We start from the raw sequence: 72,089 nt of genomic DNA, 5'->3' as shown, positions 1-72,089 counted from the left end.
TATCAATGCTATAGGGATTCACTACAAGTCTGGGTTCAAATGAGAAGTTTCAACGATGAATGTTTAAATAAGTCGGGTTAGATATAATTGCATAAAACATAAGCAGAATACATGGTCTTGAAACCTGTACCCAACGGGGTACTGAAATCTGACGCTTCATAATCAACCAAAAAATATCTTGTTTAAGAAACTATCATGTGACAATGTTATATTGTCACTCTTCACATACAAACAGCTGGTGGAACAGAGTCGGACGTATCCTGAATATCAGGGGGATGTGTTGACTTGCACCTGAAATGCGCGCCTGTTCTTTTCCTCCATCCGTGTAGTGAACAGCCCACTGTATCAAAGTTACGCATGTGCATATGATGACATGTGTCAACTAACTCATGATGACATGAGCCTGACCAGCCGATTCCATTTGTCGCGTCTTACGACATGCATGGGTTAAGTATGATCAATTCTAACCCAGATCTTCAATGGTACCTTGAGCTTGGATATGAGTTCAGTGTTGAGTTGACTGAAGCTAACATGTGTCATGTTTTTTAGCGGCATTTAAAAGTTGTTATAGATGACCGAGATATTTAATGAATAGATCTTCTTTAATATTTTCCACAGAATGTTTCGAGGTCATTACGAGATCCCTTCATTAGGTGAACTGACAGCTGATACTATGACGCCGACCCTATGACGCCATAACTTCGCTTTGACATCACAATGCATGTGGCTTCACATTCATAAGGAAGAATGCAATATAACTGTAGTTGAACACTTGACCTGTTAATTACAGAATGGAGATTAATCTATGTTAGAGTTGAAAGTTTAAGGTTAATACACAACGATTGCTAAATACTCCATGTGTTAGCTAATTGCTAACATGCGGCATTCAGAAAACTCTACCCGCATACTAAATATTCACAGAATAATGTCTCTTGATATACTTGATCGAATAAAACGGCAGAACTATGACCATAGTGTTGCCTTCAGTTTGACATTTGGTTGCAGTCAGATGCCAGACGCCATATGGACAAATGGATGTAAGGTGGTATATGTCCATAGACACCCAAAGGATTGTTTGGTGTCCTTCTTCAGTCAGCTCAGCAAACAAATCTGGGAGGACAACCCTTTACAAAAAACAGCTTTTTCAGGCTCCTGGGCAGATTATCTTGACTTGTTCCTTGATGGGTATACACTCGGTAAGGTTTGTGAACAGTATTTGATATAAATATTTTCTACAACTAATAATTGTATAATAGTATCCGAACATTGACACCTTAAACAGCTGTTTACAGAAAGGGTTAACAACACAAGCTGTTTTCACCAGAGTTAGGCTGAAGCATGTATGTTGTGTAGTGTCGTCACAAGATTCACTTCAAAACCAGTTACAAACTGCAAAATACTCGAACATTTCCAAATTATGAGGAAACACACGGCATAAGAACATACCACAAGGTGAGTCTCATTAACCTATTCAGACAATGACTTACGTTTCAGCCGATCCGAATTTTCTCGTGTGAAAGTGAAACTAGACATCAGAAACAAATCTGGTTGCACTGAATTCCAAATCTTTGTTTTATAAGAAAATGACATTTGAATTTAAGTTTTAAAATTTATTAGCATCGTATTTTTATATTGTATTGCGAGGTGTAGGCAGCATGACTTTACAAGTTGTTCATTGGTCACGAGGGGGCCAAGGGTTGAGGTACCCACGATGTTTGCTTATAACAAACCCGAAGGGAGAGGGGAGCATGCACAAACAGCGACGGTACCTCGACCCATCGTCCCCGATGGACCAGTGAACAACATATTTATCTCACCGAAAACCTCCTTGTTTGAACTCTTTGAAGCATGAGTATCGGATCGTACACTTCAGGCAACCTGTGTAAATCAAACGATTCGAATCTTGCATTTTGCTGTTCTTTCCCGTTGTATTGCCTTAGTAAAGTCGCTGCGATGAAATCCCCCTTCTTAATATTGAAAGGGACTACATTTGAACTTTTTGTCAAAATTTATTCATTCGAATGGAAGTCATTTTTTTCGTAGCCACCACTAGGTATGGCGGACAACACAAGAAAAAAACGGATTTAGAATTATCTCCCTTCCATCGATTTTGGATTCGTAAAACATCCGTAATACCCGTGCATCACGCACGATGCAATGTTATCAGAGATAACTACCACGAAGTACTGGATGAGACGCTATTGACAGCGGGATGTATTGCAACACACCTCACTTGTGCATGTGGTGCATTAAAAGTATTAGAAGAGCGCTCAGTCAATCATTTATGTGTGAGGTAAGATATCACAGACTGCCCTTGTTTAATGAGGTCTATTCATGACTCACTGGTTACACCTGTTATGGGTTTATTTTCGCTCATTCAGTGTAGTTCTTTACCACAATCTGATTGATATAAGATCATTTCCGTACCAGAACACCAAACCTTTCTAGCGACAGACCCACGTTTTGAGATTCCACGATTTCCAGATTTTCGTTTGTCAGGGTTCACTGTCCGACAAAGTGCACTGTGCGATGTGTTTGCAAGGTTTACAAGGAGCGTAGTGTTGTAATATGCAAGTGCTTAGATGTTTCAAATCACACTGATTTATGTTTCTGTATCCATTCAAATGAATTAGACCGTCACCAAGCATCCACCGTTTCCCAAGCTATATTGCTGGGATAATCAGGGACTCGGTGTAAATAACCCCTTTGTATTAGCTATATTCAACATTACCAGGAACGATAACAACCAAATCATTTGTTTTGTAATGTCACCGATATCAACATTGTCTTTCTAGAATATGATGTAGTATATCTGAATGTCCCAGTCCCTAGTGTGGTAAGGTAACTTCAGTTGTTGGCGATTTATAGCCTATTTTATATTGTATTAGCCACATACAAGTAGTACTATTAGTGTTGACTTTCCACAATTTTAATTCTCATTATGATATTCTATTATTTTTACTGTCCTTTGACGACAAGTTTCTATAATATCCACATGTTCTTTTTCAGTTTTAAAAATGTTCTACGATATACGATGTGGCTGAAATATTGCCGATGTGACGTTAAATATTAATTTCCCTAGAATGGTGATGTACCTTCAGTAGCTGGCGCTCTGTAGCCCGTGTTTTGTATTACATTGTGTGCTATAGTTACGATTAATACGATGTGGCTCAAATATTGTTGATGTTACGTTAAATTTTAACTCACTCGCTCACTTCCTCACTCATTCGTCCATGCAGGTAGCAGAGACACTGTAAGTCTCCATGGTCCCTAGTATAATGATCTGCCTTCAGTCGTTAGCAATCTGTAGCTCGTATTTTATACAGCATCGTCTGCTTTAGTTACTAGAATGTTTTACCTTTCCGTGCTATATCCATATATGTGATACCTTAGTAGTTTACTGACCCGTGAAGGTCCCGGGAGAGAATAGGCCTTCAGCAACCCATGCTTGCCACAAAAGGCGACTATGCGTGTCGTAAGAGGCGACTAACGGGATCGAGTGGTCAGGCTCGCTGACTTGGTTGACACATGTCATCGGTTCCCAATTGCGCAGATCGATGCTCATGTTGTTGATCACTGGATTGTCTGGTCCAGACTCGATTATTTACAGACCCCCGCCACATAGCTGTAATATTGCTGAGTGCGGCGTAAAACTAAACTCACTCATTAGTATTTTACTGTCCATCGTGACAGGTTTTATTCTTCCAAATGTTTTAATTTTTCATAATATATAAATTGTTTTCGTCACGATATGGCTGAGATATTGATGACGTGACGTTACCTCACTCACTCACTCACTCTGAATACCCCCAGCTCCCTGTGGTTCATACTTCACCTACAGGCTACAGATGTCCACCATATCCGACACATATAAGGGCTTTGAAGTGTGCACTGTGCGGTATGAAGACATGAAAGCGGTATGCTCTGTATTATTATTGAGTAATAGTTCTCAACATCAAAAAAACGAAATAATAGTATATTTGTGTCATTCTAGTACGCACTGAAGACAATGTAAAAATGCACGTTGACATATGACAAAATTATTTTATTTGTAGAACATTACTATTTCATTTGTTCCAGCATTGTGCCAGAGAAATAAAAAGAATGGCTGAATACCTTGGTCGCCCTTTACCGGAACAAATATATAGGGATATATCTGAAGCGTGCTCGTTCAAGAATCTCAAAAATGCCTGTGAGACGATGAAGGATCAGACCTATCACTATAAATGGCAAGACGGGTCAAGCGGATACTTTAGGAAAGGTAACACAAATATCGCAGTATGATAATGGAATGTGGGGACGCTTTGTCCTGAATTGTCCTGCAGTTTTATTAAACCACGTCAAACTAATGCATCACCTTGGAGGACAATGCTTATTAGGGAGCACTTGTTTAGAATGGGATATGAAATACTGTCATAGGGTGCAGCTAGCGGTATTCAAGAGGGACAATATTTTCAAGGCAAGAAACTTACGAAGAATGTTTGTAAGGTCGAATTTAGTCACCTCTGATCAACTAGATGTCTTCCTGATAATTACGATGTTCAATACTTGCATGAACATCATTAGCATGGGGTTGTTTCATCAGGTTTTACAGGATTTAAAGACAATGGGTTGAATTACATTTCTTGAAACTGATCTGAAATCAGATCAGTATAGCATAATGTGCTATACTGGTGTCTTCTTGTGTAGTTCGTCACTTTGACACAAGGTCGATGAGGGGAATAGAGACTGTGCTTATGTTGATGATTACTTTCGATTATTACTCTATTTTGAGTCGTATCACAAGGTCGATTACATTTGTTCGTTAACCATGGCAGTTTTGTCGTTAAAGCAGGCATTATCTGACTGGAGTTTTACATTGCGTACAACAGAAGAAAAGCGACTAATAATATGTTTCTGATGACAGGTGAATGTGGAGACTGGAAGAACTTTTTCACTGTGGCACAGAGTGAGAGATTCGACAAAATGTATGAAGAAAAGATGCAGTCACCTCTCCTTTGACGTCTTCCGGGAACAGATTCGATTGCAATTGCAATAATTCACAAAACTGTTTGTTTTGTTCAAAGACACATTTCAGAAATCGCAACATGCAATGTATGTGAGAGAGAGAAAAAACACAAAAGAAACATATGATCGCATCTGTTAGCCTTGATTATGTTTCAAAGATAACTATAAAAATCATCAGAATTAACTCGACTTCATGGTCTCTATATTTGGATCTAAAACAAGTTAGGAATTAGACGATTAGGAAACATTTAGGCATGCATGACTCACCCGTTAGCTCGACATCCGCGACTTGTTGTGCAAACCTCTTGCTGATGACGTCAAGGACGTCATACGACAGAGATCAGCGTCAAGGTCAAACGTTAACTATTCACCGGAACGTTCCCGAGATTCAGAAGTCATTCAGAAATCAGTGGCGTGGGAAGTCATGCATTATTAAGGCTCATGAGACTGCAAATTGAGGCGTGCGATAACAGATTTACACAACTTGCAAATTTCGGAGAAGTTGTGAAATACGATGTGAGTAATCTGTTCTAAATATACTTTGGTGAGCATCAAGTAATGTTTTCTCCACTTTTAAAAGTCAGGTGTATGGCAGTGGACGATGCTCACTCTTCTAGGGGTTCAATCACAAATTGATAACACTAACTCCAAATCATGTGTATGTACATGTTAAGATCTATCAAGGAAATCCAATCCCTGTTACAATTTTGTCAAACCTACCAGATTGTCGATTTTTTAAAACATGGGTGAAACGATATTCTGGAGCTGATTACGGACTTTAAAGCTTCCAACCGGAGAACCTGCCCCAATGTAAACTTCAAATACGCTCACGAAAGAAACAGACATTGCATGTTACTTGGTTGATCAAGTGCATACATCAGAAAAGAATTGTAGTGTTAAGTTATAATGGTATAAAATTAGCAGCTTCAGATTGTTGTACGTCCCTTGTCACATACCTGGCAGACGGATTGACATCTACTTGAATGAACATACGGAAGAATCCAACCAAATCATTCTCAGATCATTTACCTCTAGTTTTCCTCGTACCGTAGATGTTTTGAAGATACGGATATAAATCATTTTACAGATGCCACGGTATGTAGATGCACCTTGAATCCCATTATGAGTGTAAAGTGTTGATCCACCACGTGTTATCTGAAGACTTTAAAACTAGCAACATTTTATTGACGTCATTGGAAATATTTTATGTCTACTCATTACAGAAGAATTGTAAGAAATAGTGAGATTCGACATAAATGTTCTCTTACTCAACCAGCAAGTGTAAGGCTGTATTGACTAGTGTCATATCGCAAAATATGGTTGCACATAATCCACAAACTCTCAATATATACGGCACCCGTGGCGAGTCACCTCCTCGTGGTGGGCGCTGGGTAACGCCAAGAGCTCGCCACCACCCCCGTTGTGGACCCGGGGGCATATTTGGTCCACCAACCCGTTTGCCGTGGGTTGCGGCCCTGTGTCGGTGGAGGACGGGAGTCTGGGGGTTGAGGGCGCTGGGGGCCTGTAATCGTGCTCCCTTTGCCCAACACAGCCTTTTGACCCTTACTTCACCTAGACGGGTGGTTGAATGGGCCCGGTTCAACCAATCGGCTGGACATGCCGAGCCCTGAGCACTATATTTCGTTGCTCAATAACTATTTGGCTTGGACACAATGTTGACATAATTGGTTTTAAGTATATATTGTATGATATATGAATTTTCAAATTTGATATAATTTGCCTAGATGCTGGTGCCAAAAGGCGATGGCTCATGGGCCAATCTGGTAGACTGATTACTTGTTTAATCCTTCTGCTGGAGTATATCATCCCAGTATCCTTGGTGCTGCAGGTCGGAGATCCACTTGTAGATAGCATTGTCTTTATGATACTCGGTAGTGGGTGGGGAGCTGGGATGATGAATCTTATATACATTAACATGGAACCTGAACCCCCCCTGAGAAAAAAAAACGTCAGCTTGATAATGGCCAAAGCACAAGTGACAGTTATCGACCATTGAAACAGGTAGACTATTGGCCGAGATTTCTAGTGATAGAATCTGTGGATAAAAAACCAATTAAACTCAATCCGTTTGCTGTTTCCAAAGCAGTGTATGGTATTGCAGGAGACGTGAAAAATATCAGGAGACAGAGATCTGGGTCGTTACTCACAGAATGTAGTAAACGACAACGAGCAACCAACCTGCTGTCAATTGATACGTTGGCCGGATGCCCTGTTTTAGTGTCACTCATCGTACACTGAATTCAAGTAAAGGCACTGACAGGGATCGACATCATCTTTTAGAGGACATGACGGAGCTTGACATCATGGTTGAACTGAAAGATCAAGGTGTCACGCACGTGAAACGTTTTACGAGGCGTCACAATTCTGAAGTAGTTCTCACAAACACATATTTATTGTCATTTGTCTCTCCAACGGCACCGAAGTCAATCAAAGCTGGATATTGCAATCTTCCAGTTGAAGTGTATATACCAAATCCACTGAGGTGCTTTAAATGCCAGAAATTTGGTCATGGGATAAATTCTTGCTCCAACCGTATTACTTGTGCTCATTGTGGGGAGCAATCTCATGTTACAGAAGAATGTACAAATAAACTGTTCAGGAAAGCATTCCTCCTCATCAAAAGATTGTTCGATATGGAAAAGGGAAATGGAAGTCAATAAAATAAAACATTCTCAAAATATCAGCTATGCTGAAGCTAAGAAGCTTGTTCCCTCTGTTTACCCAAATGACTCTTATGCTTCTGTTAGTAAAAGACCACCCACGACCACACTCTCAGTTGAATGTCAGAGCTGACATGGATAAAATCTACTTCTCCTGAACCCATCACAAATCAAGAATTATTACCACGAGGAGACTTTGCTACTCAGACTGTAGCCATGACGCCGTCTCAGCCTCAGCCTATGCCTTTGTCACAGGACTCCGCAAGTCCAAAGACTCAGCTAGATAATAGAAAGTCCTCTGGTCGAAATGTTCATTCCAAATCCAAATCAGATTCGTGTCAGTCAAAAGCTGTACCTGGACATCAAGTCGCACAAACTGTGAAAGGAAACCAAAAATTTACTAGAATCAACCAAAGCGATAGAGTCGCTAAGGGTTCAAAAGATGAGATTCAGCTTTTTAATAAGTGTGGGTCCCTCGAAGATATGGATACGTCTGAACTTATCCATCACCGGACAGGGAGTTTATCGCCTTCTAGATCAAGGCGTGGTAGATCACCAATAAACGCACCAAAGTGATGAATCATTCACCAAATATAGTGCAGTGGAATTGTAGAGGGGTAAGGACCAATTTTAACGAATTGCAGCTATTGGTCCAAGATTTTGCACCACGAGCAATATGTCTGCAGGAAACGCATCTGAAACAAACAGATCTTTTTAAGTTACGTCAATATGATGCGTATCATTATTTTTCACCTCCGGGTGACAGAGCCACTGAGGGATCGTCAATACTTGTCAAACAAGGCGTTATTCATAGCCCTGAAACTCTTACAACTAATCTCCAAGCCGTTGCAGTGCGACTTACTCTTCACGTTGCACTTACATTATGCTCTTTGTATATTCCGCCTTCTTCAGCACTCCAACTATCTGATCTACAATCCCTCTATGATCAACTTCCGAAACCGTGCCTTATAATGGGCGATTTGAATGGCCACAACCCACTCTGGGGTGGTACAAATACAAACAGTAAAGGTAAAATACTTGAAGATTTTATATCCAATAATGAACTCTGTATATACAATGATGACTCAAATACATATCTGCATCCTCCAACCGGCACCTACTCTTCTCTAGATTTGTCTCTTGCAGACTCTAATCTACTTCATGACTTTGATTGGACAGTCCACAATGACCTCTGTGGAAGTGACCACTTTCCAACTATTTTATCAGAAATTTCCCAATCTGAAGCTCCATCTTACACAAGATGGAGTTTTTCTAAGGCAGATTGGTCCTTATTTAAAACATTGTGCTCATCTAAACTCCAACCTTCATGTTTCAGTCAAATACGTGATAAAATTCAGCGTTTTTCTGACTTTTAAATGAGATCGCTGCAGTATGTATACCACAATCCTCTACAAATCCATATGTACGGAAGCCGTGGTTTAATACAGACTGTAAACAGGCTAGAAAAGCGAGGAAAAGAGCAGAGAATTATTTTCGAAATCATCCAACTGCCCATAACTTAAACAAGTTTAAAGTACTAAACGCGAAGGCACGTCGTACGTTCAAACAAAACAAACGGCAGTCCTGGAGGAACTATGTCTCCAGGATTAATTCACGCACACCAGTGTCCAAGGTATGGGACATGGTTCAGAGACTAAAAGGCAAAGGTTCGAAATCTGCTGTTCACCATCTAAAAGATGGTGATAATTTGATTACTGACACATCTCAAATTGCGATTAAACTTTGCGAAACGCTTGCCAAAAATTCTTCATCAGAAAATTATGTTCCTGAATTTCAGAGATACCAGAAGTTACAGGAAAAGAAAAAAACTTAATTTTGGATCAAATTATGGTGAAGATTACAATGAAGTGTTTTCCTTACATGAGTTACATGCAGCTCTTGAGCAAGCTCATGACACAGCAGCGGGTGATGATAATATCCATTACCAGCTACTGAAACACTTACCTGAACCATGCCTATTGACACTTTTAGATATATTTGACAAAATATGGACGTCTGGAGAATTTCCTCCTTCATGGCGTAATGCCATTGTAGTTCCAATACCAAAACCTGGTAAGGATCATACAGATCCATCAAATTACAGACCGATATCGCTTACTAGCTGTGTCTGCAAAACCATGGAGCGTATGGTGAAAAACAGATTGGTTTGGTATCTTGAAACCAATAACCTAATAACAAATATTCAATGTGGTTTCAGGAAAAATCGTAGTACCATTGATCATTTGGTCCGTTTGGAATCCTTCGTTAAAAATGCTATAGTCAATAAACAACATGCAGTATCAATTTTCTTTGATCTTGAGAAAGCTTATGATACAACCTGGAAGCATGGCATTTTGAAGGATTTACATGAGTTTGGTTTGAGAGGCCGTTTGCCTCTTTTTATATCAGAGTTTTTAAAAGACAGGCAATTTCAAGTCCGAGTGGGTTCTACCCTGTCTGATCATTACAATCAGGATCAGGGTGTCCCACAAGGCAGTATTTTGTCCGTCACTTTATTTAGTATTAAAATCAAGAGTTTATCCAAAGTTTTAAATGACTCGATTGATGGATCACTTTTTGTGGATGATTTTAATATTTCCTGTCGTGGTAAAAATATGTATACTTTTGAACGACAACTGCAGTTGTGTTTAAATAAAATACATAAATGGTGTCTTGAGAATGGTTTTAAGTTCTCAAAGTCGAAAACTAATTGTGTACACTTTTGTAGGAAATATAAACCGTATAAGGACCATGAACTATGTTTAAATAGCACTCCTATCAAAGTCGTAAAGGAGGCAAAATTCTAATATTTGATTCTCACTTAACCTTCTTGCCTCGTATTAAATCTCTTAAAGCTAAATGCCTGAAAGCACTGAATTTGTTAAAGGTTGTTTCAAACTCAAAGTGGGGAGGGGATCAGACTACCCACCTTCACTTATATAGATCATTGATACGGTCTAAACTTGATTATGGCTCCATCGTTTATGGCGGAGCCTGCAAAAGCAACCTAAAACTTTTAGATTCTGTCCACCACCAAGGCCTAAGACTTTGTCTTGGATCTTTCAGAAGTTCACCTGTTGACAGCCTTCATGTCGAGGCTGATGAGCCATCTCTTGAGCAGCGACGTATAAAATTAGCTTTACAGTATATAACAAAACTATGTTCCCATGAGTCAAACCCTGCATATGATTGTGTCTTCAATCCTCTCTATGAGGATTAAAACAATAAGAAATCTTCCCTTGTTCCGCCTCTTGGTTTAAGAATAAAACCACTTATTTCTGCTGCCGGCATTGAGCTGGATCATATAGCTCCCTCCGGTCTTCTTTCTTCTCCTCCTTGGCAATTGGTTAGGCCACAGGTCGACCTAACATTAACTACATTTAAAAAATCAGAAACAGATGAATTACAATATAAACAAGAATTTAATCAATTGAAACATAGATATAGCAATTATAAATCCTTATTTACAGAATGGTCCAAGGATGGTGGCGCAGTGGCTTGTGCCACTGTCATTGGATCCAGAACAATATCTTCTAGATTACCAGATAATAGTTCTATTTTTACAGCAGAAGCTAACGCCATATTGACAGCTCTTAAATATATTCAAAGACACCCTCAACATAAACAGTATATAATCTATTCCGACTCTCTTTCTTGCCTTCAGGTTATTAAAAATATTTCTTGTAAACATCCAATTTTAATTGATATTATTGAATTATATAATAATCTTGCTACTGGCCAATACGACATCGTTTTTTTTGTTGGTTACCCAGCCACGTTGGCATTTCTGGTAACACAATGGCAGACCTTGCTGCTAAAGCAGCACTCAACAAATCTGTGACGCCACTTCTTATTCCGTACAGTGACTATAAAGCTATCATTAGGTCTTACATCCGTGATCTGATGAAGAAGAGGTGGGACACTCAAGTAGGTATCAACAAATTACATGAAATAAAACCCTACATTGGTTACACCTACTTGGGTTGTCAGTCCAGATTTGAAGAGGTCATCATGCGACGATGTCGTATTGGCCACACACGATATACACATGAATATTTGCTTAAAGGTAAGGATCCTCCGTTTTGTATCCCTTGTGATGAAAGAATCACAGTCAAGCATGTCTTGCTTGACTGTGTGGAATATTCCATCACAAGGGATAACTTTTTTAAATCAAGAACTATGAAGGATCTTTTTAGTAATGTTAGTTATCATTTAATCATTGCGTTTTTAAAGGAATTAGACTTGTTACATGACTTGTAAATAGATAAATATTTTATGATTTGAAGTTGAATTAGCAGTTAAGATTGTTAGTGGCTGTACCCTCGCAGGGGGTTGAAGTACCGTAAAATTATTGTCCTCCTGAGAGGGTACGTAAGTCCCAAACAGTTGAAGTCAGATTTAATCTTTCACTTTTTTAGTCGTAGAATATGTGTAATTTTAAATTCTGGCTAAGCTTGCATACTGTCGCCAGCAGCTGAGGGGATGGTGTAAATCCAACTAGGAACCATGCAGGTAGCTGAGGTACTGTAAGTCCCCATGGTCCCTAGTATGGTGATCTACCTTCGGTTGTTGGCAATCTATGGCCTGTTTTTATATTGTACTGTCCAAATAGTGATAATATTAGCTTTTAAGTTTCTACGCTAGTTTTAAATACTAACTGTGATAGTCTAGTGGTTTTACTGTCCTTCGTCGACAGGTTCTTCATAATATGCCTATATATTCCTTTTTATGTCACGTATGTTCTCGTCACAATATGACTGCAATATTGCCGACGTGACGTTAAATGATAACTCACTCACTCACTCACTCAATATATACATCATAATATGTATTCACGCATTTCGTAGACGCAGATAGAAGATGCGTTTCGTTGTGTTTAGATCAGTTTAGCGAGCGAGTTTAGTTTTGCGCTGCCATTTTTTTTTCATTTTGTAATGTTTCAGAAATATGAAGACGGACAGCGGACGAAGAAAAACACACTTCACACACTGTAGGGAATCGAATCCAGGTTTTCAGCGGGGCGAGAGACCGCATTACCAGCTGGAGTAGCCCACTGTCTCATTTACCATGGATCCTCCACACTCATTTACAACGATAACGATAGATTTTGCCTATTTGGTGGGAAGTATATGTATTCTATGCATGTACGTGAAAATACAACGCTGTTTTTTCGAACCTAGGCTTAATATAGGGGACAAAAATAGATGCACTGGTACCCAAAGACATGCTGAAAATGCGCTGTTCATCTGTGAAAGTCATCAAATGCACGAGATCATGTTCATGCGCTGGATCCCGTTTTTTTCGGGATATTATGTGAAAAATCGCAAGTCGATATCATTGTGGAATAATGCTCAAAACCATAATAATATTTGCTATTTCGTGCCAGATCTGTTAGAGGTGTTATACAAGGAAATTTCAGGTCAGATGTTGCAAATTGCTGAACGATTCACTCCAACCGTCCACCATGAGACGTGGCTAATGCCAACTCATTAAGACACTGTTCATTGAAAATCATGTAAGGGTGAGTCACGCGTGATTTTCCATGAAATCTACACAGGTATGCCCTTCAGCTCCGAGGTCATAGCCGCTCGCAGTTAAGGTAGGAGAAGGAATTTTTATAGGTCAGCATCATGTGTAAAATTACATACCGTCATGTTTCACTTCTTTAAAGTACTTGTATTTGATGTGTAAATATATAGAAATGTACAAAGCGGAATCTACATGAAGCTAGTGGCGATTTCTAGCTCCAAATTATGTAATATCTTAGCAAGCATCCCGTTCTTGTCCTTGACACATGCTTGTCATGCAAAGACACCAGAACAGGCGGAATGCCTTAAGAGAGCATCCAAACTAGAGCTCAATAGATTCAAGAATTTGGTAAATGCATTCTCTGGGATGTTTTTTTTTCTTCTGACGATCACTATTTCTCACGGCTTATGTGTACGTCAGAATGTCCATCAATCAAATAAATACGATACATTTGCAATGTTGTGTATTTAACGTCGTGGGTGTTCTTCTGAACATCTTGTTCATATTATCTGTAAAGTTATTTCCTCCGAGGAGGATATGGAAATCCATGTCTCCAAGGTATTTATATATGTACCAGTTTTTAATCGTATTATATATCGCATTATGATTATTTGCTAGATTCATGTACAGTTCGTAATACCTGAAGGGATAGCTGACAAGTTTATAAGTACATAAGTTTATAAGTCGCCTTTATGAATTTGTAATTTGATATGGCTGTAATATTGCCAACGTGACTAACATGATTAACTCACTAATTGTTCACACAAAATCAGTATTTACTAGTACCCAACAGACACAGTTATATTATCATTGTGAACGAATCATCAATGAACACATTTTAAACTTATTTTTTCGATTCAGTCTATTGTGTCAATGACTCATCTTTACAGATGAGTTCCTCCCTGATCATTTGGTCGCACCTTGCCAGCATGGCAACCCCAGCGGAAACAGCAAAATCTGAACAATTTTCTCATGAGATGACAGATGTGGACGAAGTTCCTCACATGACATTGATTGTAGAAAAGTTAAGAACAATGAAACATCGTCAGCTCCGGCAAGACGATATTTTACTGTGTACATTCCCTAAGTCAGGTTACATAACTGGGCAGTGCATGTGTGGAGGAAATGAAATAATAGCCCAAGGAAACAATAGCAAACGTTTTAAATATATTATGTTTTATTAAATACTGCATTTTGTATGACATCATACATGAGCGTTTTTCATGTTCCAAATCAAACGAATTCGATCAGAAAACCTGGGAACATTTGTCCAATTGAGAAAATAACACGAAGTTTGGTTACCACGTGATGCTAAGTCCTCTTGCACGGCTTAGACGTCGCCAAGTTAGAATACGCGCGCACAACCGTCACCAGGTTAATGCAGCAATATCCATACCGCGGAGCGTTCCTGACACGTCGACAACGAGACTGGTCTGGGCGAGCCGACTTCAGCGTTTGCAACGGCGAGACTGTAAACGTGTGATGAGAGAGCAGACTTTGCATCTTCATGTACGATTGTTATCAGCGTGTATACCAAAGATTTGGTGAACGTTTGACGCAGAATTGCATTCATCACGTCCGACCATTCGTAGGCGGAGGTTTAGTGGTTTAGAATTGAAACTGCGGTCACGCCAAAACGAGGGTCGTGGTTATTCGAGAAACCTGAATACACAGTGTTATCGACATGACAATTTGTAACCAGTTGTGAAGCCATTGAGGCAACAACAACATGTTTTTATTTCTCAAATATCCTTGCAAACGCGTGGTGTAGTTTCTGTTGGACATTAGTTTACTTTCTTGAAACTCTCCTGTAGGTATTGAATGCCCGCTGTTTGTGCGACGCCATGCCATGGCGACCTCGAAGCTCCATTTGCAATATGAATTGGAATGTTTATTCTATGATAACAAAAGGTACTCACTAGACCTGGGAGATCCTCAACATGATCGTGCCAGGCAAGGTTGAATACACGAAACACTGGCAAAATGCCACACGCATTTACTGTCCTATTTAGAATAGTGTTGATAGCGAACTTACAAAACAATGTTTATACTACCATTGGTAATTATGTATTTGGAGAGTGGTCATCCCTCGCTGTCTGGTTGTTGTTGCTCTCCTCAAATTGTGTTGTGGCGATGTTAAAAGCGTTCACTCGTTACGCCTAAGATCTGTTTTCGATTCCTCACATGATTATAATATGTGAATCCCATTTCTGGTTTTCCCCTCCGTGGTGGTGCTAGACGCGTAATATACTCATTCACTCACTCACAATGTTTGTTACCTGTTTTGCTGTCAATCCACGTAAGTCAGATACATTTGCAAGAATAGAGAATAGGTGCATCTGTGTTTACATGCAGTCTGTTGACGCAGGCAGCTGCCCGAGTCTGTCTAGAAGCTAAGGTGTAAGATAGTGTTCGTCTAGAGGAACCCCAATTACTGTGCTGTGTCCTGCTTTTGTCAAGAGATCATCCAGGTCTGGAAAGACGAAGGCAAGGACACGGTCTGCTTTACAGGATCAAGGGACGACTATCTCTCATGTTATCAGGATGGTTACAGTATGGATGTACGACTTTGTTCGAGTGCTGTGTCCAAATCTTTTGCGAGTCAAATTTTCATTACAATCCTCAATCTTTTCATTGGTTAATTATATGTTGCTGTTTCACTGTACATAAATCATAATCAGAATCTATCATATATTCCGGGTTATTTATTTATTTATTTATTTATTTATTTATTTATTTAGTGTGTGTGTGGGTGTGTGTGTGTGTGTGTGTGTGTGTGTGTGTGTGTGTGTGTGTGTGTGTGTGTGTGTGTGTGTGAAAACCCCTCAGATTTCTGCATTAACGCGAACACTGGTGAGTGAATGAGTTTAGTCTTGAGTTTAGCCACCGTGAGCAATTTTCCAGCTGTATGGTGCCGGTCAGTACATGATCGAATTTCGACCAAAGTCAAGTGACCAAACGCATCAGTCTGCATGGGCAGAAACAACATAAAAAGAAATGACACCACCATACGTAAAGACAGAGTATCACGCACTTACGCCACTGTTTCCTGATTTGCAAATCTCAAAGCATGCACTCTCCCGTCAGCTTCATATTGTTGCAATAAAAGACGTATCTCTTACGACTTATTTGAAATCGACAAACGTCGACTCGAACTGCCTCCAAACAGAGAACACTTGCCATACAATAGACTGCAAACAATTGCTCCGTACATGGGAAACTGTCACGTGTGGTGTTGTCGGTGTTTGTTGAACTGGTTTCAATCTCGAACTTTTTTTGCGCCAGATATTAGCGCCATTTTCCATATGGTTTATTTGATATTCGTAAAGAACGCACCAAGGGACATAACTCTACGGGGTTCGTTTAAAATAATTATTTTCGGCCGGAGTCGATTTAATGCCATTTTGAATGAATTCATTGGAAATGATCGTATTTAGTAGCTTCATATAAATGGATGATATGTTTTGGGATGAAGTTTTGTTGCCGCTTCCCCAAGGGCTGATAGTATTAATGAGAGAAATGCATTTTTAGATGTGTGGTGTGAAATAGCGCCATAAGGGTGAGGATCTGTTTGGGCAAAGAAAGAAAGGGCCCGATTTTGCAGTACGAAATCCTGTGTGTAAGTGGTAGTAATTACACATCGCATCGAAGAGCTTTTGTCACTAACACATTCATCTAGTATACGCCTCTGTTTTCCAGTTCAGTATGGGTCGATATTTGATTACATTCGTGATTGGTTAAAAACTGCTGAACAATACAATATATGTCAAGTCCATTATAGAGTCAACTAACTATAGAAACTGGTTGATGAATATGTGAGCCATTCACACATTAAATATGAACATATAGAATAAATGTGAAACAGCACTTATAGTATTGGTAGAATAGTTGTGACGTGAAAACAGTTGTATGATGCTAATACTTTCTTGGAAAGTAAAAGTGCTCACATGTTGCAGAGATATAATGTGCCGTCTAATCTGACTTTAGGAAGCGATCAAATTAATCGCACAAGCTGTTTTTCTCAAGACGTGGTATCATATAGTACGACATCCATGCCAGAACGCGTGGAACATTGCGTTCATAATATCAATCCATGATACAGTGGTTCCCCTTTTAATGTTTTCAATGGATGTGACACAACTGTCAGTGAGCATAAAATGATATCTGTAATAACACCATGATGCTAATGATATGTTAACCCTATCTAATAATATTCTGCTCAAATGGGAGCGATATGGGAAGGCACCGTGTAGTTGTCGAGATACATGTTATTTTAAAAGAATTGTGTGAACGAGATAAGAAGAATGGCTGAATATCTTGACCGCCCTCTGTCTGAGAAGACATATGTGGCAATAGCAGAGGCGAGTTCCTTCAGCGTGAAACACGCCAATGAGAAGCTCGAGGATCAGACCTGGGACTAGTGGATACTTCACAAAAGGTGATTACTCAGTTGCATCCAAAATGAGAGCCAGTTTATTTGTTGAAAGTTGACGATATGAGTGAAGTTTAGTTGTTAAACGAGGTTCAGACATTGCCTCCTCATGAGGAGGAACCGAGCCACTCGTCCTTTGTGGAGTGAATGAGTTTAGGTTTACACAGCACTCAGAAATATCCATCCATGCATTAACATTAACATTAACTTACGACTATCTTAGCGCTAAGAGAGCTTTGAAAATCAAGGCCCTGGATTGTTTGTAGTGGAAAGGAATTAAGCCCTTGCTAACATATTAATCAAAGACACCGATTGTTGAACGAATATGACAATTCCGGGTTTTTTCATGAAATTATTTTGGGTATTTTGAATGCGAGGAAGCCTACTGGTTACCTTGGCTTTTTCATTGTGGGGTTCATTGGATCATTGTGTATCGCGGCATTTCAGTCGATTTTGTTTCATGATAATTTTACATCGTCAAAGCCCGATACTCTGAAAACAGGGGATATGTTGTTTGTAATAACTGTTTTCTGAACAGAATATTTATAATTTTCGACAACACTGTACCAATTAAGGGGATATGTTACCCGATCAATTACAACTATTCAGGATGAACTGTACCCAGATATTAAAGTGAGTCAGGTTAGTTTTACTCCATGCTCAGCAATATGCCAGTTACATGACGGCAGTCTATAACATATAGAGTCTGGACTGGACAATCCAGTGATCAACAACATGATCATCGGTCTGCGCAATTGGGAACCGATGACATACGTGAACCAAGTCAGCGAGCCTGGATCCGGTTTCACCAAACTCTCGTAAGCCTAAGATCTCGTAACCTTTCTCATAGCATTTGCATCTCCTATGTACAAATGCTACGAGAAAAGTTAGGAGATCTTACTAGAGTTTTGTGACACGGGCCCCTGAACACCGTTAGTGGCCTCTTACGACAAGCAGCATCAGCTTTTATGGCAAGCCCAATCGCTGAGGGCCTCTTCTGCCGCGGACCGTAACATGTCCCTAGATATCAGAAGACTAAGTGCAATATTACAGTCTGTTATATCTTGTGCAGATGTTGTCAATCCAAACACTCGTCGCAGTTAATCAGTGCTGACAAGTACAAAACGAAATAGTGGTATCATAAGTGACTGTAAGTAAACAATGAAGCTGGTCACACAAAATTAAAGTCTTTCGGAGCTAAAATATTGATATAACTGAAATCGCAACCTGTAATGGTGTTGTATGCAAGATGGGAACATGGTTAACAACTGTTGGGTATTGATATCGAGGACGGATACTGCCGCAGAACTGCAGGACTATTGTTACGTTCAGGAGGTAGTTTTATTTTAAGGGATTTGCCGCGTTGTGCAATGACACCATTTCAAGGACAATGCGTAGAGTACAAGGGAGAGCGCTGTTCACTCACTCTGAGGCACAACTAATGTATCGTAGACCATGTTAGCCCATATGGTTTTGTGAACGGATGGACATTTTTTGAACTGCTTAGACAAACCTGGATAGCCTTTTCTTTAAGAGACTATTACTTGAATTGAGTCGTTCACAAAGGGGTGAAAGCTTTCAGGTTTACTATCTTTAAAGTGCTGTTAATACATGGAGTATGTGACAGTGAAACAGGATACCTGAGCGATTTTGGTAGGGATTTATAAGCACATACTCTTGACACTGTTGGAAAGAATCCTAAAAAGAGCTCAGCTTTTAGCACAGAGCTGTGTCTCCGGTGGGGCAGAGGCTATAGGAAACAAGAACCTAGTTTGTCTGGCCGTTCCACCTTTCATTGGGAAATGCATCTAAGTTAGAGAAATTCCCCTTTAGACACTGATGGAAAACTGTCTTATTGTTATCTTGTGTTCATACACTCATATCATAAAACGTTTGTATGCCTTCGAAATCGTTATTCCGGACGTGTTTGGCGTACAGGTGGTCACATACTAACCTCATGAGTCACACGAGTGTTATATCGCGTTCACTTGTGTCGTAACGACTTGACCTGAGATTCTACACTAGTGACGATACGACTTTTTCACTCATAACAAACACGTGAATTCACTCATTAACAACTTATATGTTTTGTGGCAATGTATAAATGTATACACTGCGCAGTATATCGTGTCGCTGTTTAATTGTGAGGCGACCTGATATCCGTCAGAAAACATAGACGTAATGTTTCCACCTGCTTATCCTGTGATTATGGAAAGTTGGAAAGACGACCAATAAATCCACAAGAAGACAGAGTCATCAAGATCCCCCGCATTACCTCCAATTTCAGTCCGTCACACTTGTTGCCATGGAAACACGAAAAATATCTTGTTCAGAATACCCAAACTACTAATACACTAAACGGTGAAGGAATATTGAATGGTTTTAAAGTTCTACTCCGGAAAAGAGAAATAGACCTTCCAAAACACGTCGCGGGAGATAATAACAATGGAGACAGCTGTAGTAGAGGACAAGGCTCCGGTTGGAAAAATAACGCGGAACAGCTACTGGGTTGTGAGCTGACATCAAGCGGTTTATTGAGCAAATATATGTATTGGACCTCTGACTTGTCAAGGTATCATCTGACAACTGCTTGATGAAAAACAAAGTTGAACTGTGGGCAGTGTGACTTACATCATGAAGAGATAGGAAAAGGGCTGACAATGCACTGCGTTTGGCATTAGATTGAAAGTGGCTAGTTACTAGTTATATAAGTGCTGGGGTGAACCTATTGTGAACCTAATGTGAACCTATTTTGAACTAGTGTGACCATGCCTCTTATGTGATCTATCATGTCTAGGTACTTGAAGAAAGAGAGCTAAAGAGACTAAAACATGTTTCTAAAATATTTACACAGCAGTGATATAATCATCTCGGACACACAACAACGGGAACAGAAAAGAGTTGTATGTGCATTAAATGCATTAAGTTAATGCATTGATAAGACATATTTGTTACGAAATGTGACCCATCATAATTATTATTCAAAACACTAAACGTTGTGCCCCAATGATAACTATTACTTAATTAATAACAAAATACACAAAACATACACACTCGTAAAACAAGCAAATCACTTCAGGAAAATATAGTCGTATGTTTTTCGATGTCAATTTTAACATTTGTGTAACGAAAATGATCCTAGTTATTTTACTTGTAGTTGAAACTCGTGAGTAAGATATTTACACATGCTGGGTGCAAAACGAAACCCAATATATGTACATTACAAACGCATTGAACGATCTTTGATCCTCCATATTATCTATGGCCTGCTCCTTCTAAATAAAATACTCAAGAATGTTTCACGGTTATATTTTGTTGTACACAACTAGCGTTGTTTTACATCAACTGTTGCTGTTTGGTATGACAGTAATGACTGACATCTACTGGTAGGAACCATTGACGATCCTGTCAGGGAAGCTTGGGGATGCCCTGGTAGGAATTATTGATGATACCGTTATTAATGGAGATGCAGTGATAGGAAACATTGATGACACTGACAATGGCGCATGGAGAGGCATTGGTAGGAACCACTGACGATACCGAGAGTGCATTATGGAGAAGCAGTGATAGGAAACATTGACGATACTGACAGTTATGCATGGACATTCTGTGATAGGAAACATTGACAATACTGACAGTGAAGCACAGTGGTGTACAATACGAACTGAGCCGCGCAGTGTCATGTTTATCAACCTTTACCGAAAGTAAGTCAGTTCCTAAGTTACCAGCCAACAGATTATCCTAACCCACAAATCAAACAAAATGACAGTAAACCCAAGGTTGCTGATCACTGGCAACGGCTAGCATGACTCACAGTAGAAGGGCAATATGTGTATCGCGAGTAGGTGGATATATTTACATAAGCGCAACTGAGGAGGGTTATTGAGTCGGCTGTGTTTGAGAGCTGATATCTTGACTTGACTAATGAACCGATCGTTGACGTAAGATACACTGCCCTGGGCGTAAGTTCTGAAGTTGTCTACGAGTTTCACGCTGTTCCCTGCACTGATACATAGTATTACCAGTAAGTAACACCAGTAACACGCTCAGTCTGAGCCTTACAGAACTTTATTGACGTGTACCATATATCGTTCACATCGGATTTTGTAGCCTCGTTGTAATGTATTGTCACATACAGTAAGTGGTACACACTGATGATGTAATGACAGATTAGATAATATGTGCACATCGGGTGTTATCGTCTATCGTTATAGTGATGCATTGTCACATAAAATTACTTGTACGCTTTGGTTATTATCGACTACCCAAGCAGCTATGTACTGTCATATGAATTACTTAGTACGCATCAGATGTCATCCGCTTTCAGTGGTTATTTTCGACTAGCCATTGGAATGATGTACTGTCATGTAAAAGAAGCAGCACACGCTGGTTGTTAACTAGCCGAGCAGTCATGTGACGTCATGTAATATATTTAGTTCACTTCGGGTGTTATCGACTATCCTAGCTGTGATTTATTGTGACATAAAACAGGTCTTAAGCTGTGACTGTTGTCGATTAGCATAACAGTGACCCATTGTCAGGTAACATTAATATAATTCGGGTTTTATGGACTAGACTAGTAGTGTTGTATTATTTTTATAATAAAGATACAAAGTAAGTGCTATGGGCATCTCAGCAGTTACAATTCGGCGTTACAGGCTACTGAGCAACCATGTAATGTTATATAAAATAAGTGGTACACATCGTGTAATGTTATGTAAAACAAGTGGTACACATCGTGTAATGTTACATAAGATAAGTAATACACATCGTGCAATGTTATACACAATAATTTGTACACATCGTGTAATGCTATATGAAGTAAGTGGTACAGATCGTATAATGTTATATAGAATAAGTGGTACACATCGTGTAATGTTATATATAGTAAGTTGTACACGTCGTGTGTTATGGACCTGTCTGACAGTAATGTAATGACCTATAACGTTGGTAGTATTCCATTGTTATGCTTGATTAGCCTAGCAGTGATACAGTGACGTTTGAGTAAGTGATAGATCTATAATACACTGTAAACGTCTAGTGATTCTGTCTCGGTTGCGTCACAGCACATACCTGAATTCAGTATTAGTATGTGAATGTGAAACATTGTAATTATAGAAATCTATACAATATGAAAACATGCTATAGACTGACAACAGCTAAATATCACCCTACTATAGGGACCACTGGGACATACAGTACATTTACGACCCCAGCTGGATTTACACTACTTCAGCTGTTAGCAGTTTTAGGCAATCTTGACATGGATTGAAATAAGATGCATAATACTGTTGAAGAAAGTAGTATGGCTAAATTTCCTTTGACTGTTTTTAAACTTACGTAGACTGTTAGGATGACAATAATTTTAAAATTGGGTGCACAGTGAGATGGGGTACTTAGTTCAGTAGACACCCAGTAGTGCAACTCATACGTAATGGTAGTACACACCTACTATCCAGGATAGACGCTGTGAGTTACAGAGATTGTGGGAGTACAAGAGTGAGGAAAATGGGGAATGTATTCAGCCAAAGCGTAATTTTCATACTGTAAGGACCACTCTAAGTCAGATCTGTTAATGAGCTTAAAAACTATACCTGTAGATGTACCTGAAATGTGCTTTTTTCAGTTTGCTGGACAGAGTGGAAGTTGTTGCCTTCCTGTAGAAAGCGAAGATTGCAGTTTGCTGGACTACCCACATTTTGCTTCTAGATTTGAAAGCAGTACGCTTATGGTCTTGTGTGGTTGTTATTGTCAGACTTCTGAAAAACTGTTGGATCCCTGCAAGAGGAATATTTTTGTTTTGATGTCTGACCTGATATGAACTCACATTAATGTGTTTAGGCGAGATGTCGACGCCAGCAGAGAAGGCAATGAAGGCAGGGGTTAATGTTGAACTAGTGATGGATGACGGTATCGTGCAGGCTGCGTTCATGGTAGACAAGTTGAAGGATGCGAAGGTTCTTCCTATCCGCGATGATGACATCTTACTATGCACTTACCCAAAGTCAGGTAAATATCCCCTGGAACATGGTCATGAATATCACTTACATACAAAGAAAACTATCCATCCTCAATCTAAAACCAGCACCACCCAAAACAAAAGCCCAAAACAAACAGAAACAAAACAAAACAAAGAACAACAAGAAATTTTGTCTGAACTTGTCCATGTTTAGTTTGATGTGTAGAAAAAAAATTATGGAATCGTGAAATCTCCTTGGCTTTGCATTCATTGTTGATACAAATACACAAGGTACTCACTGGACTTGGGAGATCCTCAACATGATCGTAGCAGGCAAGGCTGAATATACCAAACACTGGCAAAACTCAGCCTGGCTGGAATACAGGACGGAGGAAGAATTGGAGGCACTGGCATCACCAAGGATCCTGCACACCCATCTGCGTCCAAAGTAGGACATTTATGATACAATAGTTTGCAACATTTGCTGAATTGTATTAGTATGAATATAAGGAGATTGTTTCAAAAACAACTTAAAAGGGAAAATGTTAATTTTGTTATAATAAAGGGAAGGGACCATCTTGTGTTGCCCTGCATTCTATTGGATAAAATAAACACACACCAAGGAGGTTTCGAAAAAGCGACTTAAGAGGGGTTTTTTTCGAAAGAGAAATGTACACACGGAAAGAAAACGTAAATTTGAACGACAGAAAGAAGTTACTGTCTTTGTTGTCAGCATTTTCTTCATATTTTGTTAATGCAAAAATGTAAACTGTGAATGCAGGCAACTACCAGATGCAATATGGCAGAAAAAATGTAAAGTGGTGCACGTCAGGAGGAATCCTAAGGACTGCATGGTCTCGTCTTTCCATCAAGCATCCAAGCAGGTCTGGAAGGACAACCCTGCTGCCAAACCATCCTACAGTGGCACCTGGGACGACTTCATTGATATGTTTGTGGACGGATCATGTATGTGTTTGACATCACGTCATAGTATTTAAACACAGGAACACGTTCAGAAAGATTCTCTTGCCGACTACAATGAAAAAAAAACAAACATGTGTTTTGCTGCACCATCTTGACTCACCATCTTGGATGATAATTGCTTATTACAAAAAAGCGCTTTTGTTACAAGACCATGTTTGTATAAGTATGGTCATGGAACGTGCAATGTTGAATTCGTTAGTGAATGTAGATATTTGAAATGTGTCCTACACAGTTTAAGGACAGTACTAAGTGAAGGCTCGGTATTGTTGAATGACAGTCTGAACTGTCTTCCTCGTGCCCCTGTTAGCCTCCTGATTGTCTGAAGGGGCAATCCATGCCATTCCTCATGTAAAGCAGCTTCCAACTGGGCCAGGTCCTGTACAATAGGATCTCTTTGTTGCACACGACGGCCAGTCACGAGATATGTCAGGAGGTTTGCTGGTAACAGTTTGTTCAGTATCATTCTACATTCAAATCTTTCATAACATACAACCTGAAAGAACCAATGTTTTCCTATTGCAGTTGAGGCAACATATTCATCAACATCATCACCACAAAACAGTCGTATTTAAGAACACAATAACATATGTATTGGCCTCGTTTCTTTTGACATGTTTTACAGTTCCTGGTGGATCCTATTTCGACCACACTCGTGAATGGAACAACATATCTGAAGTCCACGAAGACTTTGAAATCTGCAGAGTACACTATGAAGACATGAAAAAGGTATGCCAAACAGGTTACGTGTGTGGTGTGTGTGTGTGCGTGTGCGTGTGCGCGTGTGTGTGTGTGTTTGGGGGATGAATGGGGGTGGCGCTCTAATGCATGTTCTCGAACACTTGGTGTTCTTTGTCTTCTGAATGTGTTGTCACTAACACGCACTTGTCAAATGCAATCATGCAAATGAAACGAGGAGTGAAAATCAGAAGAAGGTTATTCTGTTAACCGTAGCGACGTATTAAACTTTTAAACCTCTTTTGTCCCGCTCTTAGAGAAGTGAGTAACAGACATAATTTATGTCTAAATAAGTTTGTAAAGTATACCAAAAGGTTGCGGTGAACTGGTGTAACATGCTTTACATTCGACCCATTCTAAATATCGCTGTGTTATCATCGAAAAACCATGTATATAGACATATTACAGTTTCATGAACTGATGCACCTTCATTGTTTACCGTGTCAATGTGGCATAAATGCAGTGTATGATGCACACTGACAAAAAAGCAGTATGCAATCTTCACTCGCCAGTTGGTCTTTTTTTAAGACACATGATATGACATGGGCACAAGTCGTCTGCCATTTGATACATAGCATTCCCATACAGTAGGGGATATTCGATTCTGCGAGCATACCACTATAACCCTATACAGTGAGAGTGCATATGAGAAAAGCATACATACCCACGCATACACTCACATGTTCATATAGGAAGCAAATGATGAATATACATATGGTTTCCGGTCATTTCCTAGTTGGTCTCATCATTTGCATATTGTCAACCACGTAGACCCAATATACCCTACTGTTTTGTTTATGGAAAAAAAAACATTGCCAGGAATTTGTTTTTGTTTGTTATTTTTTATTAAGCTAATTGAGTTAGGCTGACCCAGATGATTTCAAATTACTCGTGACCCCCTTCCTAACAATGTAGTAACTGGGAAAGCACATAGTATACATTCTGTTGCACCTGGCATTATGTCATACAATGTAGCACGATCACTAACACACTAACACATCTAATCTGAAAGATAGCTCGACTAGACAGCTAAATATGAGGTTCCTCAGATTCTCTATCGACCATGACTACGCAGACAAAATCATTATATATTTGCAAGGTATTAATGTCTATGACTTATCACTATTTCTAGTGTCCCCCCTCTGTAATATTGCTGAAAACGGCATGAAGTCCAACTTAACTCACTCACTTATCATTCTCATGACATGGTATTCCCTTTCAGGATTGCGTTCCGGAAATACGAAAAATGGCTGATTACTTGAGGCGCCCTTTGTCTGAAAAAATATATCAGGAAATATCGGAGGCATGCTCTTTTAAGAAACTGAAGCACGCTAACGAGAAACTCAAAGACCAAACCTATCACTTTCAGTGGCAAGATGATTCAAGTGGATACTTCAGGAAAGGTATTTGGACAACGCAAACAGAAACATGTATCTATTGTTCTCAGATCTATTGTTTATAATTGTCTCAAACAAATAATTGTTGCATGGGACATTGCGCATAGAGATCACACTTTCACTCTGTTTCACGATGTGCACAAATAAACAAGTTGGTGTATGAAACCAATTATTTTCAATTTTTTTTGTTCAGCATGTGTGCCCTCCGGCACATATACAGATGATACAGCAGCAGGTTGGACTTTGTATATCTCAAACTTAGTGTGTTGTAAACATGACGTGGTAGCTTAATAGTAACGTTTGTATTAGGTTGATTATCATAAACATGTTAAACATATTCGTGATATATAATATAATGTTTTCCAGGTATTACTGGTGACTGGAAAAACTGGTTCACGGTGGCCCAGAGCGAACGCTTTGATAAAGCGTACGAAGAAAGAATGAATGAAAAATTCCCTTACTGACATCGGTAACATGAAATATATAGCTTCTTAGGGACGGTCAAGCAGTTTTACGGAAAATGATCGTTGTTAATAACTATCCAGAGCCAAGAACATATTCTTCTTAAGTATGTTGTTAAAGAATGGTAGAAATAAAACCGACTTTAAATATTGAAGTGAGATGTCTAGAGTGAGTTTTGACGAAATCTTCATGTTGCCTGAGAAAATGATTACCTTGATATGTGTGACCTTCCGAGAACATCATTTGATCTTGAACACAACACAGTTAAACGGCTTCCCATCGGGGCATATAGATCCATGTATGTCTCCCGAGGCGCTATACTTCTGGCACTGAACCGGTTCCTAGCAACATATCAAAGGGAAAGATTAGTGTGGATATCACACAGCATCCACCTAATCTTCCAAGTTAGAAACGATCTCACTACCCAGATGCAAGTTTCTGTACATGATTTGTAATGGTCTGTTTATATCCTACATGATTACTAAGATACGTGAAATTGTTTGAAGAATACCTCAGTTTGCTAAGGAGTGACTGGGTACCCGGTAACATGGGACGGTTGTGTGAATGTTAACCTTCAAGCGCCTGACATCAGCACTGTGTTTGTCAGTGAATGGTTTTACACCACTTTTAACAATATTTTAGCTACATCACCTCGGGGACACCGGAAATGGGAGTGACACATTGTTTCCATGTGGGAACTGACACGTGACAATTTAACACTAGATTATATCAATATTGTTTGATACCCAGAGAGATGAGAATTGCCACCAAGCGCATGCTTTTCGGTTGACATCAGCAATAAAAAGGAAGCAACATTCAATAGCGTTGTCTGAATAATCAGTGCAATAGACGTCAAAATGGTATGTTTTCAAATCAGTCCAAATAACGCTTCCACACCTTTGTTATTTATGGAATACTGTAAGGGACATTCTCGCGATCTCGCATTCTCGCGATCTCGACCTTTGGAAACAAGCTTAAAAAGCCAAAAGTGCGAGAATGCGAGATCGCGAGAACGCGAGATTTGGCCAAAATCTCGCGTTCTCGCGATCTCGCATTCTCGTGTTTTTGGTACAGAGCATGTTTCTGTCAAAAGTCGATAACACGAGAATGCGACATTTGTACATGCTGTCAAATCTCACAATCTCGCAAACTCGACTTGTCAAATAAGGCCACAAAAACACGAAATCGCAAGAACACGAGAATGCGACATTTCCTTTTTTCGCGTTCTCGCGATCTCGCGTTTTAGACGTTGGCGTTGCGCATGCGCATTATCCCGAGGTCAAGGCGCATGCGCATGTTAGTAGCGTTGTGGTCATGCTTCATTCACGCTTTTCACTGCCCAAGCAGCATTTAACAAATTTATGACAATGCTTGAAAATCCTTTGTAGTCTATGTTAGCCCGCTCCCGTTGTTATAATTTCTTATGTACTTCAAAATCCTGAACATGCTCGATATAATTTAATAAACGAAATAGTGAACATGGATGTCTATTATAAGCGGAAACACTAAAGTGTACAGAAGCTGGAAAAAGGTTATCGTCAGTGAGTGATAAACTATTGGTTAAAGCCGCATCAATTCGCGACTATTCGCAGCTACACTGTCAGCTATAGAAATGATCACTGGCATGCGATTTTCTACATGATGTAATTTCATGTAAAGCTAGCATTAGTCTGTCTCACAGTCCCTAAACACAATATTGTCCCTACTGCCTGGCCCTCTGTGCAATGCTTAAGCCCTAAGTGAAGCAAGTATAGATTTCATCAGGTCAAGTTCAGGTCTGGTCTCCTTTGAACTCCTTTTCATTTTATACCAATCTATTTGTCACAATCAAAATTACAAAATACATTCACAGGCAAAGCCTTAGTCTAGGACAGTAGTGTGTAGCATGCTGCTAAAATGTGCTTGTCTTGTGTTTATTCGACACCATATTAACTACTTTCGGCCCAAAATACTAATTTGTCTTCCGCTCCCACCTGACTACAAAACATCCTGACTTAGGCAGTTCTTTGCCTCCTGGCTCCAAGAAATAGAAATACATTTGTGTCGCTAATATTTGTGTTCCTGTAGCGGCCATGACACAGTGAGTCCAATGCTTTATTAACGCAGACTACGGGTTATGAGTGACATAACTGTTCCATATCGGGGTGGAAGAAGGCTATCTGTTATAACACAAATGTACACAATATGCATAACATAGCATCACATCTGATGAACTTGTCGTCTTAATCATCATCATCATCGTAAATGCATAATCATAATGCATAAAGGTGCAAGTACAGTGATTAAGCGCCGCAATATAGCACAAATGACTTACGTTATCACAGGTTTACACTGATATACAAAACGAGAGTTAGCATAAATATTTATAATAATACATAGTATAATAATGAAATGGACTAAAGATACTGCGTACAGAACCTGTGGGTAACGCGAAAGATATTGTGCAAAGAAACCTATAACGTGTGAGTGACACGAGAGTGGGTCTGTATATCCAGCAACATCACAGTCAACGCATGCATTAAACGCATATATGTACAACACACTGGTCAAATGTAATCTGTGTCAAGTACATAAAATATACATGATAGGTGAGATATATCAATCTTTGAAGATACAGACACTAGATAGCAAACAAGAACTACTAGCCACCATATTGACTAAACACAAAACAACTTAACCATAAATGATTCAAAATGATTCATACAAGTTGAATGGTATACTGTATATTGACTTGTGTTTTGTTTACCATGAGCATATTTGTACCTACTTTGTGTATTGATTAATATTAGGGTTAAATTGACTATGTGTGTCACAATTAAAATGCCTAGCAACTAACCTTTGACTCTGACCTAACTGTGACACAGAATTGTAAATGAAACTAAAAGAAAAGAGGCAGCTGACAACTACTTGCAGCTGAAATACATAAAGCATTCGTGCTCTACGAGACCACTATATTCTGATATAAGACAATATATGCCTATTATGTATTTATTTATTTGTGCACACAATATTCAACCACTTAATTCATCCCTATTACATGATGCTTTCTTTGCTGGGTGAAATACTCCACAAACGTAGCGCTATCGAAGATGCACGATGTATGTGAATCGAATCGTACGACAGTAATTTATACAGGTACCTAAAACAGCTCGCCTACAAAAAAGTGAAAAATACAACGTGGTTTAATATTCCTCCCGTCTTCCATGTTTTTTTAGAAATTAATCAACCTCTCTGAGCTACCCGTGACCTCGGTTCAAGATGACTGTATACTAGGCAACTGGTAGAAAAGCGCGAGATTGCGAGATCGCGAGATTTGTCAAGTGTCGAAATCTCGCATTCTCGCGTTCTCGTGTTTTTGAAAATGGCTATCTAGAACTGTATATGCAATTGGTACAAAAGCACGAGAACGCGAGATTGCGAGATCGCGAGATTTGTCAAGTGTCGCAATCTCGCATTCTCGCGTTCTCGTGTTTTTTGAAAATGGCTATCTAGAACTGTATATGCAATTGGTACAAAAGCACGAGAACGCAACATTGCGAGATCGCAAGATTTGTCAAGTGTCGCAATCTCGCATTCTCGTGTTCTCGTGTTTTTGAAAATGGCTATCTAGAACTGTATATGCAATTGGTACAAAAGCACGAGATTGCGAGATCGCGAGATTTGTCAAGTGTCGCAATCTCGCATTCTCGCGTTCTCGTGTTTTGAAAATAGTTATCTAGAACTTTATATGCAATTGATACAAAAGCACGAGAACGCGACATTGCGAGATCGCGAGATTTGTCAAGTGTCGCAATCTCGCATTCTCGCGTTCTCGTGTTTTTGAAAATGGCTATCTAGAACTGTATATGCAATTGGTACAAAAGCACGAGAACGCGAGAATGCGAGATTGCGAGATTTGTAAAGTGTCGCAATCTCGCGTTCTCGTGTTTTTTGAAATCACAGTCTAGTACTATATTGGCACTTGGAACAAAAACACGAGAACGCGAGAACGCGAGATCGCGAGATTTGTCAAGTGTCGCAATGTCGCGTTCTCGCAATGTCGCGTTCTCGTGTTTTTGAAAATCGCTACAATGCCATGGAAAAATATCTACTGCGCCAGTTGATGGTTAAAGTATGGATTGATAAGGAAAGATGAAATCTATTTAACTTGATATTTCCATCTTCATAGTGATGGTAACAAATGAAAACATTTGAAGTTTAACTATCTGCCAGTGGGAACATTGTGAGGACTGAAAAGTAACGAAGTCAATGTACATCTTTATACTTGTATAATAATATGTAATCCTAATATATATATATATAATCCTAATTAGTTTTGTTATCATATTATTTCGCGTTTTGAAACTTAATAAGAAGCGTCATCATATGCTATAGTGCATATATAACATTGTACATGTGGTAATGTCTAGACATTTTATAGATTGCCAACCTGAATCATATTTCACACACACACACGCCCTAAGTGCGATCTAGTGTATGTTGAATCATTACCAAACTGAAAAGTTAGTCCCATCGATCAGTTCAGACAATGACCTACAGCTCAACCGATCCGATTTTTTTCCGTGTGAAAGTGAAAAGAGACAATACAAACATCTATTGTTACACGGAATTCCAATTCCTTGTTTCATAAGCAAATGGTATTTACAAATTAATTTCAATTTTAAAGATTCAAAAAGTCGTATTCTGTATTTAACATCGAGGTTTAGGCAGCATGGCGTTAACTGAGACGTCACAGACTGCCACTGTTTGAAGTTGAGGGGTTTGGTGGCACATGTAAGCGGGCGGAGCAGAAGAAAATCTCGAGCAAAGCCCGGAGAGATTTTCACGACTCCAAGGGGTTACATATGCTACCAAACCCGGGGAGGAGTATTTTATCCAAATTTGAACAGTCATGAATGTAAAACACAAATACTAGTATGTATTAATTCAGATTTGTGCAATTTTTCTTGTGTGAACATGTACTGAACAGAACACTATACTGATGGAACAGCCCTCATGATGGATCAGCCGGTGCGACTGGCATTCAAAACCTTGTCTTGCACGTTCATAACACGTGCTAAACGTGCCCTGCACGTGCGCCTGCTCATTCTTCTCTGGGATCCTTCGTAGTCTACTGGTAAACACATATAAGATGATCCACGACCTGACAAATGACCCCAATTTGCATACTTGGGCACGCCCCACAGAACGATCCACTTGAAACAAGAGGGAGACAGGTTGTCTGATAAATATCGAGAAGTTCATTTTTCCCCGTGCGTTTCACGCATGAATTGTTATAGCACACTCGATTTGGGAACAGGTACAATCCCAACGAATTGAATCAACACAATATACTGAGCAAATATGTTTAGGGCCACCGATCCATTTCACGAAGCAAATGACATTTTCCTGGGTTTGTTTTAAACAAAACTGTTGAATATCTAAAATGCTTGTCAATGCCCCAATCATCTATTTGTCTTCGTCTTACCTAAAGGTTAGCGTGGAATATCAGTATCTTATACCTGAAATTGCAGCATCATCATTCGAAGGAATATGCGGTGTTGTTTTAATGGGTAAAGTTTTCGTCTGCTAAATATTAAATAGATAATAACTACATGTAGTTGATTGTGTTTCATTTAACCTTTTAATATGTGAAAAGTTATCTGTGGTGGCTAAATCAGGGTAGCAAGGGGGAAATATTTTTATCCTATAATTTTGTTCCTATTTCTCTGTACGGGCTGATTTTCGTCCATAATTCCGCTGGTGATCGACTGGGAATACATGTCTTGGAAATTTATATAACCGGTTCCAGAGAAATGGTTAGTATTCAAACAATATTTCCAAATTTCTGTCATATTTTTATTATGGTCACCAAAATTGTGGACAGAAAACTGAAAATACCTTTAGACATTGATAAGTCAGTGAGAAATATCTTTGTACACAAAATTTGGGGATTACTCATTACCAGACTCAGTAGATTTATCAGTGACTAAAAAATATAAAATACGGACAGCTCACCAAAGATTACTCTATTTTTTATGACAAAGTATGGGAACAGTAAAAACCTGATATAGTAAGTATGTGTTAATTATTATACAAGACAAAACAACGCTGGAAAATTAGGCGGACTTACTGATTTATGCTTTAATTATCACTCTCTGTCTCGGTGTCTGAATCACTTGCAAGTCCTAAGTCAATCACTAGTCTGTCAATTTCCCTTTCTACTGCGATTTCGTGTAACAATCTTCAATTGTTTTAACATGTTTACAACATTCCGACCATTCTTTTGCACCGATTGCAGACATCCTTTCATTTATGGCAACTCTTAAGGAACTTTTTGTGAACTGCAAGTTTTGTGAAGCGACATACTTTTTCACATTTGTCCACGTTAACTCAATCGGGCTTAGTTCTGCGTGGTATGGAGGGAGACGTAGTACATCATCACCATGTTGCTTCAACATCGTGTCTACTCTGTAGACAGGGCCCGATTTGTTGGCTTTTGCAAGAGACAATAGTTCGGCTTTAAGCATTTTCTCATCAAATGAGATATTGTGCCTTTGTAGCCACGCTTTTATATCATCTTTTCTGTTGGCGGTTGTCGGACATTTGTCCACTTGCTTGCTATGATATGGTGCATTATCCATAACGATGACAGAGTGCAGTGGAAGGTTTGGGATCAACTTTTCCTGGAGCCATTTGGAAAAATTATCAAAGTTCATCTCGTCATGATAGTCTGCTGATTTGAGTTAGGAATCAAAAACAAGCAAAGCATTTGGAACAAAACCGTTTTAACCCCCTGCATGGACCACGATAAGCCGAGGTCCGGTGCCAGACGCAGGTTGAACCCCATTTATTACGACTTCACCCTCAAGTTGCCAACACTTTGGGACAATGTGGTGTACATGCAACCATGTATCATCGATAAAGATGAGAGTTCGATTTTCTTCTCTGTATTTCTTTATTGCACGCAAGTATTGTAAACGCTTGGAAACAGTGTCTTTACGTTCCATTAAAAGTTTACGGTTTGACTGCGTTTTTCGCCACCTTCCTTAGAACCCTTGTAGTTCAACTGGCACTTTGCCATATCATACATCGTATCCAGAGTGGGTAGTTGTTATTTTACGCCATATAAACTTTGTACAAATTGACGGACTGCACACCGGTCGAAATCATCAAGTTTGTAACTGAAAGTTATGGGTTTGCGCAACTTGTTGGGACTGATAAATGTAGGTCCACTCGCACTCCTACCACCTTCTGCCTTAATGCGCTTTAAGTTGCCGTTGAGAATCTAGTAGCAAAGCTACTTTGTAAAAGAGAATCTGCTTTCGTTGCTCAATTTTTGTCCATATACATGATAACATCGTATGCTATCTCCCTTGCCTGAGAATGAACTATTTGCCCATGTTTTCCTAACTTGGACATTTTTCAGTACAAATGAAATCTGTTTAGCAGTATTGAGACAGGTGTAAAACAGTAGCGAGACAGGTGTTAATCAGTAGCGGTGTTGATTTCATGTCACAGTTAGCATGTATTGCACGTGCATAATCGTCAAGCTACCTGTAGCAGCCAAGTGTACTCGCCCAATTCGTTGTACCGCCTCTCTTGTCACATATGCTTTTAGTGCGCAGGATCATCTAATATGTGTCTAGCAGTAATATCATATACGGCTAGCATTAGTCTGTCTCACAGTCCCTGAAGACGTTTTTTTTTATCCCACCCATGGGAGAGATTTTTTAATATCGCTCTCAATTAGCGGAGTTAAGTAAATATGAGTTGAAAGTTTACAGACATACTTTCATTCATTTAGAACCCCCAAAACATTACTTCTGGAGGAGACATTCTCGCCCATGGGCGATAAATTTTGAGTTTTCGAAAATGGTTTTTGTTTCTTTTTCATCCTTAGCACATATTAATAACAGCTACGTGTTATTATTTGTCAAGTCCCTTGTGGGAGAGTAGCCACAGTGCGGTAAGAATGTGAGTCCAGAATTTAATTTGTATATCACAGTTAAAATATACAACAACTAACGGGCTCCGGCGGGCCAAATATATTATTGGCCAATAAACCCATTAATGAAAACCATACCAACAAAAGACTAATGTAACATACACCCATGATAATAATAATAAAATTTATGCCCCAAACGCGTACCATATATAGTTTACTACGAGTAAATCGACTAAAACGCATGAAGACGATTTTCCTGCGAACTGGCTGAACGAGGTTACGTCTAAAAATGGAATAAACGATAAACGAAACATGATTTAAAATACATAAGTATTTGACTTCTTTCGGATACAGGTTTCCGTCGGCCCGAAAATGTTTCCTATGCCTATATCAAATTAATACCACCCCATAAATTCTCCATTCATAGTATTTAAAGCATGCATGATACGATCTCTTTCCCACATTCTAAACATCGTCTCGACCACAACTGTCCGGCCCGGCTTGGCCCGAGCTCTCAAACCCAGCTTAAACCTAGAACATGCATCGTGAATTGTAGTTAAACCCATAGATTGGTATCATATCTACCGACGTTTAGGTAAATATGATTCCAATCTATGGCTTTAAATACACTTGAAGATACATTTGAGAGGTCAAAGATGCTTCTGACGGAACGTGCTTGTGATATAGTGGGTCTGTTGAGACTGTATAGAAAAGAGTGCTGTGCTTTGAGCAAACATGATTGCACATGCTTTACTACGTTTTATTTATGTAGATATGATTGCATTTTGTCTGTCATGTGTACTAGTAAATTTATACATTTGAATACTCACAGGCAAAACGATTTAGGCTCAATTTATGCTTTTTAGAATACAGTGGAAATACATACGATTTTTGTACGTGCGAATGCATGCTTGGTTTGATCCTTTATAGCATAGTAGAAAATGTTGTGATTTAATATATTTCTTTTAACACATATCAATAATCATGTCACAGTTGCCGACTGGCTTTCGCCCGTGGCCACTCTTCTTTAACATAAACGTGGTGATTCAGCATGAGACAATAAAGGTTAATTAGGAAACCCCAAGAGGTTTAATTAAGGAAAGAAAAGCTGTCAAAACACTGTCACTTCCTGGCCAGGAACCCAGGATGTCACACCCTCACACGCTAAGAGAAGTAAGGAACCTTCTCACACAACCAGACAACACATCACAACAAGACAGTGTCTTTTCTCTGGGACTCTCGGTATGTTATGAATGTTGGTTTTTCATCGTTAACTATACATTTTCAACCAAACCATACCAGGAATTCAGATTTCGTTTTAATATTCTGCATTCCAGTTTTAGTAGTACCCGATGGCCCCTTTTAGGAATACTGTAAGGGACATTCTCGCGATCTCGCATTCTCGCGATCTCGACCTTTGGAAACAAGCTTAAAATGTCAAAAGTGCGAGATTGCGACACTTGACAAATATCGCGATCTCGCATTCTCGCGTTCTCGTGCTTTTGCACCAATTGCCCAAACAGTTCTAGATAGCTATTTTCAAAAACACGAGAACGCGAGAACGCGAGATTGCGACACATGACAAATCTCGCGATGTCGCAATCTCGCGTTCTCGTGCTTTTGTACCAATTGCATATAAGGTTCTAGATAGCCGTTTTCAAAAACATTAGAACACGAGAACGCGAGATTGCGACACTTGAAAAAATCTCGCGATCTCGCATTCTCGTGCTTTTGTACCAATTGCATATAAAGTTCTAGATAGCCGTTTTCAAAAACATTAGAACACGAGAACGCGAGATTGCGACACTTGAAAAAATCTCGCGATGTCGCATTCTCGCGTTCTCGTACTTTTGTACCAACTGCATATACAGTTCTTGATAGCCATTTTCAAAAACACGAGAATGCGAGATTGCGACACTTGACAAATCACGCGATCTCGCAATCTCGTGTTCTCGTGCTTTTGTACCAATTGCATATACAGTTCTAGATAGGCATTTTCAAAAACACGAGAATGCGAGATTGCGACACTTGACAAATCTCGCGATGTCGCAATGTCGCGTTCTCGTGCTTTTGTACCAATTGCCCATACTGTTCTAGATAGCTATTTTCAAAAACACGAGAACGCGAGAACACGAGATTTCGACACATAACAAATCTCGCGATCTCGCAATCTCGCGCTTTTCTACCAGTTGCCTAGTATACAGTCATCTTGAACCGAGATCACGGGTAGCTCAGAGAGGTTGATTAATTTCTAAAAAACATGGAAGACGGGAGGAATATTAAACCACGTTGTATTTTTCACTTTTTTGTAGGCGAGCTGTTTTAGGTACCTGTATAAATTACTGTCGTACGATTCGATTCACATACATCGTGCATCTTCGATAGCGCTACGTTTGTGGAGTATTTCACCCAGCAAAGAAAGCATCATGTGATAGGGATGAATTAAGTGGTTGAATATTGTGTGCACTAATAAATAAATACATAATAGGCATATATTGTCTTATATCAGAATATAGTGGTCTCGTAGAGCACGAATGCTTTATGTATTTCAGCTGCAAATAGTTGTCAGCTGCCTCTTTTCTTTTAGTTTCATTTACAATTCTGTGTCACAGTTAGGTCAGAGTCAAAGGTTAGCTGCTAGGCATTTTAATTGTGACACACATAGTCAATTTAACCCTAATATTAATCAATACACAAAGTAGGTACAAATATGCTCATGGTAAACAAAACACAAGTCCATATACAGTATACCATTTAACTTGTATGAATTATTTTGAATCATTTATGGTTAAGTTGTTTTGTGTTTAGTCAATATGGTGGCTAGTAGTTCTTGTTTGCTATCTAGTGTCTGTATCTTCAAAGATTGATATATCTCACCTATCATGTATATTTTATGTACTTGACACAGATTACATCTGATCAGTGTGTTGCACATATATGCGTTTAATGCATGCGTTGACTGTGATGTTGCTGGATATGCAGACCCACTCTCGTGTCACTCACGCGTTAAAGGTTTCTTTGTACAATATATTTCGTGTTACCGCCAGGTTCTGTACACAGTATCTTTAGTCCATTTCATTATTATACTATGTATTATTATAAATATTTATGCTAACTCTCGTTTTGTATATCAGTGTAAACCTGTGATAACGTAAGTCATCTGTGCTATATTGCGGCGCTTAATCACTGTACTTGCACCTTTATGCATTATGATTATGCATTTACGATGATGATGATGATTAAGACGACAAGTTCATCAGATGTGATGCTATGTTATGCATATTGTGTACATTTGTGTTATAACAGATAGCCTTCTTCCACCCCGATATGGAACAGTTATGTCACTCATAACCCGTAGTCTGCGTTAATAAAGCATTGGACTCACTGTGTCATGGCCGCTACAGGAACACAAATATTAGCGACACAAATGTATTTCTATTTCTTGGAGCCAGGAGGCAAAGAACTGCCTAAGTCAGGATGTTTTGTAGTCAGGTGGGAGCGGAAGACAAATTAGTATTTTGGGCCGAAAGTAGTTAATATGGTGTCGAATAAACACAAGACAAGCACATTTTAGCAGCATGCTACACACTACTGTCCTAGACTAAGGCTTTGCCTGTGAATGTATTTTGTAATTTTGATTGTGACAAATAGATTGGTATAAAATGAAAAGGAGTTCAAAGGAGACCAGACCTGAACTTGACCTGACGAAATCTATACTTGCTTCACTTAGGGCTTAAGCATTGCACAGAGGGCCAGGCAGTAGGGACAATATTGTGTTTAGGGACTGTGAGACAGACTAATGCTAGCTTTACATGAAATTACATCATGTAGAAAATCGCATGCCAGTGATCATTTCTATAGCTGACAGTGTAGCTGCGAATAGTCGCGAATTGATGCGGCTTTAACCAATAGTTTATCACTCACTGACGATAACCTTTTTCCAGCTTCTGTACACTTTAGTGTTTCCGCTTATAATAGACATCCATGTTCACTATTTCGTTTATTAAATTATATCGAGCATGTTCAGGATTTTGAAGTACATAAGAAATTATAACAACGGGAGCGGGCTAACATAGACTACAAAGGATTTTCAAGCATTGTCATAAATTTGTTAAATGCTACTTGGGCAGTGAAAAGCGTGAATGAAGCATGACCACAACGCTACTAACATGCGCATGCGCCTTGACCTCGGGATAATGCGCATGCGCAACGCCAACGTCTAAAACGCGAGATCGCGAGAACGCGAAAAAAGGAAATGTCGCATTCTCGTGTTCTTGCGATTTCGTGTTTTTGTGGCCTTATTTGACAAGTCGAGTTTGCGAGATTGCGAGATTTGACAGCATGTACAAATGTCGCATTCTCGTGTTATCGACTTTTGACAGAAACATGCTCTGTACCAAAAACACGAGAATGCGAGATCGCGAGAACGCGAGATTTTGGTCAAATCTCGCGTTCTCGCGATCTCGCATTCTCGCACTTTTGGCTTTTTAAGCTTGTTTCCAAAGGTCGAGATCGCGAGAATGCGAGATCGCGAGAATGTCCCTTACAGTATTCCATAGTTATTAATGCTCCTTTTCCCTTTGATTTTTACCGGTCAAAGTAATTCTTCTTATTTCCCAACGTGATGCGGTGCTGTCAGTACAAAAGTCAACATACTTCATCATCATCTTCATCATCATCATCATCATCATCATCATCATCATCATGGAAACATTTAGCGCCATTGTCAGACCAAAAGCGTTATCGCTCGTCATAGAGTGAGCGGGTTCTTCACGTGGGTACACCGGATATGGCCTCTCTATCGTCTTCCGCGGCTATTCTTTCCTCAACAGCAGGTGAACCACCATATCTTTCCATTTTATCTCCCAATCCATATTACTCTGTTCCATGCCTATATATAACATATGCCGTGAGGACAAAGACGGTATGAAACATCCACAATCACAATAATTACATATACTCATGTTCTGTAAGGTCGTTGTCTCTGCTTTAGCAAATATCAGCCAGATAGGATTCGTCAACAGTTGCTAATAACATAGAAGCCAACTTGAAGTGAGTGAGTAAGTTTTATGTCGCTTTTAGCAATATTCATAAAATGTCATGGAAGGCCTTCACAAATTGTGCAAATCGAACCGGGGTCTTCGGCATGACGAGCAAACTGTTTATTCGCGAACCCGCCCCGATTGAAGAAACATAGGGATGCGGTATACATATATTTGGGATTACACTTTCTCAGTACATATTGTAACACTTTGTTAGACCTTCGTGTTTGTGGAAGCTGTCACAGCTGAAAAGGTTAAATAGCCGACGTCCTGTGATGGCGATTACTAGTTGGTGCCTAGCTCTGGCAGTTGTGCGTTAGATCTCCGGAGACCTTTGCTTGTAGTAAGAGGTAGAAAGTTCGACTGTGGCTTCAAGCTCCACGTCTCTATATGCCCAAAAGGCGGCGGGTGAGAGAATCTTGGGGTAAATGTTACAAGTGCTTTCGTTTACTCCCTTTTGCCTGTGGCGACAGAGGTCGTTACGTCTGCGCACCTGCTTTGTTGGCGAAGCCTCGTTCCTCACTATCATACACTACAGATTCACGTACTTGACAGTCTCAACGTCAAAGTTTAAGTTTTATTTGACATCAACAAATTTCCATTTCACTGAGTGATTACATTCGAATGTCCACTATCAAGCAAGGCTTAAAACTATCACGCGAAATAATAGGTTGAGACAGTCCAAATGGTTTCCACCATGTGAAACCTACAACCACAACCCAAAATATGTAGTACAGGAAGAGAGGAAGGTAATTTGTCTCTGGTTGTATTGTCAAATTCTAACTAAAAACATCGTCGCCGATAATAGAATTTACACATGATGTAAACAGCGTTCGAAATAAGAATGGAGGCCCAGCGCCGGTATTTAATGTATCGGGCCGTCAGTTTCAAATATGTGCAGGCCTTCATGGCCTTCAGTACATTATATGTCAATTATTTCTCAACTGAAAGATGTTTCCCATTTTGTCTGTAGTAACTTTCCACGATGCATCATGTTACGATAATTTCTAGTTTTATTTCCAGGTATTTCAGCGCTTTGACATAGGAATGTCAAACAAATAGAAAGTCCCCTGTGTGCCATAAAGGCTTTGCTTGATTTTGTAGGATCAGTGTGGAACTCTGTACAATGTAATCTACTTTGTTTGTTTTGGTTTGACTTTAACCGAGTGGGCCAAGAGATTTCATTCGGCCCTGTAGATTGTAAGGCCTGCAGGTAGCAGCAGGCCTTGATGGCTGGCTGGTAAATGAAAGTTCAGCTACAGGCAGTTTCTGTGTCAGTTATACGCTTTACATGTTTGCATCCAACATGGGATTCACGGTTCATTATGTAGGAGTGTCATAGCCTACAAATGATGAAAACCCGTGTCAGGATCAACCCTCACGAATTATCGGTTTGAAAACTATCACGAAGTGACAGCATTAAATATGGGTCAGCCATTCCGATCATAACACGCATCTCATCCCCAGTTTCAAAAAGACACATTTGTTATACTATCATGGTATATATGTTTGCCCTATTTGAAGTATAACCCTTCAACCTGAACTAATGCCCAGTCTCAACTATCCTCAGAAACGGATTCCACTGGGTGTGAAGTTGAATGAGTGAGTGAACAAAGATTTTATAAATCGCATCGGCAATATTTCAGCCTAATAAATGATCATAGTGAGTGAGTTAATATTTAACGTCAGTATTTCAACCATATCGTGACGAGAACATTCAACAATGGAAAGGACCATATGTACATTATAAAACCTGTCAACAAAGGACAGTAAAACACCTAGAATATCACAATTAGCATTACAACTAGTTCGGAAAGTTAAAACTGCTATTATTATATGAACAATACAGTATAAAAAACAGGCTATAGATCGCCATCAACAGACGGTAGATCACCACACTAGGGGCCATGGGGACTTACAGTACCCTTGCTTCCTGCATGGACCCTAGATGGATTTACACCATCCCTTCAGCCGCTGGCGATTGTCAGACATTTTAGCCAAAAGTAAAATAACACAGATACTACGATTAAAAACCTGGGAAGTATAAATTCACTTTGAAATTTAATTTCTGAACTTACGTACAATAAATAATAATAAAAACCTGTCCTTGAAGAACAGTACAAAACAGAATATCGCAGATATAATTGTGCAACTGGTATAAAAATATAAATTATCCTAACTACGAAAAGACAAAACAGTATAAGGTTCTATACATCGCCAACAACTGAAGGTAGATCGCCATACCAGAGGTCATGGAGACATACATTATCTCTACTACTTGCATGGACCCTAGCTGAATGTACATCATCCCTTAAGGCTGTGGCGATCGTAGTCAAAATTAGCCATACTTTAACAACACACATTCTACGATTAGAAACATGTGGTAAGAATAATCCTTTTGATGAAAGGGTACTTACACATGTGACGTTTTGAACAGAATGTGAAAAAGTTGTTTATGGACAGATGAAACTTAGCGACGGCATCAATTCTCCTGTAAATGATAGTTACCAGTAAAGCAATCTGTTTACAAAGGTAAGAATTTACAGCCAATAATGCACGACCACAATGCGATGTCACGGAGGCTTGCTGACAAACTAGGCAGTCAAGTCATAAACAGACATCATTCAAGCTGTTCCACTTGATTTACGACATCTGATCTGTGGAGTGCAGTTAGTACATAAAGAATCGTTCTTGAAATAAACATTGTTCACAACTCAGTGGTTTCGTTATATATGTTTATATACTCATAGTGGTATATTTGCATATTCATATATACATAGACACGTGACCTACACAATGGGTGATCGTGAGAAACAAGTGAGAGATAACGTCAGCAGCATAGATCAGATGATACACTGAAACGGCCGACTAACGGCCGTGTTAGCGATTCAAATATTATTGATCTCTAATTAATTGTTCTCTTCACATATCGCTGTAATATTGCCGACAATAAATATTAACTCACGCATCGTACAGTCATACAAAATATTGCCTTAACATTTGTTCTAATCACTGCACATTGTACATTGTCAGTCATGGTACATTCTGACGCTAATTGCAAAACATGTTTCCATCCCTGTCTTTGGCGATCTTTCTCAGAGATAGGTATCTGCAACTGACATGGACATGAAAAGGCGTCTCGTGGTAGGTTCCCATGTTTAGCAATGATTATTCAGATTTGCTGTACACAAAACATAAGCGAGAATAACGGAACAACTGTGAACAAGAAAAACTGGAGCCATATTTGTCTTTTCGCCTTGTCAATGAGATGAAGGCAAGTGAATGCTGCTGATACACACAAAAACAATGTGTATTTAATATATTTCTGAACTTTGGATTCAGCTTATCTTTTCATGGAGATTTTGATGGGTTTTCGTGACTGGTGTTTGTTTTCAGTTGGTGGAAATTGGGCAAAGTGTACACGTGTTTGCTCGTCGAGCATGTGGCCTTGAGGTTTATTCCACAAAATGTGTAACGTGTACTTCCATGGTCTCAAGGTGTGACAGATGGGAACTAATGCTAACATCGTCTTGCATACACTTACTAACGCACCTCACTTCAATCATGCACTAAGGATGCATTTTCACTCAATTTATGACTTGCTGATATAGAGAAGCTCAGACGACATTCAAATGACTTTAATAACCTTGAAGAAGAACAACATACCCAATACCATTCTTGCATCACTAAATGTAATGTTAATTTCCACTTTATCTTGTGTCTTGGTATCTCTTATGAACGCCACTATATTTATCAACGAACATGTACAATGGAGGTATATTTCTGTGAGAGACGTACATAATGAGGTTTATCGATATAAACAGATTATAAATGTTTCCAGTTGCTTTCCGTTTTAATGTCGACCACTCATGGTACTCATGGGGTATGAGAGATGCTCAACATGATCGTAACAGGCGATGTGAAAATCAATCTAATCTGCAACGGGTACACGTTGGTTTTCTTTTCATTTATTCAAGTACCCCGTGGGCCTTATTTCCCACACACAACTGAGTGGGCCAACATTTAGCATGAAGAATTTGAAATATGCAGAGTGCAGTATGAAGACATGAAAAAGGTATTTCCCAGTTCTTGGCAAGACAGAAATGAATATTCGTGCTTGTCCCGAACGTATCCTCTTGAGCTGACTTTGTAGAAGAAATATGCTTGTTTGGGTGGAGTTTACATATAGATGCATTGTATTCAGTTCCGAGGGAACGAATGTTTCCAAGTCAATAGAAATAGCACAAATGGTTATCAACGGTTTCTATATTGATAATGCATCTGTTACTAATATTGCACTCGATCCTCAGTCCTTAACTGAACTATGTGATTATGTGATAACTGCAGAGTCATCAGTTAGAAATAGTGATCACTTTGGGAAGTAACTTAGCTAACAGAATGTTTATTACAGGTAGTGTTCACAACTCTTGCAACAGAGCTTAGGTTTTCAGTTACGTAAATAACTAGCGATATTAACACGTGCTTCCGAGGATAGGAATATACATAGAAGATGAATTATCATGGTGTTAATATATACACAGTTTTTCACAGTTTAAATCATCTTGGAATTGTTATCTTTGTAGGATTGTGTTCAGGAAACATGAAGAATGGCAGATTACCTTGGGCGCCTACTATCGGATAGAGCATGTCAGATTCCGAGGCATGCTCTTTTAAGAATCTCAAGCAGTCTAATGAGAACCTCAAAGATCAAACCTACCACTTTCGATGGCAAAATGGCTCAAGTGGAGACGTCAGTAAAGGTAATTATACATCAAAAATGTAAAAGTAACATTACGCTTATATGGTGCTCATATCCAGGCGCATTGTCTGTTCACGGTGCTAAGTACATTCCTATTCCTGGTCATAGGACACTATGGAATTTTTTGATACTTTCTCTGTAAGTGAATCATATCATACAGCCTGTGAACGATAGATGTACTAAGCTTATTAAACTCCACGGAGTAATAAAAGGCTTAGTTGTACCTCCAAAATTGTCAGTTATACTGAACATATGGGCCAACTGAAATATCTCACAACACAAGGCCGGTTGTCAGAAACTTGAAACACTGTTACAGGTATGTAAAGAATATGATCAACAGTACATCTGTTGTCTTATGGTGCTTCATCATTCTCGCTCACTGTATCATCATCATCATCATCATCATCATCATCAGAAAAATCAGGGTCATCAAAAAGATTCTCAACCCAGTTTTTGTACCAATAAAAAGCTTGGAAAATAATGATCAAATCCATTCTTCCAGTCTTGTATTTCCTTGAGTAATTCACGTGTCTTTGGACCCCACTGCATATGGTACAGATAAGTAATAAATCGGGCATACGTCTCTTGAAACGCTGTCCAAACGAATTTTCTCAGTTTGACTTGGATCAGGTCTTGGTTTAAACCCCGCTTCATGTACAGCGACCGTTTCTCATTCAGCACGTCTTTATTCAGCTCATGGATACGTGAAAACACGTATACCTTGCTCTTCGAGATCAGCCTTGTGTTAGGACATTCACATCAACCAATTACAACCAAAATAGTCACAAATACGTTCAGTCCATCTCTTGAACATGTAAATCCATATGACTATCCCAGTGGCCCATCTCTTTCTGAGGTACTCCCACCAGGGCCAAGAACGGACAGTTTGGAGACCGTGTTTCATGTTCACTCCAAGGATTATGTTCTACGTCCCAGTTCTTGAGAATGACACCACTCTGAACACACTTGCAAGCGTCTCCTCAGAGCAAATACAGAAATCCTGCCCGTGCCATTTGACTAGGACTTTGTTTCATCTGCACAGGCCAAGACTGAAACGAAGTCAATCGTCCTTGGACCTGTGTTTGAGGTTTGAGAGGGATACTGTCCATACATAGGTACCCATCATCATATTCGGTCTTGTCTGTCTCTAGTCCCAGCAATGTCTTGGCCTGTATATCTCCGCATTCCTCCAGGGCTTTGCAGAACAGGGTGCATGCTTGGGAGCCTCGTCTAGGTAACACGGACAGGAGCTCTCTAACCCGATCAAAAGACGTCTGTCGTTTCTGAATAATCTCAGCTTTCATGAAGATGGTAAGCACTCCAAAATGTACCAGTCTGTTGACCACCTCTTTTACTCTCTCTATCGCTTGCACGAGGTCAGAATAATTCTTCCTCAGATTATCAAGGGCTTCCATTTTCAAGAGGGAGAGAGAGAGACGTGGATGTGGTGTGTATTCAGGAATGAAACTGATGCATGATCCGAAATGAAAGGGGTTTATATAGGTAAAACATGAAAACGGATGGAACCGGTTGATCTGTCTGTATGGTTGCTATGCGTCTGACCTAAAAATACATCCATGACCCGTGAGGACCGCTCAAGGTCTTGGTGAAAATGAGGTCACCGCCACAGAGTTTTCCAAGATCATTGACTTCCGCGAAATGAGGTCACGCAGATGTTCGATGACGTCATTTTGTATTAGTTGAGCCCCTATACAGCAACCAGCCAGAAAGGGGCACGCGGATAGATGTGTGTTCTATTTATACGATAAATAATTATCGTACCATTATGACGTCTTTGGAAACAAAACAAATCACACATCCTCGTGTGGTACAGGCAGCAGCTAGGATTAATTTGATGCCCATCAATATTCCAGTTGTGTGGGGTCGATCAGCAAATGATTGAGCCTGGACCAGACAGGCCAGTGATCAACAGCATGGGCATCTACCTCTGCATACAATGACACTTTTCAAGCAGATCAACGTGTCTGACTACCGATCCTGTGAGTCGTCTCATACGCCAATCATGAGTTACTCAACTCAGATCTTCCGGTACCTCGAGCTGGGAGATTGAATCAAGGGACTTCACCGTTCCGGAGTGGCTAAAGCTATGATAAGTGACAACACTGTCACAAATAGTTCCTATTTTCAGATCTCTGCGATAGGTCTACGCTGATGGGTTTTTTTTAGTTGAAAACAGGATCATTACAGATGTATGTGTGATGATAGATGCATACAATTCCCCTTCGTGAGACATGATAACGGTTGCTTACTTTTATATATGTTATGGTGAATTACACTTCACACAAACAGGATACAAATACAGAATCCTGCACACAGCTGCCCTTATTACTCACCAGTACTACTAAGTATTATACAGAGCGCAATGGTATAGTACTGATTGTTACTCGCCCGTGGAATATACTGCAGTATGATATATTTCACGGAAATGTTACGCTAAGTAATGTAACACTAGATGTATGACGTCATGTAGGTTCACAGTTATGACGTCACAATGCCAATGCTGCTGTTGCAGTCGTCTTAGACTTTGCCTGAAAGCTGAGCGTCATCACACTGTAGGCAATTTCGCCACCGTTTCTGTCAATAAATTATTCATGCTGTAGAGTAATATGCAGAATAATAAAGTCGCCTTCGTGAGATACCATGTTTATTATACACGGGAACGACTTAGTATCAAGCTTGTGTTTGTTCGTTTGATATCAAATTATTTACTCGTTTAATAAAATTGGCATTACACGAAAGGTCGTTTAGTGTATCTATATCTCGACGTGCGGTAATACAATTACAACGTTCAACAACATGACCTTGTATTGATATAGAGTTTCTGTAATGACTGAGAACATTTCAGGAGAGGTTAAATATTCATTATAAAACGCAATAACAATCCAACGGTTGCTTTAAACAAAGCAGTACCCTAAGCACTGTGGTTTGTTAATCAGAGTCAGCTTCTGAAAGATATTCTGCATTAAGACAGGTTATCTTTTAAGCCTCGCTCACATCCTCCGTATGTCGGGGGGTGGGGTGTGTTTGTGTTGGGATATCGTTCTTCACTTCAAGATCCATGTTCGATTCCCGAATTGGGTAAAATATGCCATTTTTCAGGTGTCACCCCCCGTAATATTGTTAGAATGTTCATAAGGGCGATATATAACTAAACTCACTCACTTCTATGTATATCCATAATAGTTTCTAATTCCCAGCTGTCATCGGCTGTGGTCTTCAGAGTAACTTCACTGTAACACGCTACTTACACGGTTGCGACAAGCCGTTACTGGGTATACAATCCAACAAATGAACAAGATACAAACACAATCTACGATTTGCAGGATTAGTGACAAGTAGACGATCAAGAGTCAGTGTCGGTATGGACCTCTTTTCAACATTTAAGTATTCATCTGTAACAAAAACAAATAAAGGAGTTTCTGTCAGCTGTTAGCCTTGCTTGACTTGCTTCTTGTATTCAACCACAACAAATGTCAGTATTAATGGCGTGATATATCAATGTGTCCAGGCTTACAAAGGAGAAAAGAACCTGCCGCAAATACTATATAGGGATAAGGTTCAAGAGTTTGTAGTTACTGGGTAGTTGAGTCTTTCCGTTCATTCCACACTTAAGTCATAGATTTGAGACGGTGAATACGTAATTGCCACTACTTCCAGAAATGTACGTGTTTTTTCATGTGTTTCCCTTAAAGTAGTCAACACAAGCGTGCCTTGTTTCGTAATCAAGGATAATTAATGTCTTAAATGGTGTACGAAACAGATGGAACCACGGATACTATACATAGTAGGTATTTCAACAACAGGCAGATGAATATGGATATTTAACAAAAGGAAATAAAGTGTGCACGTTGCGGTTCTTCCACATTTAGATAAAAATGACATCTTTTGTAGTGCAAAATTATTGTCTTCATGAGTAGGTACATAGGTCCCAAGGCATTCAAAGGTAACTTAACTTTACCGTCTATTTTAATTGTAGTATCCCTGTCATTTTAATTTTGGCTAAAATTCACTTCATCGCCTGCAGCTGAAGGGATGATATAAATCCAGCTAGGGTCCATGCAGGTAGTAAAAGCACTGTAAGTCCCCATAGTCCCTTGTATGGTGATCTACCCTCAGTTGTTGGCGAACTATAGCCTGTTTTATACATTGTATCGTCCTCTCGAGTTAAAATAAATTAGATTTCATGACTAGTTTTAATAGCAATATATCTGTGATAATCTAGTTAGTTTTACTGTCCTTTGTCGACGGATGTTTTAGACTGATTACCTTTTTTTCATCGCTATATGGCTGTAATATTGCCTATGCGATGTCAAATTTTAACTCACTCAACATCGTTTGTTGAAATGGAAATGTACGTTGAGGTACACTGCAATATTCGTGTTTTATCTGCAAAATGACGATGTAACAATAAACAGCGATGTACTGGTGACCACTGGAGAGGGTTCCCACAATGCTAGAAGGTTAAACCCATCCCAGGAGTAGGCAAACAGCATGAAGTTGTCTTGTCACAGTGTATCGGCTCACGCGAAGACCCACTGTTGTAGCTGCTGACAATGTCTTCGTCAACATTCGGTTGCTTAGGTGAATAACCCGCGGATGGCGATTCTCGTGGGGTGGTGACTCTGTGACGTCCACTTCTGGGTCGATCGCTGGTCTGGTCGGTAATATTGTAAAGGTCAAACAGCCGTAATAAGGATTGCCTATGCAACCGAATGTCCTTGCATCCATTTGTGAAATTATAAGATCAGTCTTTTTCAGTCTTCATGACAAACAGGTTTCGTACTATCTGTACAGACGATGCTCGTGTACACAACCACTTCTCTTCAAATATTTTTCTAATTGGAGTGTGAATTTAGGACTGCAGCAATGAATGCACGTGTTAAGTTTACATGTTAACTCAAAAGATTATTGCCGTAATATTGAAAAGGAACTATCCAGTCACTTACTGGAGACATAGTTTGTATATTTAACCGAAGTTATGTAAGATAGAGTTTGGATATACTGGAGGAGATTATAATTTATATGTGTCAACCAGAGATCAGTACTGATATGAAATCCAATATTTGATTACAATGCAGAAGTTGATGAAATTCCAGAAGTGATAGTCGTTTCTTTTCCTTTTTATATGTGTCTACTTTTCAAGGGCTCTTCTTGTCATCTAAACGGGTTACTGACCCCTGCCACAGTTCACAAGTAAATTATGTCTCTTCCTTGACCTCAGTCGCAATGTGGAGTAGAGCAATAAATCAGTATATGTAAATGGCCGTGCTGAGGGAGCTGAAGCATCTGTTTAAGCCAGCACATATAAATTTGGAACATCGACCATCGAGGAGAAGGATTTTCCCACTCACAGGACGACTTCGGAAGAGTATTTCAGATGATTATTGTAAGTTACTGGTTTAATAGCAATTTTCGCAAATTTGCAGACAGTAGCAAACTTGTATCGTCAAATAGTATCCTTAGAAGATATTCCATTTAAACTCTAAAGAACACATTGGAACATGCCGTGAAGCAGCTGATCCAATATTCGTTGAATCCGATTGAAATGAAACGTTGTCAAAAGCAGCGGCTAACAAATGTGCTGAAAAAAACAAAAAAAAAAACAACAAAAAAACAAACACAAAAAAACCCGCCATGTTTTATTCAAACGCTCAAACACAACTGTGATGAAGTGGAAGATAGACTTTGAATCAAACATAGTGGTGGTATGTCGTTTAGATTAGTCAGTTAAGGTCAACGTTCCATACCACAACAACACTGTCTTTGTTCTGTAGATACTATGAGGGGTAACGATACAGAACTAGCATTTATTTGTATTCCGCAATATTTGGATCATGATTTTATCACATACATACCACTTAATACATTCCACATATTCACAGCTGTTGTCTCAGTCATACAAAGGGGTAACTCAGCATGACAGAATCTGCAGCTGGTGTCTATTACAATCGACCTTTTTTGCATATTCCAGTTCTTTCACATACACGACTGTCGTTGCTGAGGCATACAAGCAGAGCTATTGAACGGTACTTTTCAAACATAGACGGAAGTTTAAAGTCAGTGACAAGCAGTAAGTAAATGGACTAAACAGTCTGCGTCTTTTTTCTGTAACCAGTAACACATCTTTAACAGTAATGATGTATGTCAATACGTGTCTGTTAAGGGCAGTATTTTCAAACCTTACAATGTAAAGATGTGACACGTTTATGTTTCTAGCCTTTCCTCTGCTTCACTGCCAAGACATAATCCGATACTGTGTGTATATGATTATGCCGAAGACAACCTGGAAGTTGATATTGAGCCTACTTAAAATCTTATCCATTGTGTGAATGATTCAATCCACCCTCTATACCTATCAGTAATGGAGAAGATGTCAGCCCTGGCAGAAAAAGCAATGGCGTCTGGGTTTAATCTCGACTTGGTAGTACATGATGGTTTGGTGCAAGCAAAGTTCCTGGTTGACAAGATAGAAAGGGCGAAGACGTGCGCCGTCAGGGAGGACGATATCTTCTTGTGTACATATCCAAAATCTGGTACGTCATAAGATAACTGCTTCCCCATTCAGTGTCCAGGTTTGTACAAATAGCATAAGAATGGATTTGGTGACCTTTAGCAGTAAATAATTATCTTGACACCAGTACCTCAATTGTCTAAATTCGTCTGAAACAAACTATGGATCACCAGGACCTGACGCTACATCACCGTTAGAGGGACCACACCAACTTTCAGAAACCCATCAGAACAAAGAGCATCCGCACCTACTCATTGCAAGAGTTTCTAATAGCAACACGGACAAATATGTCGCTTACCATGTTCTTTTCTATATCTGTGAGCTCTGTGAAGGTCAGGTGTAGAATAGGCCTTCAGCAACCCATGCTTACAGTGAAGGAGACAATGCTTGTCATATAAGAGGCGACCAACGGGATTGGGGTGATGCTCGCTGACTTTGTTGGCATATGCCATCGGTTCACAATGGCGCAGATCGATACTAATGCTGTTGATCACTGGATTGTGTGATCCAGACTCGATTATTTACAGACCGCCAACATATTGCTGAAATATTACTGAGTGCGACGTAAAACTAAACTCACTCATTCCCTTTCTATGTCAATCCACAAGGTACTCACTGGACGTGGGAGATCCTCAACATGATAGTAGCCGGCAAGGCTGAATACACTAAACACTGGTTGAATTCAGCTTTTCTCGAAAACAGGACCGAAGAGGAACTGGAGAAGATGGAATCACCTCGAATTATCCACACTCACCTCCTACCCAGGTAACTCATACGTGCGTATAGGACCCCGTGTTTGTGATTGTTCACCATGTAATAACGTAGGGTTTAATCCGGAAGTTTCTGTCTGTGCATTCTGTGTTTCTGTGTGAGCACTATATCATCATGAAAAGCCGCAGGTAGCGTGATAACGCAGAATGGAGAACATTGATGCTGGATCTTCCCACATAAATTTTCAAAATGGCTTGTACCCTTATATTCATATATGCAATGCAGCATATAATTCTTTTTCTGGTACATTTTGCGTTTGTGTTAAAATAGCAATTGTTTCTTACTGTTGCCACCATTTGAGGTTTCAGTCATTTCTTTGAACAGGACTCATATCAGTACTACAGGGATTCACTACAAGTCTGGGTTCAAATGAGAAGTTTCAACGATGAATGTTTAAATAAGTCGGATCAGGCATAAAACATAAATATAATTCATGGTCTTGAAACCTGTATCCAATAGGATCTGAAATCTGACGCTTTATGATCAATCACAGAAAACTGTGTTTAAGAAGCTACCATGTAAAATCGTTTCTCTTCACATACAAACGGTTGGTGGAACAGTGCCGGACGTATCCTGAACAGTAGGAGGCTGTGTTGAGTTTCACCTGAACTGCGCGCCGGTGCTGTTCCTCCAGCCGTTCCTACAGCCGTGTGAGTGAACAGTCCACTGCACCAAATTTACGCATGTGTGTAGGATGACATGTGTCAACCGTGACATGACAAGTCGTGATGAAAGGAGCAGCCGATTCCGTTTGTCGCGTGTTAATTATAACACTTGCATAGTTTAAGAATGAACAATTCTAACCCAGGTATATAACGGTACCTTGAACTTGGATATGAGTTCAGTGTTGAGTTGACTGAAGCTAACATCTGTCATGTTACTGCAGTATAAGTTTATTTTGAAAACTTGACCTGTTACTTACATAGTGGTGATAAATTAATGCCAAAGTTAAAACTCGAATGTTAATACACATCAATTGTTAATTTCACATTGATTGCTAACCAATCCATGTGTTAGCTAATTGCTAGCTTGTGACATTCAGAAAATTCCACCCGCATGCTAAATATTCACATTGTAACGTCTCCTCGTATTCTGGATGCAACAAAAAGCTGTATCTATGGTCACAATGCTGCCTTCAGTTTGAATGTGACTTTTTTGGTTGCAGCCAGATGCCAGACGCCATATGGACAAATGGATGTAAGGTGATATATGTCCATAGAAACCCAAAGGATTGTGTGGTGTCCTCCTTTAGTCAGCTCAGCAAACAAATCTGGGGAGACAACCCTTTACAAAAACCAACATTTTCAGGCTCCTGGGCAGATTATCTTGAGTTGTTCCATGATGGTTATACATTCGGTAAGTTTTATGAACAGTCTTCCATGTACATGTTTTCTACAATGAATACTCTTATAATAGTAACTGAACATTTCAGCTGCTCTTTACAGAAGGATTTAACAACACAATCTGTTCATTACCAAAGTTAGTGTTAAAATGATTGGAGCATCTATGTTGTTTGATGTCATCAAATAAAATCACCACTGGAAATAAGTTACAGAGGCACGATGCTCGAAAATTACCAAATTATGAGGAAACACTCAGGATCTGATTAGGAGTGATATGAACATACCAAAACATGAGTCCCACTAACCCTATTTAGGCAATGACCTACATTTCCCACGATCAGAAATTTCTCGTCGGAAAAGGAAGTAGACATCACAAACAATTCTGGTTACACTGAATTTCAATTCCTTGTGCCTCGAGAGACTTGTGTTCACAAAAGAATTTTAATCTTAAGTTAAATAACATCGAATTTCTATATTTTATTGCGAAGTGTAAGCAGCATGCCTGTTTGATGAGGTTGTAAGGTTTAATGAGGTCGGTTCATGGTTCACTGGTTACACTACTTATGTGTTCTATAACGCACAATGAGATTGATATAATATCAGTTCTGTACAAGACTTTCTAGCGCCAGAACCTCACTCACTCACGCACTCACTCACTCTGAATGTCCCCAGCTCCCTGTGGGTCTTACTTCAACTACAGACTACAGATGTCCACCTTATCCGACACATATAAGGGCTTTGAAGTGTGCACTGTGCGGTATGAAGACATGAAAACGGTATGCTTTGTATTATTGTTCAGTAATAGTTCTCAACAACAAAGAAAGGAAATACAGTATCTGTTTAGTCATCATTGTACGCACTGAAGACAATGTAGAAATGTACGTTGATATATGACTCATGCTATTTGTAGAACATTGTATTGCCTGGTTTGTGTCAGGATTGTGCCAGAGAAATAAAAAGAATGGCTGAATACCTTGGTCGCCCTTTACCGGATCAAATATACAGGAATATAGCTGAAGCCTGCTCTTTCAAGAATCTCAAAAATGCTTGCGAGACATTCAAGGATCAGACCTATCACTATAAATGGCAGGACGGGACGAGCGGATACTTCAGGAAAGGTAACACAAATATCGCAGAATGATAATGCAATGATCGGACGCTTTGTCCTGAATTGCCCTGCAATGTTATCAGCCACGTTAAGCTGATGCATCACCCTGGACTGCAATGCTTATTAATGACCAATTGTTTAGAATGCGATATGGAATCCTGTCACAAGGGTGCAGCTAGTGGTACTCAAGAGGGGCAATATTTGTAAAGTGAGAAACTAAACGAGGACGGTTTGTGAGCGAGTAAGGTCGAATTCAGCCACCTCTGATCAACTAAATGGGCTTCTGTTTTTAGTAAAATTGACGAAGTTCCAATACTTGCGTGAACATCGTTAGCAAGAGGTATTTTTATCAGCTTTTACACAAGTACAAGTTGTGTGGTGATTTAATGACAACAGGTTGAAATGCATTTATCAAAACTGATCTAATGTCAGTATAGCATAAAGTGCTATATTATGTCAGTCTTCTTGTGCATTGTGTCACTTTGCTGAAGTCTATGCTAATGATAGAGTCTGTGCTTATGTTATTGATTACTTTCGATAACACTCTCTTTTGAGTCTTATTACGCGACCGATTACGTACATGTGTTAACCACAGTAGTTTTGTCTTTCAAACGTACACTATCTGCCTGGTGTTGTCGTACACAAGACGAAAATTGAGAAACAATAAATTTCTTTTGACAGGTGAATGTGGAGACTGGAAGAACTTCTTCACTGTGGCACAGAGTGAGAGATTCGACAAAATATACGAAGAAAGATGCAGTCACCTCTCCTTTGAAGTCTCACGGGAACAGATGCGATTGCAATAATTCACAAAACTGTTTATTTTGTTCAAAGAAACATTTCAGAAATCGCAACATGCGAAGTATGGGAGAAAGAGAAAAAGCTCAAAAGAAACACATGATCACGTCTGTAGGCCTCGATATAAACATCATCAGAATATACTCTGTTTCATCGTTTCCATATTTGGATCTAAAACAAGTCACGAATCAAACTTTACCCATGCATGACTCATCCGCTGACTCGACATCCCCAAGCTGTTGTGCAAAGCTATTGCTGATTATAAGCTATTGTCCTTGACGTCATACCACAGAGATTAGCGTCGCGATCAAACGTGAACGTATTCACCGGAACGTTCCCAGGACGAGGTCATTCAGAAATCAGTGACAGTGAAATTCATGCTTTATTATGGGTCATTATATTTAAAACCGAGACGGGCGATAAGAGATTTATACAACTGGCAACAATAATTATTTCGGAGAAGTTGTGAAGTACACTGTCGGGATTCTGTTCAAAATATTCAAACAACATCAACAAAGCATCAAACAACGTTTCCACAACTTTTAAAAGTTTGATGTATCGCAGTGGACAGTGATCACTCTTCTAGGGGTTCTATAACATATTGATAAAACTAACTCCATAATAAGTGTACGTACATGTTAAGATCAATCAAGGAAAGTCAATCCCTGTTACAATTGTGGCAAAAATACCAGATTGTCGACAGGTGTTCTAAAACATGAGTGAAAAGTTCTTCTGCGAGCTGATTACACTGACTTTAACGCTTCCAACCGGAGAACCTGCCCAAATGTAAACTTCAAAGACGCTTATTAAAGAATCAGAGACTGCATATGACTTGGTTGATCAAGTGGATTCTTGAGATAAGAATTGTACTGTTAAAGTCATTAACTTCAGATTATTGTACGCCACTTCCCACATACCTTGAAGACAGACTGACTTGAATGAGCAGATGGATGAATCCAACCAAATCATTGTCAGATAATTTACCACGTCTAGTTTTCCTCAAACTGTAGATGTTTTGAAGAAGCTTCAGTATGTAGATGCACCTTGAATCTAACTATGAGTACAAAGTGTTGATCCACCACGTGTTATAGGAACACACTTTAAACCTAACAGCATTTTATTAGTGAGTGAGTGAGTTTTGTTTTTACGCCGCTTTTAGCAATATTTCAGCGATATCACAGCAGGGGACACCAGAAAATGGACATCAGGCATTGCACCCATGTCGAACCCGGGTCTTCGGCATGACGAGGGAACGCTTTAACGTTATTGGAAATGGTTTGTCTGTTCAGCACAGAAGAACAGTTGACCAGAAGAAATAGTGAGATTCGACATAAATGTTCTCTTACTGAATAGTGTCATATCGCAAAATATGCTTGCACATAGTCCGCAAGCTCTCAATATGTACACCCTAATATGTATTTACGCATATAGAAGATATGAAGACACAGACAGAAGATGCGTTTGTTTGGTTGTGTTTAGATCAGTTTATGATTGGCACCCAAAGCTAAATGGTGCAGAACAGGTTCACATTTTTTTTAGTGAGTGAGTTAATATTTAACGTCACATCGGCAATATTGCAGCCATATCGTGACGAGAACGAGTAATTATGAAATGAAATATATATCTCTTATAAAACTTGTCAACGAAGGACAGTAAAACAACTAGAATATCACAGATGAGAATATAAAACTAGTGACTATACCTAAAACAATTTATCTATAGAGGACAATACAAGATAAAAATGGGCTATAGATTGCCAACAACTGAAGGTAGATCACCATACTAGGGACCATATGGACTTACAGTACCTTTGCCTCCTGCATGGACCCTAGATGGATTTACACCATCCCCTCAGCCGTCAGCGATTTGGGACATCTAGCCATGCAAATAAAAAGACACTTACGCTACCATTAAAAACGTGGAAAGTTTGAATTTACTTTTGTGGACTTACGTACACTGTCAGGAGGACAATAGTTTTACAGTACTTCAACTCCCTCTGAGGATACAGCCACTAACAAGCACAGTTAGGAATTTAAATTTCCAATAATAAAATATTTATCTATTTACAATTCAGTGAATAAATCTAATTCTTTTAAAAATGCAACGATTAAATGAGAGCTTGTGTTATTAAAAATATCTTTCAGAGTTCTTGAATTAAAATACTGATCCCTTGTGATGGAATACTCGACACAGTCAAGCAGGATATGCTTGACTGTGATTCTTCCATCACAAGGGATGCAGAACGGAGGATCCTCGCCTTTAAGCAAATATTTATGTGTATACCCAGTATAGGTGTATGCAATATACGGTTTTATTTCATGTAATTTATTGATACCTACTTGAGTGTCCCACTTCTTCTGCGTCAGATGACGGATATACGTTCTAATGCAAGCTTTGTAATCTGAATATGGAAGAAGAAGTGGTGTCACAGATTTGTTGAGTGCTGCTTTGGCAGCAGGATCGGCCATCACATTCACAGAAATACCTGGGACTAGGTGACTAGGAATAGGAAAGAAGACGGAAAGGAGCTATATTGTCCAACTCAATACCAGCAGCAGCAATAAACGACTTTATTCTGAGCCCAAGAGGTGGTACAAGAGAAGACTTTTTGCTATACAAATCCTCATAAAGAGGATTGAAGACACAGTTATATGCAGGGTTAGATTCGTTAGAGTATAGTTTTGTGATATATTGTAAAGATAATTTCATACAGCGTTGTGCAAGAGATGGTTCATCGGCCTCAACGTAAAGACTGTCAATATACGCTGGAGCCATAATCAAGTTTACAACGTACGAGTGATCGATATAGATGGAGAAGGGTAGCTTGATCCCCTCCCCATTTAGAATTTGAAACCACTTTCAATAAGTCAAGTACTTTCAGGCATTTAGTTTTAAGAGATTTAATATGTGGTAAAAACGTTAAATGTGGATCAAAGATTAGACCCAAGAACTTGGCTTCCTTCACAACTTTAATGGGCGTCCCATTTAGAGACACTTCTGGGTCTTTATGTGGTTTGTATTTACGACAAAAATGTATGCAGTTAGTTTTCGATTTGGAAAATTTAAAGCCGTTTTCAAGACAACATTTATTTATCTTGTTTAAACACAACTGCAATTGCCGTTCAATGGTATGCATATTTTTACCACGACAGTAAATATTAAAATCATCCACAAATAACGATCCATCAATTGAATCGCTTAAAACTTTTGATAAACTGTTGATCGTGATGCTAAAAAGTGTCACTGACAAATTACTGCCTTGTGGAACACCCTGATCCTGATTGTAGTGATCAGACAGGGTAGAACCCACACGGACCTGGAATTGTTTGTCATTTAAAAAGTTGGCAATTAATTCAGGCAAACGACCTCGCAAACCAAAATCATGTAAATCTCTCAGAATGCCATATTTCCAGGTTGTGTCATATGCTTTTTCAAGATCAAGAATGATAGACACAGCGTGTTGTTTATTAATTAGTACGTTTTTAACAGATGATTCCAGTAGCACTAAGTGGTCGACAGTACTTCTGTTTTTACGGAAACCACACCGTATATCTGTTATGAGATTATTTGTTTCCAAGTACCAAACAAGTCGATTATTTATCATGCGTTCCATGGTCTTGCAAACACAGCTAGTTAATGAAATCGGACGATAATTCGATGGATCCGTATGATCACGTCCAGGTTTAGGTATTGGTACTACTATGGCGTCACGCCATGAAGGAGGAAAGTTACCCGATGTCCAAACATCATCAAAAATATTTAGGTGAGTTTCCAGACAAGATTCTGGTAAATGTTTCAGGAGTTGACATTGTATGTTATCAGCTCCTGTAGCAGTGTCATGAGCTTGATCAAAAGCAGTATGGAGTTCATGAATACAAAACGTTTTATTATAATCTTCCCCATTATCAGAATTGAAATTAATAGTTTTCTTTTCTTGTTGTTTTTGATATTGCTGAAATTGAGGTATATAATTTGAAGAGGAAGAATGTTTAGCGAGAGTTTCACCCAGTTTATTCGCAATATCAGATTTATCATTAAGTATTTGATCTCCATGTTTAAGATGATGGACAGTAGATTTAGTACCTTTACCTGTAATTTTCTGGGCCATGTTCCATACCTTGCACATGGGTGCCCGAGAATTTATTTTGGATACATAATTTTGCCAAGATTGGCGTTTGTTCTGTTTAAAAGTATGCCGTGCTTTAGCATTTAAAATTTTAAATTTATTTAAATTATGCACCATAGGATGTCGACGGAAATAATATTCTGCTCTCTTCCTTGCCTTCCTAGCTTGTTTGCATTCATCGTTGAACCATGGTTTTCTTATGTGTGGAACTGCAGAGGACTTTGGTATACACTCATCAGCTATGGAATTCAGTTCATCAGAAAAACACTTTTCGGGAACGTCAATAAACCGTTCAGCTTTAAGTTTGTCAGCACGTAGTGTTTCATATAAAGCCCAGATAGCCTTATAAAGCCCAGATAGCCTTTTAAAATTCCGCCTTGATGATGGAGGAACATCAGATGGAGTTACAGATTTTAGTATAGTAGGAAAATGGTCATTTCCACAGAGGTCATCGTGGACTGACCAGTCAAATTCATTTAGTAGTTCTGAATTTGTGAGTGACAAGTCGAGAGCAGAATAGGTCCCTGTACTGGGGTGTAAATATGTGTTGGAACCATCATTATAAATACATAAATCATTGTCAGAACAAAAGTCCTCTTACAATTTACCTTTAGCGTTTGTAGTTAGACTACCCCAGAGTGGGTTGTGTCCATTCAATTCCTTCATTATAATACAGGGCTTTGGGAGCTGATGATACAGAGCTTGTAGATCGGTTTTGGCAAACGCCAAAGACGGTGAAATATAAAGAGAGCATAGTGTAAACGCTACATGTAAAGTAATTCTCACTGCAACAACCTGCATATTAGTAATAAGTGGAACAGGGCTTTGAATAACGTTTGTCTGACTAGAATGGATCATCCGCCAGTGGCCCTATCACCCGGAGGTGAAAAACAATGATATGCATTAAAATGACGAAGGTCAAATGTATCTATTTGTTTTAAATTATGTCTCTTGGAGACATAACGCTGAAGGTGTAAAATCTGGGACTAATAGCTGTAATTCATGTAAATTAGTCCTCAGTCCTCTGCAGTTCCACTGTATAGTCCTAGGCCAAATGTTAGAAAAGTCCCTATCTTTTAGGATCTCTCAGCAGCAGTAAACGTGTTATTCAGTAATTAATATGACACCTCCCACCCTCCAAAAATTCTTGTTGATGTGGAACTAGCTACAGGAGGTATCAGGTTACTTAAAACTAACTGGGTTCAGTCCACTGTTGAAACAGTGTCCACATGTTCATAAACAAACTGCTTGAGAATTGATCACATTGTCTAATGTGTGGTGACAAGCACTGGTGTTCAACATGGTCAAGATATGAAGTATGGGTAATAAGGCTGGGTGTATCATATTACCTGATTTTCATGATATCTCTACATTTGGCCTAGGAGTATGTACAATACTATTTGAATAAACTATCTTTTGGGGGGATTTATTGGGGATCTACCCCGCATTCTTTTGGAGGGCGACAAGCTATGTGCCCTAGAATGGAAGTTTTAAGAAACGTCCATATCTTCAAGAGACCCATATTTATTAAACAACTGAATTGTATCTTGTGACCCTTTAGGAGCTCTGCTACTTTGTTGTTTTGAAGCATGAAGCTTAGGCTTAGGTTTGTCTTTAGCAGTTTGTTGTCTATCAGCTGTAGATTGAGACTCAGTACGTGACTGTGAAGATAAGTTATGATCAGAAGAAGACTTTGATGTTCCAGGAAGTGATTCCTCAGTGTGTGATGACATAGCTGGTTATAAAGGTAGTAGAGAGTCGTCATTGACCCAAGTCAAGGTAGTTTGGCAGCTTGTAGATGGTTTGGTTATTTTAGAGCTGCGCACAGATGATGTATTTGCTACTGTAGCATAACTTTCTGTTAGGTCATATCTCTTCACCAGTTTTTTTGCCTTAGAAAAAGAGATGTTTTGGGTAAACTTTAGTCTGTTTATTGCCATTTGCTCTTTCCAGATTGGACACTGTTTCGAAGAAGAAGAAGAATGGTCGCCTGAGCAGTTGGTGCATTTTGTAAAATCACTGTCACAATCTTCTGTTGTGTGTGTCTTCTCACCACACAGTGAGCACACACAACAGACAATGAGCAGGTATTTACACCGTGTCCATATTTCTGGCATTTAAAACACCTGAGTGGGTTGGGGATGTACGTTTCAACTTGAACATTGCAGTAACCTGCCTTCACTGATTTGGGAGCATTTGGCGATGAAAAAGAAAACAGATAGGTATTTGCTTGGAATGTTTCATTGTTTTTTTCGGGTTGAAAAGTGCTTCACATACAGCACACCTTGATCTTTCATTCCGCATGCTATATCAAGTTCGGTCATGTCAGCAAACAGTCGATCCCGATCTCTGATGATACCTTTACTCGTGTTCAAGGTCTTGTGAGCAGAGACCGTGACCGGAATACCCACAAAAGATTCAATGCTCATCAAGTTGGTTGCTTGTTGTTTCTTGCTGCACTCAATTAGTAAGGCACCCGAACGTAAGCGTCTAATGTTCTTAAGATCTCCTGCAATACCTTGAATACCCTTAGATACTGCGAAAGGGTTCAGCTTTAATGGTGTCTCGTCAGGGGTCTCAACAACAAGGAAACGTGGCCAATACACAATTGATAGAGACTGTCTGTGGTCAGTATCAACAGGATCAATTACACGTGGACGTTTTTTGTTGTTTTTTTTTTTTTTTGTTTTGGGGTACTTCATAAGCCATGATTGGTGTCATTTGGTTCACACCCACTACGGAGTATTACAAGGACAGTGCTAAAACAAGCCGGCCTCCAGCTTGCAGCACCAAGGATACCCGGATGATATACTCCAGTGGAAGAGTTATAAATAATTAGTCTACCAGACTGGCCTATGAGCCATCACCTTCTGGCATAAGACTCTAGAAAAAGTTCACATTATCAGAATTTACAATCAAACAAATACAGATAACCAGTATTGCCAAGGCCGAAAGTTAAAACAATTCCAAATCAAATTTGTGCAATGACACATGGACAGTCCATGCACAGGGCTTGGCATGACCAGCCGATTGGTTGAATCAACCACCCGTCAAGGTGAAGTAAAGGCCAAAGTGGTGTGTTGGGCAAATGGAAAGCAGTTAAAATCCCAAATGCCCTCAACCACCAGGTTCCCGTCCTCCACCGACACGGGACGCAACCCACGGCAAACAGGTTGAACAATTTAGTCGCCTCTTAGACAAGCAATGGGGTGCTGTGGACACATTCTGTCCCGGGTCCACACGGGATGGATCGGGAGGTATTGTTTTTAGACTGCAATTGTATATATTTGTAATTATAAGTATCATTTATGTGAGTAAATATCAAAGTACATGTTTTAAATCTGCATGATTAATTAACAGTTATCAGACATACCAATAGTATGGTGTTCATCATATTGAATGCATAGCATGACATGTATTATATATATGAATTATATATATGAAAGACATGTATAAATTTATGTATATTTTATGATTCAGGGCCCTTTTGTTAGTTCTTTGCCTGGACTGACGGCCAACTGGGGATCTCCATATCCCAAACGCCAGTTCCGAAATATATCCCTGGAAACCCCCTACAAGTGTTCGCCTTTTGATACAATTGAGGAACACCTCTGTTACATACATGTCTAAGTAGCAGTTGCCTATATGGTAATAAATATATGTATCATATGCATGTACATAGATATACAACGTTTTTTGTACCTAACCTAGGCTTAATATAGGGACAAAATACATGTACTGGTGCCCAAAGACATGCTGAAGATGCGCAGCACATCTGTGAATGTCAATTGTCAGAGATCATGTTCATGCATCGGATCCCTTTTTTGGGGATACTATGTGAAAAAACCATATCATAGTGGAATAGAATAATGTCAAGCCATATGTAGACGACAGCATTCCACAGGGATTGTGCTGCTTAAATCACCTACGGAATACACAAAGCCAAAATAATATTTGCTATTTCGTGCCAGATCTATTAGAAATGTTATATAAGGACATTTCAGGTCAGATAATGCAAAAATTGCAGAACGTGACTCACGCCGTCCACCATGAGGAGGCGTGGCTAATGGTATCTCATTACGACACTGCTCATTGAAAGTCATGTAAGGGCGAGTCATGCGCGATTTTCCTTGAAATCTACACAGGTATGCGCTTCAGCTCCAAAGTCACAGCCACTCGCAGATGAGGTAGGAGAAAGAATTTTATAGGTCAGCATTATGTATAAAATTACATACCGTCATGTTTCACTTCTTTAAGATATTTGTATTTGTTGTATAAATGTATAGAAATGGACAAAGCGGAGCCTACATGAAGCAAGTGGCGATTTTTAGTTCTAAATTATGTTAGTTAATATTAACAAGCATCTAGTTCCGTCCGTGACACGTGCTTGTCATGCAAAGACACAAGAACAGGCGGTATGCATTGAGAGAGCATCCAAACCAGAGCTCATTAGATTCAAGGACTCTGTCAATGTATTTTCTGAAATGTATTTTATTCTGAGGATCACTATTGCGGCATCCAGTGTCTTTGTCTCGGCTTAAGTGTATGTCAGAATGTTAAATACAAACGATCCACTTGCAAACGATCCATTTGCAACGTCATGAGTATTCTTCTGAACATTTTGTTCATATTAACTGTAAAGTTATTGTCCTCAAGAAGGCTATGTAAATTCATGTCTAACAAGTTATTTTTTATATCTACCAGTTTTTAATCGTATTATAAATGATAATGTATTGGTAGATTAATGTAAAATTGCTTATAGCTGAAAGGATAGTTGACAGGCTTCATAGCTTACCATTATAAATCTGAAATTTAATTCAGTTCCGATATGGCTGTAATATTGCCAGTGTGACTTAAGATTTTAACTCACTCACTCACTTGTTCACACACAATCAGCATTTAGTAATACCCCACAGACAAATTCATATTGTCAGTGTGAACTATTCATCAGTGAACACATCTTAAACTTTGTTTTTCGTTTCCCTGCAGATTCAGATTCAGCCTATTTTGTGTATCTTTACAGATACGTTCTCCCTGATCAATTGTTTGCGCCTTGCCAGGATGGCAACCTCAGTGGAAACGAGAAAGTTTGAACAATTTACTTACAAGATGACAGACGTGGACGGAGTTCCTCATATGACTTTGATTGCAGAGAAGTTAAGAACAATGAAACATCGTCAGCTCCGGCAAGATGATATTTTACTGTGTACATTCCCTAAGTCAGGTATCATCACGGGGCAGTGAATGTGTGGAAGAAATAAGATAATATCCAAAAGAAACGATAGCAAACGTTTTAAATATATCTTGTAAGAACTATTGTATTTACATTTACAACATACTTGAGCCGTTTTCATGTTCCAAATCAAACGTATTGGATCGAAAAACCCGGGAACATTTGAAGAATTGAGAAAATATCAAGCATTTTGGTTATCAAATGATGCTACGTCCTATTGCACGACTTGGACATGCTGTTTGACGGCGAAAAAATGCTGACTCCACACGTTGGGATCACAGAAACAAAAGGGACTAAAACGAAAAGCCATGTTTGAAGGCGAAGTTAGCAAGTTACAATGCGCGCCATAACCATCACCAGGTTAATATAACGACATCCATACCGCAGAGCGTTCCTAACAACACGAGACTGGTGTGGGCCAGCCGACTTCAACGTTGGCAAGGACCAGCCGACTACAACGTTGGCAAAGGCCAGACTGTAAACGGGTGATGTTTTACCCAGAGAGCAAATTTTGCAACTTCAAGTACGATTGTTGGCAGCGTGTGTACCAAATAATTCGTCAAAGTTTGACACAAAATTGCATTCATCACGTCTAGCTATTCGTAGGTGGAGGGTCAATGGTTTAGAATTGAAACTGCAGTCACGCTAAAGCGAGGATCGTTATTCGAGAAACCTGAATACACAGCGTTATCGAAATGAAAGTTTATAAGCAGCACTGGAACCATTGATACAACAAGAGCATGTTTGCAGCTCTTGAATGTCCTTTCAAACGCGTGGTGTCGTCGCTTTTGGACATTCGTTTACTTTCTTAAAAATCTCACGTAGATTTTGAACATTCTCTATATGTGCGATGCCATACCATGGTGATTTTGACGCTCCGTTTGCATTGTAATGATTATTCTATGATAACAAAAGGTACTCATTGGACTTGGGAGATCCTCAACATGATCGTGGCAGGAAAGGCTCAGTATGCCAAACACTGGCAGAACTCAGCCTGGCTGGAATACAGGACGGAGGAAGAACTGGAGGCACTGACATCACCAAGAGTCCTCCACTCTCATCTATTGCCACGGTAAAGAATAGTATTGATGAAGAATTTACAAAAAAGAATTAAACTACCATTGATTATTATTTACTTGGAGAGCGATCATTCCTCATTGCCTCATTGGTTCTCCTCTCTCCAAACTGTGTTATGGTGATGGGTTATCCGAATTGTTAAAGCTTTCGTTCGTAACGCCTAAGATCCGGGTTCGATTCATCAAATGATTATTATAATGTGTGAATCCCATTTCCGGTTTTCCCCTCAGAGATGTTGCTTGAAAATTTCTAAAAGCTGTTTGATGTAATCAGTCACTCACCCAAAATGTTTCTTACATGTTTGGCTGCAATTTCAAAAAAAAAAAAAAAAAAAAAAAAAATCAGATACATTTTCAAGAACAGAGACTAGATGCGTTGGTGTTTACATGCAGTTTATTCACGCAGGCAGCTGCCCGAGTCGGTGTGGAAGCTTGGGTGTAAGATAGTGTTCGTCCAGAGGAACCCCAAAGACTGTGCTGTGTCCTGCTTTAGTCAAGAGATTAGTCAGGTCTGGAAAGACGAAGCTAACGACACGGTCTGCTTTACAGGATCATGGGACGACTACCTTTCCTGTTATCTGGATGGATACAGTATGAATGTATTTACCGTGTATGATAAGACGACGTAATATGAAGCACATGTTAAATTACTGGCAAATTAACAGGGAAAGAAAACAACACTGATCAGTGCTCGCTGTAGTTTGTGTATGTTTGTATTAGTGCTTAGTCCAAATCATTTGCGTCTGAAATGTTCGTTACAATCTTAAATCATGTTATTATTCTGCGTCAGTTTGAATACTGTTGAGCGAGTGAGATTAGCCTTACGCCGCCGTGATCAATATCCCATTGATATGACGCCAATGAGTAAATGATCGCATGTGGACCAGAGAGACAGGTGACCAACAGCATGAGCATTAGTCTGCACAGGTAGAAACAACATAAAAAGAGATGACACCACGATACACAGTATCACACATTTACCACCGTATTTTCTGTGTTACAAAAATTAGAGCATACACGCTCACTTCATCTTCATATTGTTGCAATAAAAGACCTATCTCTTACGACTTATCTGAAATCGATAAGTAAAATGCCTATGCGAACTGCTTTCAAACAGAGAACACTTGCTATACAATGGCCTGTAAACAATTGCACTGCACTTCGTGTTGTCGGTGTTTGCTGAACTGCTTTTAATCACAAGTCTTTTTGTGCCAGATATTGGCGTCATCTGGATCTGTTTCTCCAAAGAAAAAACGCTACGACTCGGCATTACGATATCTTGTGTGTAATTGGTAGTAATTATACATCGTGTCGAAGAGCTTTTGTCACTAACAACTCCTCTACTATGCACCTCTTTTTTCCAGTTCCGTATGGGTCGATATTTGATTACATTCGTGATTGGTGGAAAACTGCTGAACAATACAATATATGTCAAGTCCATTATAAGGATATGAAACAGGTGAGTGAAGGGGTAGGAAGAAACATTAAACAAGTGTAGGTTTTTGGGTGTTTTTTTATTTGGAAAGATAAATATGTGACGTCGTTTCACTCAACTAACTATAGAAACTCATTCATGAATATGTGATTAAATATGAAAGTAGAGTTGGTGGAATAGTTGTGACAGTTTGTGTTATCATACGAATTGCCTACCGTGTAGAGCTAGGAAGGGATACAAGTGAATAACCCTTAGTTCATGTGACTTAAAACAGCTGTATGATGCTAATACTTTCTTGGAAATTAAGAAGTGCTCAAATGCTGCAGAGATATAATGTAACATCTAATTAAGACCTCAAGAAGCGATCACCTTAATCGCAGAACCTGGCTTTTCTCAAGACTTTTTGTCATAGAACGTCACTGAAGCCAGAACGTGTGGACCAATTCTCATATTATCAGTCCATGAGATAGTGTTTCCATGTTTAATGTTTTCAATGGATGTGACAACGCTGTCAGTGAACATAAAATATATCTGTAATAACACCATGATGCTAATCGTTTGCTCACACTGTCTAATAATATTCTGTTTCATGGGAATGTTTTGAATGTAGTTCTCAAAGTCTATTTTATGTTAAAAGAACTGTGTGAACGAGATAAGAAGAATGGCGGAATATCTTGACCGCCCTCTGTCTCAGAAGACGTATGTGGAAATAGCAGAGGCGTGTTCCTTCGGCAACCTTAAACACGCCAACGAGAAGCTCAAGGATCAGACTTACCACATCCAGTGGCAACCTGGGACTAGTGGATACTTCAGAAAAGGTGATTACTCAGTTGCACGTAAAATGAGAGTCACTTTATTTGTTGAAAGGTGACGATATGAGTGAAGTTTAGCTGTTAAACGAGGTTCAGACATTGCCTCCTCATGAGGAGGAACCGAGCCACTCGTCCTTTGTGGAGTGAATGAGTTTAGTTTTGCACCGCACTCAGAAATATCCATCCATATTGTCCCGGTCTGTCGCTGAGACAATCGAGCGATCACAAGCATTTGCACATGCAATTAGGAACCCATGACACCTGTCAATCAAGTCAGCGAGCCAGACCACTCAATTCCTCTAGTTGCCTATTACGACAAGCATGGGTTACTGAAAATCAATTCTTACCCGGATCCTCACCGATCGCGGCTGTCTGTAAACAATCAAGATTGGACAAAACTGTGCAGTGAACAACATCGATATACGCAATTGGGATACGAAGGCATGTGTCAACCAAGTCAGCGACCAACCTATTTTACAACAAGCCTGGACAAATGAAGATCAATTCTAACACGGATCTTCACGTGTACCTTTGAGGACGCTAAACATGTTAACTGCATATTGTTCTTGATTTAAAAACGTTATTCAAATTTGTACGGGAAATGCGCTGAGATCAGTATGAGGATCTTTTCATCCTGGCACCCGTGAACGGCCACATGTATTAAGTGCCCAAACAGTGACTTTCAAGAATGAATTCGTTTCATTAGACCAAGTCCTAAATGGTCGGATGTGTGTTGAAATAGTGAAACATAAATTTCATATACGTGAGATTGCAGTTGAAAGAGGGTTTCTTTGTATGTTCGCCTACAACAAGATTCAATATGTTAATCAAAGACACTGATGTGTTGTAGGAATATGATAATTCGTATTTGTTCATGCAATTATTATGTGTATTTTGAATGCGAGGAAGCAAATCACATTCTTTATGCATTAAAACTTTGCCATATGATGATAGGCTGTTTTCCTTTACTTTTCAGGAAAGACTGGTGATTGGAAGAACTATTTTACTGTCGCCCAAAGCGAGAAGTTCGAAAAAATATATGAAGCAAGGCTGAACAAACCGTTCCCATACTGAAATGAATTTTTGAAATGTTTTAGTTGAAGCAATGGTAGCAAGTTACAGATCTTCCACTTTCAGTATACTAGAAAGGCGAACATTTGTTACTTTACTTTGACCACTTGGGGTGATGATTGTTTAATGGTTTAATCGAAATGAAAACAGCGTCGTTGCAAACAGATAATACTAAACATTACTTGATAGTTGTACTGCTTGTATGACCAAACATACCTTGAATAAAGCTGATGCTGACTTTAAAAATGTCTGTGTTTCATTCAGAGTATGCCTTATGTATACCCAGATACACTTGGCTTCAATCACAGCAATCACCAACGACTAGATGTACATGTCGAAACGTCCATGGCACAGCAAAGCGACAGCTGTCGGACCAAGCAGTCTTGTCTGGGAATATATATATAGACAGACAGAGGGCGGTCAAGATATATATATATATATATATATATATATATATATATATATATACGTCGAGAACCAAAATTCAGCCCCTCTGCTTGTTTAGTTATAGCGGCCACTGTCAGGAGAGAACAGGCATTGTTCTTATTTAATATTCACATTTTATTGTGTCATCCAAGAACGAAGACACTATGCGTATGAAATATATTATATAGATCTTCTTTGAGATACATTATATACACATAGCGTCTTTGTTGTTGGATGACAAAAGATAGCGTGGATGTTACCAAAATATTGGATTTGTAGACAAATACATCACCTTACTTACTATTGTAGGCTATCTGCTGCTTCACTTTCATTTAAAACCGGATAAATAACAATGAATAATTCAATATTCGGAGATAATTAACTCTACAACATATGTTATACTACCGACATGGAGTATAGGAACATTCTAAAATTTGATAGTCATGTAAAAATTTAAACCATTCATACTGTAAAGAACATATTGGAACATGTGGTAAATAACTGACTGAATACTATTCGTTGAAACAAAGTGAAGTGAAGCATTGTCAAAAGCACAGGAAAGCAAGAGTGCTCAAAAACACCAACGTCATGTTTGATTCAAACGCTCAAACTGTTACGAGTGTGTATTTTCTGTATACTTTGTTATTAATTCAGTAATAATTGGTCACAGCATTTAGTGTTTTGAATATTAAATATGATGGGTCACATTTCGTTTTAATAGCTGGTCAACACTTTTGGGATTCTGGTTTTCCGGAATTTATCTGCTCCTAGTTTTCTATGTGTTCACTTCCGAGAGACATATTCGAGGCCATTCTACAGTGTTGCCGATAGTCGTGTGTGCCCGAAATTTCGGGAAATCACTTACACTATATAAAAATTCTGGTTGTCATGTTGAGGGGGACACTCATTCATATTTGCTTGCTTTAGATCACCGTCAACGCCTGAATCTACATTATCCGCTGTCAAAAAGATCGATGTGGTTACATTCTACATAGCTGATTACCTCTCGTACTGAGAATTTTGGTTAGTTTGATATAATATATTATATTATTGTGACCCATTGACTTAGATTTTGTCCCTCTTGAATTGTATGAGAAATCGGTATTGTGACTATTGACTCGTGAGTTTGTATACCTTGCTCTCGTTGAATAATAATACAATCTGAACGTTTACGACTTGTCTTTGTTCTGTTTTGCTCGTTCACAGGGGGATTTCGTACATCTTTTGTCAAGGTAAATTCTTTACCGTAACAAAATAAACCCGCCCGGTGAAGTGGAAGAACTAGCATTACATTGTATTCTGCATTATGTGGATCATGGTTTTATAACTTACATTCCACTAGATACACATACAGAGCTGTTGTCTGAGTCATACAAGGAGGCATATTGGGAACTGTTTTTTCTAAGCATGACGGAATTTGCAGTTGATATCTATTATAGTCGAACTTTTTTCATGCGTATTCCAGTTATTTCACATACACGACTGTCGTTGCTGAGGCATACAAGCAGAGCTATTGGAAGGTACTTTTCAAACATAGACGGAAGTTTAAAGTTGAAAGTCAGTGACAACAAGCAGTACGTAAATGGTCCAGACGGTCTGAGGACTTTCCTTTCTGTAACCTTTAACATATCTTTGGGAATAATGATGTATGTCTGTTAAGGACAGTATTTTCAAACCTTACAATATAAAGATATGACACGTTTATGTGTGTAACCTTTCCTCTGCTTCACTACCAAGACATAATCCTATACATTTTGTTTTGGTGATAGACGTAATCGACCCTCTATATCTTTCAACAGTAGAGACGAAGTCAGCCCTGGCAGAAAAAGCGATGGCGTCTGGGTTTAATCTGGACTTGATAGCACATGATGGTTTGGTGCAAGCAAAGTTCCTGGTTGATATGATAAAAAGGTACACACTGGACGTGGGAGACCCTCAACATGATAGGAGCCGAATTCAGCTTTTCTCGAAAACAGGACCGAAGAAGAACTGGAGAAGATGGAATAATCACCTCGAATTAGAGACATTCCTCTCCTACCCAGGTAAATCATAAATGTGTACATGACCCCATATTTTTCAGAATGTAATAGGGCATTGTTTAATCTGGAAGCGCAAAGCTTGTCGCATGTGAGCATTATCTCATCATGAAAAGCCGCAGCTTGCGTCATAACGCAGAATGGAGAACATGGATGCTGGATCTTCTCACTTTAATTTTCATAAAGGTTTGTACCCTTATATTTATATTTGTATTTATATTTATATTTATCCAATACAGTATATTAATCTTTTTCTCTTAGATTGTGTGTTTGTTTTACGATAGTAATTGTTTCTTACTGTTGAACTGACCTCATATCAATGCTACGTGGATTCACTACATGTTTGGGTTCAAATGAAAACTATGAATGTTTAAAGAAGTCGGATTAGGTATAAGTGCATAAAACATA

The 72,089-nt window shown here is 39.2% G+C and overlaps 4 protein-coding genes across 4 annotated transcripts in view; all 4 read left to right on the top strand.

The window, feature by feature from the left end:
- LOC137282203 (sulfotransferase 1C2A-like) overlaps positions 1–5,189 on the top strand; it is a 6,751-nt gene extending 1,562 nt beyond the window's left edge. The window contains exons 4-7 of the mRNA XM_067813933.1: positions 1,006–1,196; positions 3,814–3,917; positions 4,081–4,261; positions 4,907–5,189. Of these exons, the coding sequence (XP_067670034.1) occupies positions 1,006–1,196; positions 3,814–3,917; positions 4,081–4,261; positions 4,907–5,001 (571 nt within the window). The 3' untranslated portion in view covers positions 5,002–5,189. The remainder of the gene's footprint in view (positions 1–1,005; positions 1,197–3,813; positions 3,918–4,080; positions 4,262–4,906) is intronic.
- An 18,306-nt stretch (positions 5,190–23,495) lies between these two features.
- On the top strand, positions 23,496–27,188 carry LOC137282200 (sulfotransferase 1C2-like). Its single transcript, XM_067813932.1, has 6 exons — positions 23,496–23,658; positions 23,900–24,056; positions 24,390–24,574; positions 25,215–25,318; positions 26,550–26,730; positions 27,091–27,188. Exons 1-6 carry the CDS (start codon positions 23,496–23,498, stop codon positions 27,186–27,188), a joined length of 888 nt encoding a protein of 295 aa, XP_067670033.1.
- Positions 27,189–51,293: 24,105 nt separating this feature from the next.
- LOC137280737 (sulfotransferase 1C2-like) lies at positions 51,294–55,474 on the top strand. Its single transcript, XM_067811956.1, has 6 exons — positions 51,294–51,468; positions 52,055–52,211; positions 53,383–53,573; positions 54,233–54,336; positions 54,498–54,678; positions 55,350–55,474. Exons 1-6 carry the CDS (start codon positions 51,297–51,299, stop codon positions 55,472–55,474), a joined length of 930 nt encoding a protein of 309 aa, XP_067668057.1. The 5' UTR covers positions 51,294–51,296.
- Positions 55,475–64,653: 9,179 nt separating this feature from the next.
- On the top strand, positions 64,654–69,222 carry LOC137280736 (sulfotransferase 1C2-like). Its single transcript, XM_067811955.1, has 6 exons — positions 64,654–64,816; positions 65,741–65,897; positions 66,308–66,492; positions 67,266–67,360; positions 67,974–68,154; positions 69,125–69,222. The coding sequence occupies exons 1-6, from the start codon at positions 64,654–64,656 to the stop codon at positions 69,220–69,222; spliced, it is 879 nt and encodes a 292-aa protein (XP_067668056.1).
- The last annotated feature ends 2,867 nt before the right edge of the window (positions 69,223–72,089 follow it).

This window comes from Haliotis asinina, chromosome 4, assembly GCF_037392515.1.
Source record: "Haliotis asinina isolate JCU_RB_2024 chromosome 4, JCU_Hal_asi_v2, whole genome shotgun sequence".
NCBI classification, from domain to species: Eukaryota; Metazoa; Mollusca; class Gastropoda; order Lepetellida; family Haliotidae; genus Haliotis; species Haliotis asinina.
Note: the sequence above shows the minus strand (reverse complement) of the source record. Positions and strands in the feature narration are given on the sequence as shown.

Excerpts from the sequence above, each read along its gene's own strand:
- LOC137282200 (XM_067813932.1), top strand. The coding sequence starts at position 23,496 with ATGTCGACGCCAGCAGAGAAGGCAATGAAGGCAGGGGTTAATGTTGAA. Across the intron at positions 23,659-23,899 it reads ATGCACTTACCCAAAGTCAG|GTACTCACTGGACTTGGGAG; the intron begins GTAAATATCCCC and ends CAAATACACAAG. Across the intron at positions 24,057-24,389 it reads CACACCCATCTGCGTCCAAA|GCAACTACCAGATGCAATAT; the intron begins GTAGGACATTTA and ends CTGTGAATGCAG.
- LOC137280737 (XM_067811956.1), top strand. The coding sequence starts at position 51,297 with ATGGAGAAGATGTCAGCCCTGGCAGAAAAAGCAATGGCGTCTGGGTTT. Across the intron at positions 51,469-52,054 it reads GTGTACATATCCAAAATCTG|GTACTCACTGGACGTGGGAG; the intron begins GTACGTCATAAG and ends TCAATCCACAAG. Across the intron at positions 53,574-54,232 it reads CCATGATGGTTATACATTCG|CTCCCTGTGGGTCTTACTTC; the intron begins GTAAGTTTTATG and ends GAATGTCCCCAG.
- LOC137280736 (XM_067811955.1), top strand. The coding sequence starts at position 64,654 with ATGGCAACCTCAGTGGAAACGAGAAAGTTTGAACAATTTACTTACAAG. Across the intron at positions 67,361-67,973 it reads ATTATAAGGATATGAAACAG|AACTGTGTGAACGAGATAAG; the intron begins GTGAGTGAAGGG and ends TTATGTTAAAAG. Across the intron at positions 68,155-69,124 it reads TAGTGGATACTTCAGAAAAG|GAAAGACTGGTGATTGGAAG; the intron begins GTGATTACTCAG and ends TTTACTTTTCAG.